The sequence below is a fragment of the Salvelinus namaycush genome, chromosome 3, assembly GCF_016432855.1.
Source record: "Salvelinus namaycush isolate Seneca chromosome 3, SaNama_1.0, whole genome shotgun sequence".
Lineage (NCBI taxonomy): Eukaryota > Metazoa > Chordata > Actinopteri > Salmoniformes > Salmonidae > Salvelinus > Salvelinus namaycush.
In genome coordinates, this window is record NC_052309.1 from 71,866,684 (window position 1) to 71,936,934 (window position 70,251).

At 44.4% G+C, this 70,251-nt stretch overlaps 5 protein-coding genes and 1 long non-coding RNA gene across 6 annotated transcripts; 1 reads left to right on the forward strand and 5 right to left on the reverse strand.

The window, feature by feature from the left end:
• Nucleotides 1–239: 239 nt before the first annotated feature.
• On the reverse strand, nt 240–12,707 carry LOC120037098 (ribonucleoprotein PTB-binding 1-like). The gene is made up of 14 exons (XM_038983278.1): nt 12,368–12,707; nt 8,883–8,949; nt 8,250–8,719; nt 6,419–6,610; nt 6,190–6,310; nt 5,494–5,594; nt 4,903–4,981; nt 2,808–2,983; nt 2,594–2,675; nt 2,343–2,482; nt 1,827–1,898; nt 1,538–1,669; nt 842–901; nt 240–739 (listed from the first exon to the last, which is right to left on the reverse strand). Exons 1-14 carry the CDS (start codon nt 12,680–12,682, stop codon nt 605–607), a joined length of 2,142 nt encoding a protein of 713 aa, XP_038839206.1. The 5' UTR covers nt 12,683–12,707; the 3' UTR covers nt 240–604.
• Nucleotides 12,708–12,882: 175 nt separating this feature from the next.
• LOC120037110 lies at nt 12,883–15,587 on the forward strand. The gene is made up of 2 exons (XR_005474764.1): nt 12,883–13,168; nt 14,319–15,587. It is a non-coding gene; the product is annotated as an uncharacterized LOC120037110 (long non-coding RNA).
• A 6,576-nt stretch (nt 15,588–22,163) lies between these two features.
• On the reverse strand, nt 22,164–35,037 carry LOC120037116 (non-receptor tyrosine-protein kinase TYK2-like). The gene is made up of 24 exons (XM_038983295.1): nt 34,931–35,037; nt 34,095–34,303; nt 32,151–32,274; nt 31,335–31,467; nt 31,027–31,190; nt 30,438–30,822; nt 30,125–30,310; nt 29,693–29,850; nt 29,407–29,518; nt 29,086–29,269; nt 28,843–28,961; nt 28,431–28,601; nt 28,087–28,174; nt 27,690–27,817; nt 27,326–27,461; nt 26,798–26,949; nt 26,524–26,674; nt 26,301–26,392; nt 25,964–26,156; nt 25,612–25,730; nt 23,571–23,743; nt 23,337–23,454; nt 23,051–23,173; nt 22,164–22,958 (listed from the first exon to the last, which is right to left on the reverse strand). The coding sequence occupies exons 2-24, from the start codon at nt 34,279–34,281 to the stop codon at nt 22,818–22,820; spliced, it is 3,537 nt and encodes a 1,178-aa protein (XP_038839223.1). The 5' UTR covers nt 34,282–34,303; nt 34,931–35,037; the 3' UTR covers nt 22,164–22,817.
• Nucleotides 35,038–41,407: 6,370 nt separating this feature from the next.
• LOC120037125 (hsp90 co-chaperone Cdc37-like) lies at nt 41,408–44,409 on the reverse strand. The gene is made up of 8 exons (XM_038983303.1): nt 44,071–44,409; nt 43,363–43,644; nt 43,144–43,249; nt 42,946–43,061; nt 42,430–42,552; nt 42,161–42,343; nt 41,967–42,038; nt 41,408–41,787 (listed from the first exon to the last, which is right to left on the reverse strand). Exons 1-8 carry the CDS (start codon nt 44,179–44,181, stop codon nt 41,647–41,649), a joined length of 1,134 nt encoding a protein of 377 aa, XP_038839231.1. The 5' UTR covers nt 44,182–44,409; the 3' UTR covers nt 41,408–41,646.
• Nucleotides 44,410–44,479: 70 nt separating this feature from the next.
• Nucleotides 44,480–47,047, reverse strand: LOC120044560 (hemicentin-1-like). Its single transcript, XM_038989223.1, has 5 exons — nt 46,851–47,047; nt 46,046–46,312; nt 45,539–45,871; nt 45,167–45,418; nt 44,480–44,912 (listed from the first exon to the last, which is right to left on the reverse strand). The coding sequence occupies exons 1-4, from the start codon at nt 46,900–46,902 to the stop codon at nt 45,168–45,170; spliced, it is 903 nt and encodes a 300-aa protein (XP_038845151.1). The 5' UTR covers nt 46,903–47,047; the 3' UTR covers nt 44,480–44,912; nt 45,167.
• Nucleotides 47,048–60,228: 13,181 nt separating this feature from the next.
• LOC120037137 (hemicentin-1-like) lies at nt 60,229–68,497 on the reverse strand. The gene is made up of 8 exons (XM_038983313.1): nt 68,295–68,497; nt 67,496–67,768; nt 67,088–67,405; nt 65,039–65,302; nt 63,086–63,334; nt 62,417–62,740; nt 61,922–62,164; nt 60,229–61,177 (listed from the first exon to the last, which is right to left on the reverse strand). The coding sequence occupies exons 1-8, from the start codon at nt 68,353–68,355 to the stop codon at nt 60,951–60,953; spliced, it is 1,959 nt and encodes a 652-aa protein (XP_038839241.1). The 5' UTR covers nt 68,356–68,497; the 3' UTR covers nt 60,229–60,950.
• Between the last annotated feature and the right edge of the window lie 1,754 nt (nt 68,498–70,251).

Here is a 70,251-nt window from a genome sequence, read left to right on the forward strand (position 1 = left end):
TGAATCTTGTCCAGACAGTCAGTACATAACCCCTGTAGGAGGAAGGAGCGGGAAAAACACCATCCAATCAAACAAACTATATACAAAAATATTGGGAGGCAAAACATTTTAAAATAGAAACCCGTTGACAGATCACAACAGGAAGAAAAAACTAATGCAAAAAGATTTTAAAAAATAAAATAAAAAATAGTGTTCAGCCAACCAATGAAGAGAATACAGAGGAAAAAAAAGACCTGAAATCAGATTTTACAATTATTTTCTTATAGTACAAGGTAACTCCCCGTTTTTTAAACAAAAGGATTTCCTGATAGAAAAAAAATGACATTAAAAAAAAAAGATAAAACTTTACAAGCACACTGAAATCATATTTACAAAAAAAACTCAAAACTCCCATACACTGGCAAGCATTGTTATGTCCTGATTAGCGACAGGCTGACCCCCAGCGCCCTCCAGGGGTCGCTGGCAGGAACACAAGTGAGAGACCACTGGACCACCAAGCCCAAACCTAAAAGCTGATTGGAGGAGCTCCGGGGGGAAATGGAGCTATGAGCCACATCCTGGCTGTTAATTGGCAACTCGTACAAGAAGCTTTGATTGGTTTACATTAGAAGATACGCTTGCGTTTCAGGTAGGAGTCAGCATAGTGGCCCCCCAGGCCCTGAGAGTGTTGTCCCACGTAGCCCCCTTGTGGGCTGGGCTCTGGAGATGGGATCAGACGCTTGTGACCACCAACGGGAGTCTACAGGGGGCAGAGACATAACCACTGTCAATGCCATGGTGAGAAATGGGGACAGAACAGGAAATGGCAGACAAAATGACAATGACAAAGAGGCACACTGACCTTCATCCCCAGACCAGATGGGTATGTGTTAGAGTGGCTCACCGGAGGCATGCCCACAGCCTGAACAGACAAAGTGTTCAGTGATCAAAACAGAACCACAAAGCATTGGTCTCATCTAAAAGGCACAATATGTACATTTCATTTCCAGTGAAGACGGCCAGCTTGGGTCTTTGTTCCCCTTTATTTTTACACTTACAAACAGGCACAGTAAAGCCTGATCTATCCCTTCAACTTTGACACAGTCCACTCAAACAAAAATATGCAATATCGAACATCCGCATCTGACTTCACAGGATTTCGCTACAAAATCTCTGCAGGACAATTCTCCACCATTTTGTTTGTCATTGTTCTGCCAGCATGGCTACTGTGGTTATGCAACAATGCGCGGCTTCAAGCATATCGGATAATGTGTTGTCCGCATTCGTCTGAGTGGACCAAGGACACGCAGACTGAGCCAATAATTTCAATTAACATTTGCAGCCAAACTTTCATAACGTTTAGAACTTAGATTGTCCCCAACATGATGGGTGCTAGGCTAGCCAACAGACATCAAGACATCTCCGCTAAGTCTAAATAACAGAGGTCAACCTTTATATTTTGATCAGACACTCAATCCTCATTAGATCGGTTGATTACATTGGGAAGAGGCAGAGAAAGTCTAAGCCGCAGTGGGGGTGTGTATCAGTGTGGGCCTACCTTGTTGAGATGGCTGGATGGGAGGCTGCCGGGGCCGGTTGCCACTGAGCTGTAGTACGAAGACGAGGGCGGGCTGGGGGGGTAACTATAGTGGGAGGAGGCCTGCTCACTGTAGCCAGGGTGGCCAAACCGCTACAGAGACATTCATCATGTTATCCTATGCTGCATGTACAGTTCTACATGCATATATAAGAAATAGACTACAAAGGGGAGTAAAAATTGAAAAGGCAAGAGATGCCACAGTTTGAAGGCTGGATGGGAATAGTGGAGATGGTATAGTGTCTCTTACCTGCTGTCCGAACCCTGCCAGAGCTCCAGTGTCCAGAGCCTCCTGCTGTTCATACAGATGGGCCAGAGGGTCCTGGGGAGAGGAGCCAGACGCCATTAAACCTGCTGCTCATGTAACCAAGTTAAGATTGTACCGTACACTTAAACCACAGCTTCAAGCTTCAGCTTCCCTTTTTGGTGGCGCATCTGGCTACTATGTTGTCAAGCGGGCAGTCCTGTGTTTGTGAGGCAGAAGACCCTAGGTTCAAACCATTGTGAGGACAGGGTTACCAGACAGGCAGGAAGTGGTGCTGATAAGCAGGCCCACTGTGTTCCATCACACTAGAAAAGCCCACGCACTGACCACTGGGCAGCCAGAGAGTTAGAAAACCCACCCGTGGCCACAATGACCTTAACCAAGACAGCAGTTTCCTCAGATATCAAATAAACATCAATGACCAGGCATTCTATCACATCAGATCACCCATGCCAGGCACTAGGGCTGGACAGTAAAGGTTAGAGGATAAGGGGGACCTACCTGGTGTATTGGGGGGTAGTCTGGGGTGTAGGACTCCTGGTAGCGCAGCCTGTAGTTACAGTGGATGTTCTGTGTGCGCTGGTTGGATGAGTTGCCTAGCGCTGGTCTCTTCCTGTAAGGGTGGGGCCTGCAGTTGGCGCCTGAGTGAAAGACGGCAGGAATGGAAAATGTCAAAAAACCCTATTGGTCAGTACTGGGAAAGAATCAGAGTCAAACTTCACAGGCTGCAGACAGTAGGAGGGGCAGCTCACCTGAGGATGGGAACAGGCTGTGGACATTGAAGGGGTTCTGGGGAAGATTCACATCGTTGGGAGGGTATCCTAGTATGGACACCTATTGGAGAAGACATTTAAACATTTTTTAAAATAAATCAGGGGACTTGATGTTATGTAATGAGGCACAATGACTTGAGCATCCCTGCTAGTAGGGACAATATTAGAAAAGTATTGAGTATTTTAATCATACCCCAAGTGCTGTAGGCCCCTCTGCCCCCATCACTCCACCCAGGTGGGGGTGGAGAGTGGGGGAGGGGTTCTGGGAGAAGCTGGTGGGAGACTCTCTGCCCAGGGGGCGACCCATAGAGTGGGGGTTTCTGGGGCCCATAGGGTCTGACTGGAGGCCCAGGGATGGAACCACACCGCCTGAGGACACGAGACAAACGCCTTATTAATACACTGCTCAAAAAAATAAAGGGAACACTTAAACAACACAATGTAACTCCAAGTCAATCACACTTCTGTGAAATCAAACTGTCCACTTAGGAAGCAACACTGATTGACAATAAATTTCACATGCTGTTGTGCAAATGGAATAGACAAAAGGTGGAAATTATAGGCAATTAGTAAGACACCCCCAAAAAAGGAATGGTTCTGCAGGTGGTGACCACACACCACTTCTCAGTTCCTATGCTTCCTGGCTGATGTTTTGGTCACTTTTGAATGCTGGCGGTGCTTTCACTCTAGTGGTAGCATGAGACGGAGTCTACAACCCACACAAGTGGCTCAGGTAGTGCAGTTCATCCAGGATGGCACATCAATGCGAGCTGTGGCAAAAAGGTTTGTTGTGTCTGTCAGCGTAGTGTCCAGAGCATGGAGGCGCTACCAGGAGACAGGCCAGTACATCAGGAGACGTGGAGGAGGCCGTAGGAGGGCAACAACCCAGCAGCAGGACCGCTACCCCCGCTACCGCTACCTTGTGCAAGGAGGTGCACTGCCAGAGCCCTGCAAAATGACCTCCAGCAGGCCACAAATGTGCATGTGTCTGCTCAAACGGTCAGAAACAGACTCCATGAGGGTGGTATCAGGGCCCGACGTCCACAGGTGGGGGTTGTGCTTACAGCCCAACACCGTGCAGGACGTTTGGCATTTGCCAGAGAACACCAAGATTGGCAAATTCGCCACTGGCGCCCTGTGCTCTTCACAGATGAAAGTAGGTTCACACTGAGCACATGAGACAGACGTGACAGAGTCTGGAGACGCCGTGGAGAACGTTCTGCTGCCTGCAACATCCTCCAGCATGACCGGTTTGGCGGTGGGTCAGTCATGGTGTGGGGTGGCATTTCTTTGTGGGGCCGCACAGCCCTCCATGTGCTCGCCAGAGGTAGCCTGACTGCCATTAGGTACCGAGATGAGATCCTCAGACCCCTTGTGAGACCATATGCTGACACATGCACATTTGTGGCCTGCTGGAGGTCATTTTGCAGGGCTCTGGCAGTGCACCTCCTTGCACAAAGGCGGAGGTAGCGGTCCTGCTGCTGGGTTGTTGCCCTCCTACGGCCTCCTCCACGTCTCCTGATGTACTGGCCTGTCTCCTGGTAGCGCCTCCATGCTCTGGACACTACGCTGACAGACACAACAAACCTTTTTGCCACAGCTCGCATTGATGTGCCATCCTGGATGAACTGCACTACCTGAGCCACTTGTGTGGGTTGTAGACTCCGTCTCATGCTACCACTAGAGTGAAAGCACCGCCAGCATTCAAAAGTGACCAAAACATCAGCCAGGAAGCATAGGAACTGAGAAGTGGTCTGTGGTCACCACCTGCAGAACCACTCCTTTATTTGGGGTGTCTTGCTAATTGCCTATAATTTCCACCTTTTGTCTATTCCATTTGCACAACAGCATGTGAAATTTATTGTCAATCAGTGTTGCTTCCTAAGTGGACAGTTTGATTTCACAGAAGTGTGATTGACTTGGAGTTACATTGTGTTGTTTAAGTGTTCCCTTTATTTTTTTGAGCAGTGTATAACACCCCATCACTACACTGTAGAGAGCCCTGAGATCACACTGAAAATCAATACAACACTGACACAGTAAATAACCTAGATGTAATAAGTACTGCCCAAATCCACTACATGTGTAAAGAAGCTGTAATGTAAATCACTAACAGACCAGCAGGGCTAGCATAGCATGCATATGCTGAGCATCAATGTAGAGAATTGCTGTATGTGATAAATAAGCCAAACTAGAGAAACGGCTACTAGTGAGTTGTATTGGCAATACAAAATAGACATTAGTCATGCCAATAAAGAATTTTTAAATGAGATGAATGGAAGCCAAACCTTGAGGCAGGTCTCCCAGCAGATGGACTCCCTGCTGGAGAGGCATAGCAGCCAGAAGGTTGTCCCCCATCAGCCCTGCCTGTAGGAGACACGAGTTAGACACACGCCTCAGTGACCCACAAGATGATAAAAACTGTCTACATACCAGATATTTACTGAACCAAAAATGTCATCACATTTCAGAATTGTCAGTCAACAAAATTCACACCAAGACATTCCAAAACCAAACCAGTTGCACATTAATATGACTAGAAAAGCACCTCAAAAAGAAAGCAGCAGAAAGAAACACTTGAGGGAGAGCATTTACCGGCTTTGGTTTAGGGAGCAGTCCCTTCACGACAAACCTACATCTACCACACGCACATCTACACACGCGCTCAGTGATCACTCACACAGGGAAGTAGTCGATTCTCTTTATTGTGCAGCACCTGAGCCCAGAGAAGATGATTCCCCAAAAAGGCTTGCTGATAGTAGAGGAGAGAATAAAGTAGGAGAAGTGTGGATGAGAGAGACTAATGAACCAACAAAAGAGGGGAGAGGAGCTGGAGGAGAGGGAGGTGGTGAGTATGCAGGGCATGGTATGCAGGGTACCTGTTGAACTTGGGCCTGGTTCTGGAGGAGGAGCTGGAGCAGAGCAGCAGAGAGGGCAGGGTTAGCCAGCAGCGGCATGGTGGGAGCAGCACCAAGGAGACCTGCAGAGAGACCATTTGACCTTAGGACCTGACAACCTATTATTTCACCATGCATTAAAGGTGCAATATGCATCCTTGTTGCTAAAATTCTAATAATTTGCCTAATTTCATAACAAAACAAGGTCATTGTGTGACCTAAACCGCTGTGAAATATATTTTCAGCTGGTGTATAAAACCGTAAGTAAGAGACAAAAAACGTATTGAGAAGCATAGAAATTGCACACATAGGAAATATCTACCACTTCTCAGACTTGCTTACAATGAGAATGACAGATCTATAACTCACATTCTATGTGAATTTGGTTGGGTCGCCGAAAAAGTTAACCATTGTAGCTTAAAAGCACGTGTCAAACTCATTCCACTGAATTTCTACGGGGTTTGGCTCCTCCTTTGTACTTGATTGATGAATTAAGGTCACTAATTAGTAAGGAACTCCACTCACCTGGTTGTCTAGGTCATAATTGAAAGGAAAAACAGAAGACACTACACCCACCATGAAATGAGTTTGACACCCCTGCTTTAAAGCATTAACACCAGGGTAAGAGACTCATACCATACATTGTCTTCCTTTAGAAAATGGCATGATCTTACTCACCTTGTTTCCTGCCCTGGTGTAGGGGGTTGAGCAGCATCTTGAGGGTGGCAGGGTTACTGAGGCCTGTGAGGATCTGCATGGCTGTGGGCTCAGGGAGGAGACCTTTCCCTCGGTTCAGGGCCTGTGGAGAAGGGGAGTACAGCCATTCAGAACAGTTGTTTTACCACAGTAACACAAGGGAGTACTAGTTCAAACATATGGTCTGGTGTGGCAACCAAGAAGTCTTTACCATGGTCTGGGCAGCGATGAGGGCAGCCAGCATGCTCCTTCCCGGGGGTCCAGGGGCACAGAAGGAGACCCGGATGTGGGTCCCACCTAGCGCCCTGCCGTCAGCCTCTCGCTGCACCTGCTCAGCCATCTCTGCTGAGGAGAACTCCAACATGGCAAACCGCCGGAAACTGTCATCCTGGCCCTGAGCCAACTGAAGGAAAATTAAGTTAAATATGCATTCCTTATGCCATCAGTCCAAAACTAATGACTAAGCCTTGGTTCTGCCAAATTCACTTAATTCTATGTTTGCCATTGAAATAGGTTTACACAGAAGAATTCAGTAATATTAAACATCTTGACATTGACATCTTGACACACTATGATAGATAACTTTCCTTACAGCAATTAGTAAAAAGGAGTATTTGATACGATGGTAGAGACAGTAGATGGGATTAAACTGAATCATGCCCAGTGGCATTCTGTAATATAAAGTAGAGAAAATACTTCAGACTTCATGTTCCCAAATCTTTTCTCTCTAGTTGGCCACAGCTACTACTGGAGTCTCAACATTTAAAAGCAATTTCCAATCAATGATCTACAAAAAGGTCATAAACAATGTATCAAGACCTTGCTTCATATTGCTGAGTTAACCTGTCCAATAGTTAAATTGCCTCACTCACACTATTACGCAACAGTGTTCTGCCAGACCTCAAACTACTGTGCCCTATAGGTATATGAATGACTGTGTGTATGTGGTGCCAAAAGGACACTGCTGTCTCATTCCAGAAAGGCCTGTAGGGCCAGAGGCCTGCTGACTGACCAGAGGCCTGCTGACATCACCATAGAAACCAGCAATGCTCATTGCTAAAGAAACAGAGTGGCCACAGGAAAAGCAGGTCAAAAGTTGAGGGCTCGAAAGCCAGATTCATACAAAAATACTCAATCCATATCCACCGCCTTTATGTGAACTGCCCAAGACCCTTTCATCACTACAGATGCCCCATGTTACATGATAACACAACCACCTGAACCTTGGAGCAGAGCTACCTCAAACAGATGTGTCAAACACACTTGCTCAGTGTAAACAAAAGCAGTTGCCGTGTTTCCCCTACATGCACTTAGCAGCAGTCCACCGCCGTTTTTAAATTGTGGCCACCACTGATTTTTTTTATATATAATAAAAAATAAAATAAAAATTATTCAGGACGGTAAAATATTCAGTGTAAACTTAAACCAGATATAAAGTATGTAGACAAGACAATGGAGCAAAATGTTTTTTGATATAAAACCAAGATCTTTAAGAACTAACAAGCTAAGTAAAAACAGTCCAGGACAATCCAAAATTCCCCAAAATGTCATAGCGTTGGCCATCCATTGATTTTGTTAAACGTTTGAGTCACCCAGATAGCATAAGGGTATAAGTAATGGCAAAGTGTTTAATAGCTCTAAAACTTCTAATTTTCTCTGCCCAATGGCAAAATGTGTAGAAGTGCAGGAAATTAGCTTTAAAACAAAATGGTGTTTCTGAGGCCAAGAGGGCCTCTAATACAGTGCCATTAGCCATGCCCACGCTAACTCTGACACCACGGCTTAAAAAAAACCTAGAGGGAAACAGTTGGAACAGCTTTCATGACTAAAGTAAAAAGTAGTGTCAAAAGTACAAGCAGGTATGTTCTGCTTGCTACTAGAGTATACTGGAGCCACTGAGATATAAATTGAACTGAGAAAAGCTAATAGATATATACTATTCATGAGAGCCAGATACACATGTTAAATCCTCCGAAAATATCAGTGTAAGTTTGTGTGAGAGGGCGTTGGAGTTGCTGTGTGCGTGTCCGCATGTGACTGACCTGGCAGAAGATGGGTGCGTGCGTGTCGGCTAGGGCATTGCGGAGGTCCTGGGCAGTCAGCAGGCTGGGGGGCAGACGGTCCACACAGAGACACCTGGAGTGCAGCAGGGGGTAGGTGAGGGAGCCCACCTCAGTCCAGTGGACATACAGCATCCTTGAGCCCAGCTGCTTCCCCAGCAGCTCAGACTTAGCCCTAGCCGCAGAGTCCTTCTTCATGTACTCCACGAAGCCGTAGCCCTTGGAGTGGCCAGTGGAGGCGCTGTGGACCAGGAAGCAGCGCTCCAGGTTGCCGAAGGGTCTCACCAGCTCCTCAAACTGCTGCTGGGAGAAAGCGTGGGGCAGGTTGGCGATGCACAGCAGCGCGTCGGTGGGCTGCAGCTGCACAGAGATCTCCCGCTCCCGCATCATGTGCTGGTGGAACTCTTTGATGGCACATTGTGCCTGCTCCCCATGGAGCAGTGTGACGAAGGCTGAGGGAAGAGAACATGAGCCAAGACCTTGTGAAGAACTATGCGGAAAGTTACATTGCTCAAAATAGGAAGAGAGTTGAGGAATCTGTCTAGCTCAGTCAGAGAGCCTGCTGCATCCAATTAGTCTTACTGGGATTTACATTTTAGTCTTTGTTTTACCTACCTGTTCCCTTGTATTTGTCCACAAAGCAGTACTTCAAGTCATAGTTGCGCAACAGCTCATGAACCTCCTGAAAGGGAGAAAGTGTGGTTAGCTACAATCAGTGTTTCCCCTATATTTTTTGCCACAGCATCCTCCAGCCAACATTTTTAAAAGCCCTCCTTGGCCAGATATAATTTTGCTTTTTTGAAGCTCATTTCCTGCAATTCTACACATCTTGCCCGGGCTTATGCGGTGTTCTTATGCCATCTGAGTGACTCAAACATAATGCCATTTTAGATTCTCCCCATCTAGTTTCATTTTTGTGATTGTTGGTTCTATCATATTTTTGGGCATGGAAGCAACGATTTAGCAGTGATAGCCCACCGCTGCTAAACTAATAACTTACCCTAAATGAATACCATTACAATAAATCAATGGGTTATTCTTCTCCAACTACCACAGAACACTTAAAATGTGATATTCCCAGATTAGTACAGGTCTACTTTTAACCATACAATGGTGTAGTATTGCAGGCATAAATTAAGCTTAAAATTAAGTGTTAGACACTACAATCACTTGAGAACATAAACTAATGTGGTGTTAACATCCCTAATCTAAAGCCATCTGTTGTGTAGCTCCATCTACATGTCTACTTTTATTCACTGACCAGCTTTCCATTAACTTCTCTAGGGTAGGTGAGACGCTAACGTCCCACCAGGCCAACATCCGGTGAAACTGCAGAACGCTAACATTTTAAATACACCATTCGTTGGATTAAACATTCTTGGAAATACATGTATCTTACATCATTTAGAAGATGAACGTCTTATTAATCCAGCCGCTGTGTCAGATTTCAAAAAGGTTTACTGCAAAAGCAAACATGCGATTTTCTGAGGACGGCGCCCCACACACACACACACAAGTATTACTAGCATTTCCCAACCAAGCATTAGCGTCACGAAAGTCAGAAATAATAAAATAAATCGCTTACCATTGAAGATCTTCCTCTGGTGGCAATGCCAAGTGTCCTAACTACACAGTGAATGTTTGTTTTGTTTGATAAAATCCATTTTTATAGCCTAACACGAAACATTTGTAAACCGGTTGCGTCGTGATTTCCGTCTCATTCAACTTTGGACGAAGCGTTCGTGGTAATTACACACACTAAACAAACGTTTATCCAGTCATGGTTGGTTTCATTGCAATCCTCTGGTTGTTACTAAAACAACCATACATGATGGCTCTTTTCCCGGGACGTATAACCGATTGGAAGACACTAATCAATGACCTCATTGCGCACCAATGGTAGGACCGGTCTATCGTTGATTGACTATTTTGGCCCAATGACCACTGATTATCTTGAAATCTAGCTTGGAAGATAGCCAATGAGCTGAGGTAAACGGCAGTATGTAATGGTTATACATTTGAAGACCAGCCTTTGTCGTAAACTCTGGCATAAAAGAGGTTCATTCGCCATTGCAAATCCTACTTGACGGAGCCAAAACTAACGCATAGCAGTACATATTCAATAGCATTTTCAACAAGTTTATATATTTAAATTATGGTGAATAAATCAGGAAAAGCTAAAACAAAGTCTAGAGTCACCACAACCAGTGGTGTTCACCTGCCCAGATTTATCTCTGCAGGCATGAATGTGCTTCAGGGCAAAAAGGGCACAGTAGGGAGACGTCGTTGTGCGCTTTGTCACAGGAAATGCCCAATCACCTGCACCACCTGTTCAGTAAGCCTCTGCTTTACAGCAGAAAGAGACTGATATGGGCCATTGCACCAGCAGCACAATATTGTGTAGAGGACTGAGGGTCTTCACAATATTGTAAATAGAAAACGTGTAAATAGTTACCCTTGTTATGTTTGTTTATTATTTTTTTTTATTTTTTTATTATATATATATATATTATTTTTTTTGGGGGGGGGGGGGGGGGGGGGTGTTAGAATAGCATTGATGTATTTTGTTTATAGTTCTTTCCTTCAAAATGTATCACTGTACCAATTCGGCCACTTGGGTATATTTGTGTGGGACACCTGGGTGACTTCACGCTCAATGTCATGTAGCTCGCTCATTTTTGAAGTTATCTGTCTAAAACTTTGCTCAGCTATTGTTGCCAAATTATGTTCTTCATTCAAATCATCCACAGCATCCTATCTGTATGTTTGGCTGTTCTTGGTCATTTGAAAGATGATGCAGCAACAATAAAAAACAGAAAACGTATGTTTAATTCCTTGTATTTTCTTCTACCAGATCTATTGTGTTATAATCTCCTACATTCAAAATTCAGAGTGTTTCCTTTCAAATGATACCAAGAATATGTATATCCTTGCTTCTGAGCCTGAGCTACAGGCAGTTAGATTAGGGTATGTCTTTAGGTGGAAATTGAGAAGGGGGGGTGCCCCAAAGAAGTTAAAACATTTTGGGGGGGGGGAAGGGTCGAATGGGAAGGGTCATGTTGTTATCAGTTTTTTTTTATGTCCAATTAGGGATAGTGTGATATTGGCAAGTGCTTTCCACAACAATATGAGTATACCTAAATGCTCACCAGTATTGATTTTTAAACAATTGAATGATTGCTTGCTTACAACAGGTGTCTTTGCCAACATGTAACAAAAGCAAAGTTATCCCCAGCCATTGGGAAATGGTGGAAAACAGTTGCCCATTCAATGTGCTATGAGAAATGTTGTTCCACAACGCTTTGCCTGTTCCACAAACGAATCGCAATGCTGTCTAGCATTTTCTGAAAGCGGTTACGTTGCCTCTACACCTTCAACCCTTTGTCACTGCTACTCACGTTCCCATCTCGAACTCCCAATATGCACCCACGCAAACAATGAAACGCGCACAAGCCACAGTTCCCCACGAGTCAAGCGTGTTCCAACTTTGTTTTACAAAATGTTCCAGGGCCATGAAGTTTGTTTCAATGAGGGAAATTAACTGAAAATATTTTAACGACACTTTTGAACCAGTCACATACAATACATGTCAATCCATAGCCTGACAATTCCTTGTCAAAACAAACCGTTTTGCTAACGTTAGCAACTAGCATTGCCTTTCCGCACGAGGATTTTAATTCTGCACTTTCAACTTGTCCATCAACCACGCGCGATGCTGGAGTGGGCAATTGCAGCCAGGCCGTGAATAACCACCAAACATCACCTACCACGTACCAGATACGTTGAGACCTCAAAGTTTATTCGCGACATAATTAGTTAAGACAATTAGTCAGCAAATCATTGTTAGTTACTAGGAAACTATGCTAGCTAACGGTAAGAGAAGCTAGCTAGAATATAGAAATCACCAAAAGCCAGCGAACTCAGTTAAATTACTGGTAATATAGCTAGATGTCAATTTCATGGCAAGGGTATGGTAATTAATTGTTTATATTTATTAGATTCAACAGCTGCAGCCTGGGCTTGACATGATCTGATGCAATTACTGACCCGCGTTAGATTTCTAACGCTTGTGAAAACTAAACAAAGTTCAGAAAGCTTACCTGATTGCTAACATCGGATGGCAGGTTTTTAATTATGATTTTCCGGCGATTGTAAAACTCTCGACGAGTTCTGTCCAAGCGACTCTCAATCTCTTCAGGGCTAAGCGTCGTCAACTCTTCATCGACCCTTCGCTGACACTCGTTGTCAGATGATGCATCCCCATCACTGGGCTCGAGTTCGGGATCCCTGGATACCCAATTCTCGTGTACGACAGCGGGGTCATAGTTTTCGTGAAGTGGACGGCTAGCGAAATTGGGCCCTGCATTTGGATTTTCTTCTCTGGCAGCTGCGCTAACGGACGCCGCGGCCGCCATCACTTTTGCTTGGAAGTTTTCTGAAACTGACAACACCATCAGATTTGAGCAGTTTAAACAATACACACGTGGGCGCAACTCGGTTTCTAATTGGACGAGAGGATGCATTTTTTTTATACCACGTCACGTCATGAGCGGGGCGGGTAGTTGCTGACTGTAGCTTGCCTGTCATAAATTAAAACCAGTGATGCCCACTGCAAGTTCAACAGACCTACATGATCCAGTACATTGAATAGCCCTTATGCACATTCCATGATCGAACGTTCTAAACACACTTCCTATCGGTTTGGCAATTTCCGGTCAGTCTAGTTGTTATCGACGATATAACGTTACTACCACTATGTCACAGTTTTTGTCTTCAGGACTTGCCTCAAATTAATATTAATGATGTACATCGAATTGTTAAATCAGCCTCCGAGACTCCAGCTAGCAAGAATGAAAAGGGGTTCAAGATGTATATAGGAAGCTACATAGACAACTATGAAGGTGAGTACCAAGTCAGTGACAGATATAACGTTAGCTAGCTAATTTAACTATTAACTGTAGCTAGCTAGTTACTTCGTAAAATGATGTAACGTTGACAGAATCTACCTGAGAATGTGTGTATTTTCGTTAGCTTGGTTAAGTTATGCTTGCTAGCTATATTTGCTAGCTAAAAAGAATTGTTATTCATGTCTTCTACACAGTATCTAACAAAGATACATTGACAGGGGAGATCACCGTGACGCTTCGAACACACCGACTGTGTCATTGCGTTTCGATACACCAGAAGTACATTTATTTCCAATGGAACGCTGCGTTTGCCTTGCAGCATTGCGTTGCAGAGGCAGTTGCAGTGCGTTCTGTGTGGTGCATACTGTAATGAAACAGGCAGGGAGCAGGTCTCGAACCCTCGACCTCCTATCGCCCGAGGTCCGGCGCGCTATCGACTGTGCCGCAAAAGCATGCTCGTGCGGCAGAGTCGATTTCCGCGCTTATAAACCCAGGGTCGTTACAATACGTTCGATTTATCGAATGTTCATTAGGACTATAACTTTTCCCAAATTTGGTTTATAATTCTTTTTTAATTATGCAATGTTACCAAATGAAAATAAAGTTGAGGTGCCTTCTGCCCTGATGAAGGCCTTCTGCCCTGATGAAGGTAGGCTAGTCTTCTCCAGGACCCATTGTTGTTCAAGACAGTTACAGTCATTCATTACATTCTTATTGGACTCACATACACTCTTAGAGAAAAAGGTTCCAAAAGTGTCCTTCTGCTTTCCCCATAGGATAACCTTTTTTGGTTCCAGGTATAACCCTTTGGGGAAAATGTTATACATGGAACCCAATAGGGTTCTACTTGGAACCAAAAGGGGTACTACCTGGAACCAAAAAGGGATCTCCTATGGGGACAGCCGGAGAACCCTTTTAAGTAGATAGTACCATTCTTTCTAAGAGTAGAGTTGGCCTGGGCTACAGTTTATTGATATAGTCATAGACTGAATTGTAGTGTTTCAAGGCATTGTTAATGATGGTTGATGAGTATTACAATGCTTGTAGAGCATAATAAACTGTAATGAGGTTGATAGTAGATATAATATGTGGGTGGAATTCAAGTTACACACAATATTGATAATTATTTTGAATTATATTTTAGATTCTTGGCGACAGGGGACTCCTACAGGACCATTGGATTCAGCTTCCGAGTTGGACGGTCCACGGTGGCAGGCATTGTCCCCTCTGTGGCACAAGCCATTTGGGACTGTTTGGTTGGTGAATACATGCCTGTCCCCAAGGAGGAAGACTGATGGGCCATCGCTGCCGAGTTCCTGGAGAGGTGGAATTTCCCGAACTGTCTTGGCTCCATTGATGGGAAACATGTAGTAATCCAGGCTCCACCGTGCTCAGGTTCGCAATTCTACAACTACAAGGGTACATATTCAGTTGTACTCTTGGCTGTAGTAGATGCCAACTACTGTTTCTGTGTTGTCGATGTTGGTGCTTACGGCAAGGGAAGTGATGGCAGGACCCTCCGGGACTCTGCCTTTGGCCAGGCACTTCAGGATGGCACCCTGGAGATTCCACCACCTGCATCACTCCCTGGAGCTGAAGACCTGGGACCTGTTCCCCACATCTTCGTCGGCAACGAGGCCTTCCCTTTCAGACCCAACCTCATGAGGCCCTACGCTGGATGCCAGCTGCCATTGCCAAAGTCTGTAAGGATCTTTAACAAACGATTGTCCAGGGCAAGGTTAGTTGTTGAATGCGCCTTTGGGATTCTGGCAGCCCGGTGGAGAATGTATTGGAGAGTGCTTGGTCTCAGCCCTCAAATGTCGATGCCTGCGTGAAGGCCACGTGTGTTCTCTATAACTACCTGCGGAGGTCATTCCAGGAGCCGCTCCGGGTGGAGATGGGCACGCCAAATGGTCACCTACCTAGCCAACAACGCCCCCAGACAGGCACTCCAGGTGAGGGAGAAGCTGACCACCTACTTCTCATCGCCAGCAGGTGAAGTCCCATGGCAGTATGGAGTGAAACTGCTCTTTTAAGAGCCCCCTAACATAAAGGTTATTTTAAGAACCATCCACCATTGTCCATAAAGTTGCATTTTTTCCCCAGATTACTTTATGTATCATTGTCTCTCTTCATTTGGAAGTTATATTTAAGTGACATTTGGGAGTAAAGACCACACCTTAAAACCCCTTCCCTCTCCCATTAACGTCAGTATTATACACACCTGGCATGGTACATCAGGTGAGCGGGAGCACTAGTTAAGGTTATACTACATACAGTTAAGTATGATAACAAAGGGAAAGGGTAACCTAGGGTCCATACAAATAGTACAGTTTACCACCATGTTCACTGGCCTGACAAAATACAGGTGGGGAAAAAAAAAACTTCAGACATGGCCATAAAGAGAGAGAGGGCAGGCCACTGGAGATCTGAGGGACAGAGAGGAGTGGAGAAGAGGTGTGTGTGTGTCTCTGGAAGAAGAAAAAAATAATGTGTAGCCATAACACAGCTAAACAAACAAATGGCCCCTGGACATCATGGACCAGTCGATGGAACATAACTTCACAAACAGTTTCAACACTCTGGTTTTCAAGTGGTTTTAAATGAAAGAAATATATTCACCTTTAGTCTCGTAAGAGACCAACAAGAGCATCTGTGAATTCTCCGGTGTTTGAGTTTCAATTCTGTCAATTCAGAAATCTATGTAACACTAATAATGAATGCTATCCTAAGACTGTATAAACAAATGACTTTATGAATTGACTGAATTTAAACAGAACTGACTTGTGAAAAGAAAGGTACAATGAGGGAGGTCAAAACAACAACCAGACAACTCCTCTTCCTGTCCTTCCTCTCCTCTTCCTGTCCTTCCTCTCCTCTTCCTGTCCTTCCTCTCCTCTTCCTGTCCTTCCTCTCCTCTTCCTGTCCTTCCTGTGAGCCGGTCGGCTAAATTGGCTCCATTTCTGAAAGGGAAGAGAAAAACAACACATACAAGCTTAACATAATATGACACCATAAAAGGTGAGATTTATGTTAACTAAATACTGCTTGTATAGTGTAGTTAGTGGCATAAATATAGGAACCGTGTGGTAAAGTTGGTAATACTTGCTGTTTACTCATGGAATTTGTATTTCAGATCAAAAGATGAATGTGACAGGCAAATATTTAGACAGCAAACTTGTTTTAGGATATTATCTAACCCAGAAACAACAGCTATACATTTGCCTCATATTAATACTTTGATCTGAAATACCAATTAACCTACATGACTATACTGTAAAAATGACCTACTTCACGGTCGCAACACTTATGACACTACCTGTGATGTGGAGAAGAAAAAAAACGTACCATTGAATTCGGCTTCGAAAAGCAGCTGATACATTTTAACCGTGACTGCTGCTTTTCTTTGCTGAGGCAGCCTCTTCAGTGTTGGCACCAGGCTCATGGCAAAGAGGGTCTCCTCATCCTCCTTCCTGTGAGCATCAGGTTAGGCTGCATCCCTCTCGACGGCTTGGCTCGGCCTCTGCTGAAATGAGTTGAGTGGATCTGGGGGCTGGTACCTCCGATGACGCCTGGCGTGACGTTGTTCCTCTTAGTTTCTCTCTCTGTTTCTCTCCATGGCCACATCCTGTTCAACAAGGTCCTCAGTGGTCACTTCCGTGAGGTTCATAATAATCTCAGGTGGTCCTAGATCCAGAGGTGCTTCCTCCATTTCATCATCTTCCATGGCTGCACCGGTGGTGGTCATACTCGTGGATGATGTTGTAGAGTGTAACAGTATAACTTTAAACCGTCCCCTCGCCCCGACACGGGCGCGAACCAGGGACCCTCTGCACACATCAACAACTGACACCCACGAAGCATCGCTACCCATCGCTCCACAAAGGCCACGGCCCTTGCAGCGCAAGGCGCAACACTACTTCTAGGTTTCAGAGCAAGTGACGTAACTGATTGAAACGCTACTAGCGCGTACCCGCTAACTAGCTAGCCATTTCACATCCGTTACAGAGGGTCTCACTCCACCGGTGGAGGCGATGGTCGCACTTGTAGGTGACGTTGAGGGTCTTGATGCACCGGTGGCGACAACACTTGTGGGTGACGTAGTAGAGGGTCTGGCTGTAAAATTGCCACTCATTGCCCTAGGCACAATAAATAAATCCAGAAAAGAAAGAATGTGGCAAAAGCGCCAAGGCTGCTGGCCTGAAGCTGCTAACCCAGACCTCTCTCTTCTCTTTCTCTGCCCTTCTCTCTCTCTGATACCTGTCCCTGAGTCCTCTCCACTTCCTCCTACAGTCTTCTTCTACATAGACATGAACATGATAAGCCAAACCATTACCTACCATAACTATAGTTATTAGATAGCTATTCATGGACATGTCACCTACTGTACACATAGACACACACACACGGTTATCTGACCAACTTTTCAGGGGTACAGTAGTATCTACCATTTCTATTACTATTTATCTAGCATACACACTCACACTCTTTCAAACATGATTATTTGGTAAAGTTATCAGCGGTAGTAACTAGCATAATTTATTTGACTATTTCTTTCACACTCACACCTCATTGGCTAGGTAGCTAACGCTAACTAGCCACATCTAGCACAAGCTCACTACTAAACTGACCTGGCAATCCTACTATCGTGGACACTTTTCTCCAAGCAGCATTTTTGTGTTTATGTCCCTGTAGCTGTCAGCAGTTGTGTCAAAAAGACACGGTTTTGAGGATACCTCGAAAATGATTCTCTCCTCCATGTGTCCAACCGCATGCGACCATCTGCAAAAGGTACCTGCATCTGTATAGTTGCCTAGCTGCGCAAAAAAGTTACTGTGAGGATCTGTGTTTATTGCACTATAACCCAATACTACATCACGTGATTGAATATTAGCAACTGTTGGCCTGGGTGTCTGTGTGTGTGTGCTGGAAGTAACATTTTGCCCCAGATAAGTGTGCTGAGAAGCTGTGGTTAACCTTGAGTGAGAACAGTATGCTTTCTATGCAGGTGCAAATATCTCAAACAATGTTACAGAACTGTCTGACCTCAGTCTCTAGGGTGTGGGAGCGTAATCTACACAGCAACAGCACCGGACACCAAGGAGCGCCAAGAGGCTGGGACCAGCCTGAGCGCCGGCGATAGGCTGAGCAAGTTTAAACCACGCTCAGCCTCTACTGTGATAGGCCAACAGTCGGGTTGGAACTACGTCTGTCACAGTATAAGAACAGCTGTTTACTTACATCCTGCCAGTTTTCTGTTCTACCCTGCGAGGTGTTACAGTGAACCCGTATATACGAAAATTGCATTTACCATTTATCGCTTGAGTTTAATAAAAATACTTAAAGTATATTCGGTGACTCTGAATCACATTTTGTCCTCATACCAGATTTGAATTGACGCAAATCCCTTATATTATGCAGCAGTGATGCAATGACGTAGTCGGTGTGTTCAAACCGTGAGGGCTGCCTGTCACAGGTCCATGAGGAAGAGTGAAAAGCAGCACAGCATGAGAGTAGGGAAAGGTTATAGATAGCTACTAGGGACCTTGTTAAACATCTCCTGTGGGACACTGTCATCATGGTTCAAATGTGTTGGAGACAGTGTCAACGTTTAATCTTATCAGTAGATATATATTAATGATGGGTCCCAATCCCAATTTAGAATTGCCCACTTAACAGGTTATTTGGTAAAGATCTGTTGATGCAGTGTTTGGTAATTGTGTTACTGAGACACAATGTATTCATGTATAGTTAAATGAGCCCCTAGTTAAGAAGACTAGACACTACTATGTTTATTGTTATTTATGGGCCGCATCATTCTTGTTTCTCACTTCAGTCTTTCATCACACATATCTTCACAGATGGTGTTAAAGCACGTACCAGTGATAGTGGTCCAAAGCCACTGCTCCTGTGTTGCAGGAAGTGCTCTGTGCAATCATCTGGTGGCCCTTCTTTACCAGACAGCGCACTACTCTCAACTAAACATTCCTGCTGCACCACCAGTTCACAGCTGCACAGACACAGAACAGCGTTGGCACAAGCCAAGAACACTTGTGAGTCTATCAATATCCATAAAAAAATGCACCTGAAAAGTATTCAGCCTATGTAACAGTAAATCCTTGTTAATTAGGGTGTGAAACCAGGTCCGGTTGATGGGATAGAGTTCCGTAAACCTACTAACTCGTGTGCTGATGGAATAAGGTAAATTGGAGGTTCCTAGAATGGGAACATTTTAGAAAACATTTTCTTGTGATTGTTTTTGTATCCAGATGATAAGCCTAAACAGTGGCGTCTTTACGATATAATGACAAATGTTTGGGACAAAGACTGGGGGAAAATATATAATCTATAAATCTGTATATTTTAATTCATTTTATTTGAACTTTCGGGCTTGTGCTGTTTCTGGAAAAGTTACATGAATCTTTGTCATAGTAATCTCTCCAACCTGATGTTAAGGTTTTAAAATGTTTTGCAGAAGTTCTCTCTACAAAGCACTCAATGGATACATGCCTGACATGGACCTTTTCCGCGTCTCAGAAACGTATGCCAACTTTTCTCCACTTACTGCCCCTCTTGTGACAACAATGGAAATGTCAGCTGACGTGCCCCTGGTTGAGTCCGCCTTTGGGCCAGTGCAAGCCGGCAGTGTTCTGTCCTATCAGCTTCCACAGCCAAAGACCTGTGAAATTGTGAAGATTGCCGATGCCCCTTCTCCACGAATACTTCCATTAGATGGCTACAGGCTTCAGGCTTCCCAGTGTGCTTACATCCTTAGCCATCAGGAGCAGTTCCACCTCAAGGCATTAGAGACAACCTACGAGATGTCACACAAAGTCGAGGTTGCTACAAGGGAGCAGAGCAGCAGCCCGGAATGGCATCAGCTCAGGAAAATGAGAATAACATCCTAACGTTTCCGAGATGTTTGCCATGTCCGGGGAGAGACCTCAGCTGACCACCTAGCTGAGCGGATGTTCAAGGGATCTGGTATGCAGACCATGGATGAAGAGGGGGCTTAGCCATGGAGCCAGTGGCTGTACAGGAGTACTGTACACTGAAGAATGTTAACTTCTTTCCGTGTGGCTTCGTAGTGCACCCAGATGCTCCGTGGTTAGGATCCTCTCCAGATGGCATCATATTTGATCCCAGTGTAAGACCACACTTTGGACTCTTAGAGGTCAAGTGCCCAAATGTACCAAGTTATGTTGACTGCCCTTACCTGTAGATACAGAATGGAGAGCTGAAGTTGAAGAGATCTCATGCTTACTACTGGCAGGTGCAAGGTCAAATCCTTCTCACAGGTTGTAGCTGGTGTGACTTTGTCATCTGTGCACAGGAGGACATCCTAGTTGAAAGGATATATAAAGATCTACAGGTTGTAGCTGGTGTGACTTTGTCATCTGTGCACAGGAGGACATCCTAGTTGAAAGGATATATAAAGATCTACAGGTTGTAGCTGGTGTGACTTTGTCATCTGTGCACAGGAGGATATCCTAGTTGAAAGGATATATAAAGATCTACAGGTTGTAGCTGGTGTGACTTTGTCATCTGTGCACAGGAGGACATCCTAGTTGAAAGGATATATAAAGATCTACAGGTTGTAGCTGGTGTGACTTTGTCATCTGTGCACAGGAGGAGATCCTAGTTGAAAGGATATATAAAGATCTACAGGTTGTAGCTGGTGTGACTTTGTCATCTGTGCACAGGAGGATATCCTAGTTGAAAGGATATATAAAGATCTACAGGTTGTAGCTGGTGTGACTTTGTCATCTGTGCACAGGAGGACATCCTAGTTGAAAGGACATATAAAGATCTACAGGTTGTAGATGGTGTGACTTTGTCATCTGTGCACAGGAGGATATCCTAGTTGAAAGGATATATAAAGATCTACAGGTTGTAGCTGGTGTGACTTTGTCATCTGTACACAGGAGGATATCCTAGTTGAAAGGATATATAAAGATCTACAGGTTGTAGCTGGTGTGACTTTGTCATCTGTACACAGGAGGACATCCTAGTTGAAAGGATATATAAAGATCTACAGGTTGTAGATGGTGTGACTTTGTCATCTGTGCACAGGAGGACATCCTAGTTGAAAGGATATATAAAGATCTACAGGTTGTAGCTGGTGTGACTTTGTCATCTGTGCACAGGAGGAGATCCTAGTTGAAAGGATATATAAAGATCTACAGGTTGTAGCTGGTGTGACTTTGTCATCTGTACACAGGAGGAGATCCTAGTTGAAAGGATATATAAAGATCTACAGGTTGTAGCTGGTGTGACTTTGTCATCTGTACACAGGAGGACATCCTAGTTGAAAGGATATATAAAGATCTACAGGTTTCAAAAACTATAAGAGGGAAGGTTGACCACTTTTATGTTTACCACTACTTGCAGAAGTGTCTATGGTTTTGTGAAAAATAAGTATTGATGTTCTTGTGAAGAAATCTACAGTAGAATAGATTTGTTTAAAAACATGTATTTCAGCAAATGTTCAACAGTTCAGTTAATCAATTACACATCTGTAACATTGTATTCAATCTTGCATTCTGGCTATTCTGTGTTGCATTCTGTGTTGCATTCTATTCTGTGTTGCATTCTGGCTATCCCTAAACTCATTGCCTAATTAAAGCCAATACAAGCTCCACACAAACTGATATTCACTACAACACAAATGATTGATACATGTCGTAGATAAACAAATTATTATTTTTCTGCTAGCAAATAAACACATGTACATTTACACAGGCTTGGCCCATGCTCTGGACCGGATCAGAGACGGCACAGTCCACAGGCAGCGCACCTTGTTCTTCATCCCCCTCAGTCGGAGCAGGGCCAAGCCACATCTGAGTAGGCAGTTTGCTCAAGTTGACAAACACAAGAGGACTTCCCTTTGCTTTGCACTCAACACCCTTTTTTTTAAATAAATACACAATTGGTCATTTACAGTCGGTGAAAGTGTTACAAATGATGAACTAACAATTCACAACCTGCATTTTTTGGACTTTGGTCAAATTTATTAAACACAGTCAAGGGATACAAATGCTTACTTTTCAACATTGACCCACTCAAACATTTAATACATACAAACATAAGGAAAAACATATGATACAATAAAAACAGTAAATGTTTAATATTTACATCAATACAGAAATAAAGAGAAACTGTTGGTAATATATATGCCTCAACTGAAGTGTTATATTAATCATGTGAACATTATGAGTGACAAATCATGTGGAACGACAGCTCCTCTCCTCTTCTGGATAGTAAATATTTCATATGAATGGGATCCTCCAACTCGGGCTAAAATGTAGAACCTAATTGGATCAGTCACGGAACATGGACCCGGTTCTCCTCCCGAGACAGCACTATAGCTGCCGTTCAGGGAATTTCACACCTAAAAAATATATATCTGTCGCATCAAAATAAAACAAGTGCCATCACTAAGGGCTCATCTATATGAATGAATAGATGGGAATTACTAAAAACCTGAGTTCCTATTTATTAATACAAAGAGCAGTCTACTCCTTCAGAACAGACAGAGGGCACTGTGGTTCAGGGTGTGGTGTAGACTCTAGAGTAGACTTATGTAGCCAAGTGCTGAGGTATACAGGAGTAAGGCCAGCTGGCCTGTGAAAAAGTAAGGTTCTCATTGGCTAATTTGGGCCAGCCACATATTGGGTTGCCGTTCGTATGGCTTGCGAATCGCTTCGATGGAATCAATGAGGGATTTGAAAGATGGCCGTCTCGCGGGGTCAAAGTCCCAACAATGCTGCATCAACATGTGGACCTGTTGAAAACAAGACAGGTTCGTTTCCCTAGGTGCATCTGGCTTACAGAAATAATGAAGACTGTGTGAGAGTGTTTAGCTGTATGCTTTACCTCGCTAGGACAGTCTCGGGGGCAGGGCAACCTATTGTGTTTCTCCAGCAGCTTGATCAGCACCATCACCGTCATCTGACCCGGCACGTTATCCATCACGTTACCCATCATCTGAACAAACTTCTATAAAAAACACATACAATACATACACGTCACAATTAATACACTCAGCAAACCACACACTGACTGCATCAGTATTATGTAAAGGGTTGGTGTCCTTGATTAAATGGATCATGCAGATTTAGACTGAGCTAGTTTGAGAGAGACGAAGGATGTCGTTTCGTACCACTGGAGGGCTCTGACGATGGTCACCGTGGGTCATGACCTCATAGAGCGTCACGCCAAAGGACCAAATGTCTGAAGAGAAGGAAAACTTGCTCTCCTTCAGACACTCAATCGCATACCTGTAAAATAAGTCAAAGGTTACCGTAAGACACCTTTTTAATGCACACATCTGGACTCTAAATTAGCAGCCCAGAGCCCAGCAGGGAAGTAATTGCTCAATGGCTCCAGGACTCACCAGTACACAGGACTGTCTCCATCCTCACGCACGCGGTAGTAAACATCTCCCTCTGGGATGTATTTGGTAAGGCCAAAGTCCCCGATCTTCACCAGATGCTCATTCTCCACCAGTACGTTCCGGGCAGCCAAGTCCCGGTGGATGTATCGCTTCGAGTGCAGGTAATCCATCCCCTTAAAAGGAAAAAAAGCAGAAGGAGCAGGTGGAGAGATGAGGGAGACCAAGGTGAAAGAGAGTAGCGGTTAGAGAAGAAAATAGAGTACTTTAATCTATTGTTGTATGAAACAATATTCCAATATTGGATAGCAAATCTTCAACTTGAACCCAAACAGTGTACCAGCTACAGAACCCTAGAAAGAATCTAGATTACATATACAGTTTAAAGTTTACATACACTTAGGTTGGAGTCATTAAAACTAATTTTTTTCAACCACTCCACAAATTTCTTGTTAACAAACTATAGTTTTGGCAAGTCAATTAGGACATCTACTTTGTGCATGACAAGTAATTTTTCCAACAATTGTTTACAGACAGATTATTTCACTTATAATTCACTGTATCACAATTCCAGTGGGTCAGAATTTTACATACACTAAGATGCCTGTGCCTTTAAACAGCTTGGAAAATTCCAGAAAATTATGTCATGGCTTTAGAAGCTTCTGATAGGCTAATTGACATCATTTGAGTCAATTGGAGGTGTACCTGTGAATGTATTTCAAGGCCTACCTTCAAACTTAGTGCCTCTTTGCTTGACATCATGAGAAAATCAAAAGAAATCAGTCAAGACCTCAGAAAAAAATGGTAGACCTCCACAAATCTGGTTCATCCTTGGGAGCAATTTCCAAACGCCTGAAGGTACCACGTTCATCCGTACAAACAATAGTACGCAAGTATAAACACCATGGGACCACGCAGCCGTTATATCGCTCAGGAAGGAGATGCATTCTGTCTCCTAGAGATGAAAGTACTTTGGTGCGAAAAGTGAAAATCAATCCCAGAACAGCAGCAAAGGACCTTGTGAAGATGCTGGAGGACACATGTACAAAAGTATCTATATCCACAGTAAAACGAGTCCTATATCGAATAATCTGAAAGGCCCCTTAGCAAGGAAGAAGCCACTGCTCCAAAACAGCCATAAAAAAGCCAGACTATGGTTTGCAACTGCACATGGGGACAAAGATCATACTTTTTGGAGAAATGTCCTCTGGTCTGATTAAACAAAAATAGAACTGTTTGGCCATAATGACCATCGTTATGTTTGGAGGAAAAAGGGGGAGGCTTGCAAGCCGAAGAATACCATCCCAACCGTGAAGCACGGGGGTGGCAGCATCATGTTGTGGGGGTGCTTTGCTGCAGGAGGGACTAGTGCAACTTCACAAAATAGATGGCATCGAGGGAGGAAAATTATGTGGATATATTGAAGCAACATCTCAAGACATTAGTTAGGAAGTTAAAGCTTGGTCGCAAATGACTCTTCCAAATGGACAATGACCCCAAGCATACTTCCAAAGTTGTGGCAAAATGGCTTAAGGACAACAAAGACAAGGTATTGGAGTGGCCATCAAAGCCCTGACATCAATCCTATAGAAAATGTGTGGGCAGAACTGAAAAAGGATGTGTGAGCAAGGAGGCCTACAAACCTGACTCAGTTACACCAGCTCTGTCAGGAGGAATGGGCCAAAATTCACACAACTTATTGTGGGAAGCTTGTGGAAGGCTACCCGAAATGTTTGACCCAAGTTAAACAATTTAAAAGGCAATGCTACCAAATACTAATTGAGTGTATGTAAACTTCTGACCCACTGGGAATGTGATGAAAGAAATAAAAGCTGAAATAAATAATTCTCTACTATTATTCTGACATTTCACATTCTCAAAATAGTGGTGATCCCAACTGACCTAAGACGGGGAATTTTTACTAGGACTAAATGTCAGGAATTGTGAAAAACGGAGTTGAAATGTATTTGGCTAAGATGTATGTAAACTTCCGACTTCAACTGTATCTTTATATTACCAGCCCCACGTGCAGTGCTCGTCTCACCTGGCAGATCTGCTGTGCAAAGAGGAGGCTGTGAGCCACGCCCAGGCGGTGTTTGGCTAGGTACTCTCTGAGGCTGCCCAGCGGTAGAAACTCCATAATCAGCTGCACCGTCTGCCCTCCTGTGGAGACAACGAAACAGGCATTTACAGCAGTCACTCATACATACAGACGCTAACCTACACACGTATATGTGAACAGATGCTGGAAACCCCCCACACATGAACATGTCATATGTAGGAAGGAGCCAAGCAAGAAACGTAATAAACAAGCATTGTATGAAAATGAGACAGCTAGTCATATACAGCAGGTGGATGACAGACAGGTGAGCTTGACTGGATCACATGCCACTCACCCAGCTCAGAGCAGCAGCCCTTGTACTTGACTATGTTGCTGTGGTAAAGAGACTTGAGGATCTCAATCTCCTTCATCCAGCCTTCATGGAGATGGCTGCCTCCCTCATGCTTCAGGGCCTTCACTGCCACATAGTCCCCTGTCCCGTCGTTGGCTGGGTCATACACATAGAGCATCACCTTCCCAAAGTGACCCTGGAGACAGAGAGAGAGCACAAAGCATTCTCTCAGAGGGAGGCCAGGGAATAATGTTTTACATAATGCTAGTAGATCACAAAGTACAACAGAAGATGAAGAGCACAGAGGGGTTTATGTTGTTCTGCGGGGAAATTAATTCACCTCCCCTAAGTCCCGGATCTTTTTCAAGTAGCGTTTGAGGAAAACGTTGGGGTCAGCATCCGGGAGAGACTTCAGGGGGGATATGTCAGGATCTGATCAGAAACCAGGAGAGCAACATTAAAGCAACACTAATCAATCACGAAAATGTGGTCAATCTAAATGCTAGAGGAGGAGACGGGAGAGAAACAGACTGTGATCCAAAGAATAAAAGGAGAGGACATACTCTTGATCTGTAGTTCAGTGAGCTCTCGAAGCACAGTGCGGAAGGACGGCCTCTCCCGGGGTTCGTAGGTCAAACACATGCTAATGAAGCTGGCCAGTTCCTGCGACGAGGGCTCGGTGAGGCGACTCCGCGTCTCATAGAAACGCTCTTTCTGTTGGCAGGAGAGAGGTCAGGGTTCAGCCTGAATCACAGGCATGGTAAGAGGATGGCAGATAAATGAGTTATGATTAGAGGGAGGAGAATTGAAGGGCATTCACGATAGGGCTGTAGGTACCTCAGTGAGCGTGCTGCCACTCATGGGCAAATCTCCATTGTTGCAGATCTCCAGCAGTGTGGCTCCAAAGCTCCACTGGTCGGCAGCTCTGCCGAATGGGGAACTGCTTGGCACACACTCCGGGGCGATCCATGGGATTCGCTCGACACGCTCTGTAGAGCATACAGACAGTCTAAGTCACACCAGGCTATATAATACCACTACATTCAATAGGTTCATGAATCACATGGACTCACAGCGCAAACTAAATAACCTCTAAAGCCTTCCTGCTAAGTGTCAATATGATGACAAGTACAAGACAACCAGGAAGTGGGCCTCACAGCAACCAGGAAGTGGTTTGCACAGGGCTTCCTGTGACTCAATCTGATCTAAAAGAATTAAGACCAAACAAAATCACCAGAGACGGAAATTGAGGGTTGACAAAATAACTCATTGTGGAGAGATTCTATTTCTCATGTAGTGAGTGTTGCCCAACATGGAAGTGGTCTGGTAGGAACCAACTGTTTTATTGGTCAAGTAGGAACTAACCTTCTCTGGACAGCACGTTGAGGGCAATGCCTGGATCGCTCAGCTTGACAAAGGGAAAGGTGCCCTCCTCCAGACCACGGCGAGCCACCAGAATGTTTTTGGCACAGACGTTACCATGTACCAGTTGTTTAGTCTCCTGCAGTAACCAGGTGGTAGAGGTAACAACATAAAGTACATGCAGGACACTCAATAGTGGGAGATGAGGGTTGGCAATACATTAACTATGGACACAAGGGTTTAGAGTTTGAAACGGAGGGACTATCACAGAAGACAGGAGATCAACATCCTAAAAGATCATTGTTTCATACAATTAGTGAGGAGTAATCTTAGTTTGTTGTGATGTGAGGGTATCAGGCTGACTTACAAGGTAGCTCAGGGCACTGGCCAGCTGTTTGGCTACAGTAAATTTCCACTGAGGAGTGACCAGCGCCCTTTCCCTTCGCAAGAACACATCCAGAGGCCCAAACTCCACAAACTCCTCCACCATGATGTCTGCAGACAGGTCAAAGACAAGGATTATTATCAAGGATCACACTACCTACTTTTAGAGATAAGCGACACTTCAATGTATTGATTCTAATTAAAGGGATATGGTTTGGCTGAGAGTCAGGCTTGTGATTGTACTGTACACCAGTCCTGTTGCCTAGTAATTCAAACAACCAATACAATTAACCTTCTGAGAGAGAAGTGTCAGTGCTGAAGAAGGAAGTTGCACAGCTGAATGAGGAAGTGTGAGGTTGAGTAGTGCCACGGTGACTTACTCTCAGATCCTTTGACAGACACTCCGTGTACAAAGACCAGGTGACTGTGAGATACTTGGCTCATCAGACTGGCTGTTTCAAAGAACGCCTACGAGAGGACAGGAAAGAGGAAGCATTATCATGACATTGTAAACAAAGGTTCACATTCAACAGAGTTGAATTGGTGAAAACGGTAGTTTAGAACCAACAAGGTACTTAAGAAACCGTTGTGTGAATGTGGCAAACTGGGTTGGAACCTGGGATGGTGTTATCGCACAGAGCTAAAGTCTCCAGGTCTCAGGTAAGGTTACTCATCACGCAATCAATTCCTGTAAGAGGATAATGATACAGTATTGGTAACTCACTAATGCTATGTCCTTGTGGCTCTGGTCCAAGATCTTAAGAACCACTCGGATCTCTTTGCGATCAGTAAGATTGTTGTTCCACTTGTCCTCCTCATCCTCCTCTGCTCCGCCCCACACCAACAGACTGCCTGAGTAGATGTTGGTCCTGGTCCCACGGCCCAGATGCTGCTCCTGAGCACAGGGACAAACAGACATTTTAGAAGTACTGGGTACAAACCGGACAAAGATAGAGAAGAGCATCAGTGTTCAGTAGTCAATTCCAAAAATGTATTGGAATTTAGTGAAACTGGGAGGTACTGTTGCAAAGTGTTTCGCTACGGTGTGCCCTACTGAATATAACCCAGGTGAAACATACACAAAGGAGGGCGCTGACAGAGAGATGTATAGAAGAGAAAAATGCCCTCTCTCTCACCTGGGTGATCTCCTTGTCTTTGATCTGATGGAACCTCAGCTGAGTCAGACAGAGGGCCACAGAGTCAGGCTGAACACACTGGTCCGCACCCTGCCTCATCACCAAGAGGTTGGACAGTTCTGCAGCACACAAACACTCATTTAAATACAGTATAAGAAAACATGGACACACAACCCTACCTTACAACATCGCTGTACATATGTTGAGCTGTTGTATGTTAGGGTCAGAACAACACCAACTAACCTGCAGGTCGGGGTAGGCAGCATTTCTTCACAGTGAAATTGTCCGTGCCAGACTTGAGCACAAAGGTCTTGAGGCTGTCGGTGAGCTCCTTGACACTGGAGAACTCCCGGTCCCAGCCTTCCAGAGCAAACACTGAACCACTATGCAGGATCCTGAACTGCTTGTGGATTGCAGCTTGTCCATCCTATAGGAAGCCAGCAAAGACACACACATGCATCCAAATATAGAACTTCTAATGACATTGTATTGCTTTTTATATTTTTGGACTCAACATTTCCCATGTTCCTCGTCCTTCAGGGCTTGGTGTGGAGGTACTTTTACCTGACTCTTGTTTAGAACAGCTAATATGATGTGGTGGTAGTCGAGGACGCTCCAGCGCACAAGAAAGGCTCCCTCTGCTTCCTTCCTCAGTCTCTGCAGCACAAAGTCATCACTGAAAAAGACAGTAAGAATTGTAGTGGGAGCCAGGGCAGTGTGTGTGTGTGTGTGTGTGTGTGTGTGTGTGTGTGTGTGTGTGTGTGTGTGTGTGTGTGTGTGTGTGTGTGTGTGTGTGTGTGTGTGTGTGTGTGTGTGTGTGTGTGTGTGTGTGTGTGTGTGTGTTACTCACTTCATTGGTCCATGGAGGCCATTGGTGGCACTGAGCACTACTCTGGGCGGAGCCACCTCGTGACACAGGTAGTGGTGTGCGTCTGCAGTAAGCCGGAAGTACCCGTCCAGGAGGGAGACGAAAGACAGAGCCTCAAGGCTGGAATTCATTTGAACCTCCTACACACATATAAACATATCATCCTCAGAAAACACCACCTACACACATTTCGCAGTCAGATACTCCGCTTCCATACAGACATATATCATATAGTAAGATGCAACTTCACACACACACAAACCTAACTTGAGATCCGCACACTTGACTTAGGTTTTTGCATAAATCATGCACTGTTGTCAATGAGGGATTTTCACAAAACATGGAGCTACGTGTGTGTATCTCAAGATAAGTTTGGGGCCCAAAAGAAAGCAGTTGAGATGTAGGTGCTCGAACCATAGAGAAGTTGTCTTGTTTAATGATGCTGACGTTGGCTCCAGTGATGGAGATGTGGGAGATTTCAGGGAAGTCGCAGAAAGACGTCCATGTGTCAGAGGGTTTGGGTTCTTGCTGGAGGGGCGATTGCTTCACACTTTTCCGATTCCCTAAGTAATCGTTCCCAAAGTAACTGTTGGCCTGAGGCTAGAACGGATAGACACAACTTACAGAGCATCCCACAGAAGGCATACTACGAGAAACACACAAAGGAAACTCACAGTTCTAACTAGCAGTCAAAGGGCCTGATAAACATCCAATGGGACAGACATACCTTCTTCACTGTCAACTTCCTCCACTGAATCCCCTTGGTACCAGACACCATGACCTCATGCATGACCTGAGGGCCAACGTTCTCAGGGGCAGATGCCCCAAGGGCATGGCTGGTGTTGAGGTAGGAGCCGCTCCCGTCGCCCCCGTCCTTCCTCAGCTCCAGGTGGGCCGTGAGGAAGGTCTCGGTGCCGAAGCGGGGGGCTAGGTGCTCCAGAGTAGACAGGTATTTATACATGACCTCCTGGGAGCCCAGGCGTCCTACGTCCACAGTGTGCTCCTGGAAGGTCCTCACAAAGTCAGCAAACACACGCCGGATACGGATCTTGGTCAGGAAGTTGTCCCTCGCTATGTGTTTGGAGAAGGATCTCGGAATGCAGCGCAGGAAGCTGCAGTATGGCAAGGGGAATATGGAAGTAAATCAAAACATTACGGCTGTGTTTGTAATGGCACTAGTTTCCCTATATAGTGCACTAGTTTTGATAGTGAATAAGGTGCCATTTTCAACACAGCCTCAGACTATAGTAATGTCTGAAACCTTGTCAAAGCCCTTCCTGAAGCAATGCACCCATCCCCTTTGACTCATGGCTTACCTGACAGACTTTGCCACTTCCTGTAGCGTGCAGCCTGAGCGCAGGGCCTGGTGAGACAGGTGCAGCACAGCCATCCCCAGACTCTCATTCTTAAAGCAACTCAACTCTTCCTTTCCTTGAGCATCCTCCATCGGCGTGACATCATTCACAAAATCAAACTTTGCCTAAGCGAAACAAAAGGGAAATGACTTATTTCACAATATGAAAATGTCCGTGTGACACAGGAATATTATGTTAATGCACACTTCCACAGGAATATATGAATACAAACACATTTTGGATAAAACACGCCTCATTCTGAAACTCACCTGGCAGAAGAGGTATTCCAGGGAGGTCATTTCTAGTAGAGGTGAGCCCCCGTGCTCTGTCCCTGACCGTGGGGCATATCGCGCCACTGACGGCTCCTTCTCACTCAACCCATGCCAATTCCGAAAGTAAAACCTGGGAACAGAAAGAGAAAATTCCCTATATAAATATGCCTGTACGTAAAAGCATACAGTGCATAGTCTCCCCAAACAGACCAATACTAACTCTCTCTCACACACACACACACACACACACACACTATAAAAACAGTTGGCTGGTATGCCCTAGCCCGTCTGAGCGGTCGGCTGTGAATGCCCTCTCCCGCTAGCACAATTATGCTGACTGGGATTTGGGTTCTGACCCTCCACAGGATGTCCGCTCAGAACAATGCTGATGCTTCTCTGGGTTCTGATCCTCCACAGGATATCCGCTCAGAACAATGCTGATGCTTCTCTGGATTCTGATCCTCCACAGGATGTCCGCTCAGAACAATGCTGATGCTTCTCTGGGTTCTGATCCTCCACAGGATATCTGCTCAGAACAATGCTGATGCTTCTCTGGATTCTGATCCTCCACAGGATATCCGCTCAGAACAATGCTGATGCTTCTCTGGGTTCTGATCCTCCACAGGATGTCCGCTCAGAACAATGCTGATGCTTCTCTGGATTCTGATCCTCCACAGGATGTCCGGGATAACTAAGGTAGGCTGAACAGCCAAACTAACGGGACTCAAGGGAAACTGAAGGGAGTGTGAGGGAAATGTAGGTAGAGAGGAGGGGACGGATGGCCTTTTTTAAAACACACACACACAAACTAACCTCATGCGATAATGGAGTGTCAGTCTTGTCTGCTCTTCTGAGTTGAAGAAATGGTTGGGACTGTACCAACAGTGGGATTCAGGGTCATACAGGGAAAACAGGACATGGCACAGTGGAGTTATACCTAGGGGGACAGATATATAGGTTACGCACACCTTGGATTCACCCTTTCAATGACATACAGTGCATTCAGAAAGTATTCAGACCCCTTCACTTTTTTCCACAGTTTGTTACGGTACAGCCTTATTCTAAAGTGGATTAAATAAATAAAAATGTCCTCATCAATCTACACACAAAACCCCATAATGACAAAGCGAAAATAGGTTTTTAGAAATATTTGCAAATGTAAAAAAAACAACTCTAATACCTTATTTACATAAGTATTCAGATCCTTTGCTATGAGACTCGAAATTGAGCACAGGTGCATCCTGTTTCAATTGATCATCCTTGAGATGTTTCTACAACTTGATTGGAGTCCACCTGTGGTAAATTCAATTGATTGGACATGATTTGGAAAGGCACACACCTGTCTATATAAGGTCCCACAGTTGACAGTGAATGTCAGAGCAAAAACCAAGCCATGAGGTCGAAGGAATTGTACATAGACAGGCTTGTGTTGAGGCACAGATCTGGGGAAGGGTACCAAAACATTTCTGCAGCATTGAAGGTCCCAAAGAACACAGTGGCCTCCATCATTCTTAAATTGAAGACGTTTGGAAACACCAAGAATCTTCCTAGAGCTGGCCACCCAGCCAAACTGAGCAATCGGGGAAGTAGGGCCTTGGTCAGGGAGGTGACCAAGAACCCTATGGTCACTTTGACAGAGCTCCAGAGTTCCTCTGCGGAGATGGGAGAACCTTCTAGAAGGTCAACCATCTCTGCAGCACTCCACCAATTAGGCCTTGCTGGTAGAGTGGCCAGATGGAAGCCACTAAGTAAAAGGCACATGACAACCCACTTGGAGTTTGCCAAAAGGCATCTAAATGACTCTCAGACCATGAGAAACAAGATTCTCTGGTCAGATGAAACCAAGATTGAACTCTTTGGCCTGAATGCCAAGCGTCACGTCTGGAGGAAACCAGGCACCTCTCATTACCTGGCAAATAACATCCCTACAGTTAATCATGGGGGTGGCAGCATCATGCGGTGGGGATGTTTTTCAGCGGAAAGGACTGGGAGACTAGTCAGGATCGAGGGAAAGATGATCAGAGCAAAGTACATCGTTGATGAAAACCTGCTCCAGAGCACTCAGGACCTCAGACAGGGGGGAAGGTTCACCTTCCAACAGGACAAGGACTCGAAGCACACAGCCAAGACAACGCAGGAGTGGCTTCGGGACAAGTCTCTGAATGTCTCGATCGAACATCTCTGGAGAGACCTGAAAATAGCTGTTCAGCGACGCTCCCCATCCAACCTGACAGAGCTTGAGACGATCTGCAGAGAAGAATGGGAGAAACTCCCCAGATACTGGTGTGTCAAGCTTGTAGCGTCATACCCAAGAAGACCCAAGGCTGTAATCGCTGCCAAAGGTACTTCAACAAAGTACTGACTAAAGGGTCTGAATATTTATGTAAATATTTCAACATCAAAAAAAAAATTATACATTTGCAAGCATTTCTAAAAACCTGTTTTTGCTTAATCATTATGGGGTACTGTGTGTAGATTGATGAGGAAAATAAACTATTTAATCAATTTTAGAATAAGGCTGTAATGTAAAAAAAAATTGGAAATTGTGAAGGGGTCTGAATACTTTCCTCAATGCCCTGTAAAACCCAGATTCCTGGGGTCATCAACCCAAACACACCCTTACGTGCCAGGCTGCCAATGTCCTCAAACATGAGGAAACAGAACACCACAGCTAACCGGAGCCCTAAATTCTTTCTCAATACTCACACAAAGTATTCTTTCTGTTTCATGAAAACAATAAATGGCACTTGTTCTTACCCACAGTCTGTGCTGCAGAGATGGAAAGCTCCTCAGCTGTCACTTTACCCTCTGTGTGGGTCAGATAGCACTCCCCTCCCTTGGTCCAAAACAGATAGACATGGACGCCTGGTCCCTGAGGAGGCTCACACTGGCCTGTGGATGACCCTGTCCTGGTACTCTTGGAGCGGCCACTTCGAGACATCATGGACCAGGCTGGGTCACAACACCTGTCCCAGGTAGGAAGTAAGAGAAAAGTATTTCACTGTAATCCAGCACTTACCACAAGCAGTAATTCAATAGTGTCTGAGTGTGCAAAATCACTAATTGAAAAGAAAATTAGATAACAACTAAGAACATACGTTTTATACATGGGTTTTGTTAATATCAACAAAAATTATACTCAATTACAATGTAAGCCTTATTGTAGCAAGTAAGCACATCTGGATCAAATAGATTTGTTACCATGTAATTGATCGGCATTATTACCATGTTCTGAGAACTCGCGATATGATTCAATATTTTCTAGTAAGGCCTTCCGGGGTATTGCACATGAACTTCAGTAAAGACGCATATTTAACGATAACATGACATGAAAATCCGGATAGAATTTATCCAATGTTTCCACATTTTAAAAATCGATTCTCACCAATACATTAATCACTTCGTCATCGAACTGATTGCTCACGGATATGGTGGCATATAGCCTACTGTGTACTGTAAACAATTGTAAACCAGTGGCATAAAGCCCACTTCCTATAATGCTGATGATACAGTATGCTTTATCCGCCAATGCTGGAATAAACCCGGGTATTTGTAAATTGTACTGCACATTTGTCAAACTACAGAATTCTTACCATTTAGTTGCGTCCCTAAAACGTGTAGTTAGAAAACCCAATGCAGGTTGAACCGAAGTCCACTCTTCGTATGATTTCCTAATGCGTGTCTCCCCTACTCCTACGCATGCCCGTGAAGCGCATAGACAGAGAAGTCAGCTACAAAATGAAAACACCGAAAGCCACTTTTGGCCACTCCCCTTGAACCAGCTGTACTACAGTAGGCTTGTGGGATAGATCAAATCAAATCGTATTTATCACATGCGCCGAATACAGCAGTTGTAGACCTTATCGTGAAATGCTTACTTACAAGCCCTTAACCAACATTGCAGTTAAAGAAATACACTACCATTGAAAAGTTTGAGGTCACTTAGAAATGTCCTTGTTTTCCATGAAAACATACATGAAATTAGTTGCAAAATGAATAGGAAATTTAGTCAAGACGTTGACAAAGTTATAAATAATGATTGTTAATTGAAATAATAATTGTGTCCTTCAAATTTTGCTTTCATCAAAGAATCCTCCATTTGCAGCAATCACAGCCTTGCAGACCTTTGGCATTCTAGTTGTCAATTTGTTGATGTAAACTGAATAGATTTCACCCCATGCTTCCTTGAAGCACCTCTCACAAATTGGATTGGGTTGGTGGTAGCGACGGACATTTCCGGCTCTTTTCAGTGAGCCGGCTCGTTCGGCTCAGCTCACCAAAAAGAGCTGGCTCTTTTGGCTCCCAAACGGCTCTTTAAAAAAAACATGTTTTGTATTTTTTGAAGTCAAACAGTTTGCGATAGTTTGACTATGATTGGTGTTAAAACAATTCGAATTAAATTATTAAATGAAATCATACTCCACCTTAACCACAATGTATTTAAAAATGCATGGTTTGTTATGAAAAAGAATGCTATTAAACATTTTCATTTAAAGTATACATTTTTAATGTATAATAACAAAGTGCATATAAATCTAACCATTCAAAACGAATACAATCTGAACAGAATAATATAATATTGCACCATATCAAAGAAAAATAAATAACAATGTGCAAAACTGCAGCATCCCACTTAAAACATTAAACTGGTCCCTCTTTTCTCTCTTCTTTATTGCCATGTTATAACGAGCAGCACACAGCAATGCTGACCATATTTTGCTTTTATGAGAGATTTGCGTTCAGAAATGCAAGCTGTCCCACTTTCGAGGGGCTGATGCGGTTTCTTCTCTCAGTAATTATTTGTCCCGTTTTCGAGAAGACCCTCTGAGGGAACGGCTGTGGACACTATGCAGTGTCTCCCTGTCATGACTTTAGTAAGCTGTGGGTAGACAGAGGCCTTGTTCTTCCACCAGCTCAGAGGATCTGCAGATCTTTGGAGGGGGGGCTCCTCCAAATAGGATCGGACCTCCATTTATGGCATCTGCTGAGGGATTCCTTCGTGCTGCATCCCCAGTTGCCCTCTCATCAAACAGCATCCAGCAGATGTTTGTGGCACTACTGCTGGTGCTTCTGCTCCATTTGATCCCTCTTCTTCCTGTTGCCCTGGTGCCTGAGTCAGCTGACTGCTGGGGCTGTCCCTCCCTGCTGCTGAGGTTATTCTTTGAAGAGCCTCATCAATCGCTCTGGCATCACTGAAGGCTAACTTCTTAAACCTGGGGTCAAGTGCAGCGGTTTCTGATAGCACGTGATTATATTCCATTCTGTGGAACTTTCTGTCCATTGATGAACATAGGGTGTCCATCAACTCTGTCACATGTCCTGTGGTTACATTTGCTTCTCTCTGTTGGCTGGCTGTGATTCGCTGCAGACCCTTACACAGGAGTATAATTTTTGAGGCTGTCACATAGCTGAAAAGAGAGAACAGTAACTTATTAGTTCAGGTTCATGTTTTGTCTACTGATACTACATTCTCATCTACATATATAATACTGGATTAAATAATGATGTAGTAATAACTGCTTACTGTACCTCTCTCCATGGATCTCCACAGTGACCTGCTCAAAGGGTTCCAGGACTCTGCACACCTCCTCCACCATCTCCCATTCCTCTTTGGTCAGAGCATCAACAGGTGCATTGCCAATCACCAGGGTAGAGATGATGGCATCCTTGGACTCAAGAAACCACTTCAACATATAAAATGTTGAATTCCACTTTGTAGTGCAGTCTTGTTCAGTCCTCAGCTCAGGCATCCCCATCTGGCGTTGTGTAGACTTTAGTTTTTCAGCACCTACTGTGCTCCTGTGGAAGTATTCCACAGCTGCTTTCACTTTGTCCACAGTGAGCTTCATCATCTTCAGAGCATCTCTTACAATCAGGTTGATTGTGTGGGAAAGACATGGATGATGGGTCAGTCCATTTAAACATTTTCATGACTTTGGTTATGTTCGCTGCATTGTCGCTAACACAACAGACCACTTTTCCATCTACTTGCCATTCTCTGGCCACTCTCAACAGTTCCTCTGACAAATTCTCTGAGGCGTGTCTGTCGCTGAACTCAAAGCAGTCCAGAAGACAGCTCGACATCGAAAAATCTTCAATGAAGTGACATGTAACCGACATGTAAGAAGTGGTTACCCTTGATGTACAGCAGTCAGTGGTAAGGCAAACTGCAGTAGCTTTTGGAATTGTGTACATTGGATTTAGACTATTGCTATAATTTCTAAAAACCTCTGTCCTCCACGATCGAAAATGGCTGGAAATCGGTGGCAATCATTTTAGCCAATGCAATATCTATTTGGCCTTGTTTTGCTACAGACATAGACTTTGGCATAAACTGGTCCATAGAAGACTGCGTTGCTGTGGGTCGTGGAGTAGGCCTACTTGACTGAGTGGATACATCTGCCACGTGTGGAGGTGCTGGCTCCACCACTATCACTAGCAGGCCCGCTAGTTTCTCGAGGCTCCGCTACAGCTAGCTTCACAGTTGGGTGCACAGTTTGCATATGCCAGTGTAGGTTGTTGATAAAATAATTTATATGGGTGAAAGATAATGATTAAATAATTCCACTCTGAAACCTTATAACTGTATGAAATTGATTAGAATCATAAAATTATAATCTGATGATGTGTGTAGTTTTAGTCAGAATTAGGTTAAACACTGCAGTTAGACTGTGTTTGAACCGACCTGGCAGGAACTGAGAACACTTATGAGGACAGGGAGGACTTCTCAAGGTTTCTCTAATCTCGGGGGGAATGGAACTGTTGGCTGGGTAGGGATACACAGTGGTGAGAACCATGAAGAAGGATAAAACTCACATACTGTTTGTGTGTATGTATGTGCGTAGGATATCTACTGTTTGTGTGGAAGTATGTGCGCAGCTATAAAATGGATGTCTTTGTATTCTTGACTTTAGAACGTTCTCGTGAATAAACTGTACTAACCTTTTGCATGAGCTGAGTCTTTGCCTAATTATTATTATTATACCCATGGTCTTACAAACCTCGGGGATTGGTCAAAGCTATTGATTGATAGTTATTATCATTGGGATTGAAAATTCTCGTGACAAGCTGTGCATAGAACCGGCTTTATATGAGATTTTGTTTTGGCAAATTCTAAACTATGCTCTAACATTGTCTACATTATTAAAATGCATCCAAATGCTACTGTGCTTCCGACTCATTTTCCAGCTGTTGTTTTCACAGCTGTCCTTCCTCTCTCTCCTCCTCGGCAGCTAAGTGTGTGACTGTGAGTGAGTTGGCTTGAGCCTCCCTCACGCATCTTTGGTTCATTGGTTGACACTGCGTGTCTGATTGACAGGAACAACAGGTGAGGCTGTTAGTCTGAGCAGACAGTCAGAACGAATGTGTGTGCGCTTGAGCATTTAGGCCTATATTTTATTTCGTTTTTGAATTAGTTAATTCTAATTTAAATATTTTGATTACTCATATCTTAATTTTTGTAGATTTTTATAAATAGATTTGGCTCTTCTGATATGCGCGCCGGCTCCCAATGTTCATCTACAAGAGCCGACTTGTTGGCGAACGACCCATCACTACTTGATGGGAATTTCTTACAGTACCTTATGGTCAAGCGGCACCCATAACAGCTCAATAGGGTTGAGATCCGGTGACTGTGCTGGCCACTCCATTATAGACAGAATACCAGCTGACTGCTTCTTCCCTAAATAGTTATTGCATAGTTTGGAGCTGTGTTTTGGGTCATTGTCCTGTTGTAGGAAGAAATTGGCTCCAATTAAGCACCATCCACAGGGTATGGCATGGCGTTGCAAAATGGAGTGATAGCCTTTCTTCTTCAAGATTCCTTTTACCCAGTACAAATCTCCCACTTTAGCACCACCAAGCACCCCCAGACCATCCCATTTCCTCCACCATGCTTGAAAGATGGCGTCAAGCACTCCTCCAGCATCTTTTCATTTTTTCTGCATCTCACGAATGTTCTTCTTTGTGATCCGAACACCTCAAACTTAGATTTGTCTGTCCATAACACTTTTTTCCAATCTTCCTCTGTCCAGTGTCTGTTCTTTTGCCCATCTTAATATTTTATTTTTATTGGCCAGTCTCAGATATGGCTTTTTCTTTGCAACTCTGCCTAGAAGGCCAACATCCCGGAGTCGCATCTTCACTGTTGACGTTGAGACTGGTGTTTTGCGGGTACTATTTAATGAAGCTGCAAGTTGAGGACTTGTGAAGCGTCTGTTTCTCAAGCTAGACACTCGAATGTACTTGTCCTCTTGCTCAGTTGTGCACCAGGGCCTCCCACTCCTCTTTCTATTCTGGTTAGAGCCAGTTTGCACTGTTCTGTGAAGGGAGTAGTACACAGCGTTGTACGAGATCTTCAGTTTCTTGGCAATTTCTCACATGGAATAGTCTTCATTTCTCAGAACAAGAATAGACAGACAAGTTCCAGAAGAAAGTTCTTAGTTTCTGGCCATTTTGAGGCTGTCATTGAACCCACAAATGCTGATGCTCCAGATACTCAACTAGTCTAAAGAAGGCCAGTTTAATTGCTTCTTTAAATCAGCACAACAGTTTTCAGCTGAGCTAACACAATTGCAAAAGGGTTTTCTAATGATCAATTAGCCTTTTTAAAATGATAAACTTGGATTAGCTAACACAACGTGCCATTGGAACACTGGAGTGGTGGTTGCTGATAATGGGCCTTGGTACGCCTATGTAGATATTCCATAAAAAAATAAGCAGTTTCCAGCTACAATAGCCATTTACAAGATTAACAATGTCTACACTGTATTTCTGATCAATTTGATGTTATTTTAATGGACATAAAATGTGATTTTCCTTCAAAAACAAGGCCATTTCTAAGTGACCCCAAACTTTTGAAAGGTAGTGTAGGTGTAGACCTTATCGTGAAATGCTTACTTACAAGCCCTTAACCAACAGTGCAGCTCAAGAAATAGAGTTAAGAAAATATTTACTAAATAAAATGGTAAAAATAAAGAAGTAACACAGTAGAATTACATAACAATAATAAGGCTATATACAGGAGGCACCGGTACTGAGTAAATGTGCGGGGGGTACAGGTTAGTAAAGGTTATTTGTACATGTAGGTAGGGGAAAGGGACTATGCATAGATGATAAACAGTGAGTAGCAGCAGTGGGGGATCAATGTAAATAGTCCAGGTGGCCATTTGATTAATTGTTCATTAGTCTTATAGCTTGGGGATAGATGTTCAGGAGCCTTTTGGACCTAGACTTGGTGCTCCAGTATGGCTTGGGTGACAGGAGGCTGACAATTTTTTGGGCCTTCCTCTGACACCGACTGGTATATAGGTCCTGGACGGCAGGAAGCTTGGCCCCAGTGATGTATTGGGCCGTACGCACTACCCTCTGTAGCGCATTACGGTCAGATACCGAGCAGTTGCCATACGAGGTCGTGAGGCAACCAGTCAGGATGCTCTCGATGGTGCAGCTGTATAACTTTTTGGGGATCTGGGAACCCATGCCAAACCGTTTGTCTCCTCAGGGGAAAAAGGTGTTGTCGTGCCCTCTTCACGACTGTCTTGGTGTGTTTGGACCATAATAGTTTGTTGTACTTAACATTTATGCAATGGAAGACAGGTGAAACGATCTAACAATATTTCTAATCAATCTAAATTCAAGAACACCCTATCCTGACTCATGTAAACCACAGTGTTATTTTTAATAGCAAATAACTCAAAAGTGATTCTCCATCAACTTAAAAGTTGATGTGAGGTGACACCTGCTGGTCAAATTAAGGAGAGAAAACAATGAGCAAAAAGGTCGTAAGGGGCCAGTGGACTGGATTCAAAATGTCACATGTTGATATGATCCAATTTCAACCTCAGTTACTAGGCTATCCCACGTTACGTCACTATGTATAATTCTATCACATCAAGAACTGAAATCCTGCCATGCCTTCCCTATACATGTAGAACCAGTAGTGAGACTATTGAATGAAAAAGAGAAACCATGTTCCCCAGCAACTGAAAGCACACAAATACAAGGTAGACAACAGATTGGCTGGCTGACACACAGTGTACAGACACAAAGAGACTATGTACAGGCACACACACGTTTAAGAATACAGCTTTACTAATAAGGCCCAAGCAAGAATTGTTTAAAAAAAGAAGAGCATTCAGCAAGTGATATTGGTGTGATATTGTTGTCCACAAAGAGTGGACATCACCACAGAGAGGTTACATTGTTCCAAAGCGTTAAGGAGAAATTCATGAAAAAACATTGGGAGTAGCAATAGAAGTGATGACTACATAGATGAAAATATCATCATCGTAAAGTCAATTCATGTCAATCATTCTATCTTCTGTTCGCCCATCTCCTTATTCAGCTCTTCATAAGTAGCCTCTTCCTCCTTGTCGTCTCCCTCGTCTGCCCGTGAGTTAGGGACCCAGAGGCCAGAGTCAATGCATCTCTTCATGTGGACCTTAGCCTCCTGACAGGTGGGAACAATGACATTCAGAGCACCAGTTTATAACAACTTCAGGTTTTATGTCACTATTCAGTGTGCCTTTACATTTGTAGTACAATGTATGTTGTCATATGCTTGCCCTGAGCACGTGGAAGACAATATAACAAAAGAAACACAGGAATGGATTTGGTTTTGTAACCTACCGTTGGGTCCAGCTTAGTGATGACAGTCTGCAACATGGCAATGTCCTTCTCGTCAAAACATTTCTGCATCTCCTACAAAAAGGACAAAATAAATGGCTTCACTAACTTGCAAAAACAGAGATAGGGATGATGATGATTATGATGGAAGAACGGTGCTAAATGATGGAGGAGGTGCAGCAGTAGATGTCCTGTACCTCAGGTAAGGACTCATACACCTCGGCAGGATCCAGTCCTCCGGGCCCCAGGCGTTTCTGTCTCTCCTCCTCTTCGTACTCCTTCATGGCCCTCTCGATGCGGATCTTGGCCCTGCCGCGCACCCTCTGCTTAAAGGACTCCAGCTCATCATTGAAGGCATCCTGATACTGCTGATCTGCAGTCTGAGCGAGGGAAATGTAACTGTTAGTCTATATGCTTTGCTATTGAGTGCAAGTGGGAAATGTATTACCTTTACACGCAAACAAACCTTTATCTTGTCGAAGAACTGACGGAAGCAACCGCGGGGATCCACCTTAAGGCTCTTAGCCAGCTCCAGGATGAACTGCATCACTATGGTCTGGTGGGCCACCTGCTCCATCAGCGCTTTCTTCTACAGGAGGAAAACACCAACAGGACACTGACATTAACCCTTGTGTATGCTCATCTGTATCAAGAAAAGGCAACTGCATGTGTACTTCGTACTGAGGCATGTTTGGGAAAATAAAGAGGATCAGACGATCACTTACTAACCTACTTCATAACCTTCTCTACACCAGGATTGTGTTCATTATGCACCAAACATAAGAAAATGGACAGAAACAGGGAAGGACTACCTGGATTTGTTCAACAAGAAACACTATCGTTTTCTGTTTCAAAACATTTTGCTACCCTGTGACCTACTGAATATGGCCCTGATGAGTGTCCTCGGGGGTAATGTATAGTGGATGAAATCCCTGATGGGTTATTAGTGGTGAGGTTTGTCATATTACGGTTCTGCTCTCACCTCCTCCACCTCCAGGTCAATGCACATGATGACTAGGTAGTTGGCCGTCTCCTCACACACCAGGTGAGGGTTGTCTGATAGGTACTTCTGGCTGTCGTCCCAGCGTTTCATCATACCTGACAACAGAGACAGAGACCATGGCCATGACAACTACCCACAAAGAATGGGGACAACAAAGAATGGGAAAATGACTCTCACCAAAGTGTTTGATCTCTTTCTCATACTTCTCCACAAAGGTCTTGTGTTTCTGCTCTTTCTGCTCCTCGGTCTCCTCCTTCACATCTGGCTTAACATTCATAACACTCTAGGAGAGACAGAAGGAAAGAGAGAGATTGGAGTGGGGCAAGTCAAGTGGCATCAGCAAATAACCATCACCTGCAGCCAGTGAGAACAAGTGGTTCCACACACTAAACCCACCTTGCTGAAGCCCTCCTTGCAGAGTGTGTCTACGTTCCATGGCATCTTCTTCTCTTCCCGCCGGTGGTCCTCCAGTTTCTTCTCCCAGTCTCGCTCCTCCTTCTTCAGCCTCTTCTCCTCGGCCTGTGCCTTGCTCAGCTCGGCTTTGGCATCGTCCGTGACTGAACTGGACAGATTCTTTGTCTTCTTCTGTGCTTCAGTCAACTTGCGCTTAGATTCAGCTAGCCCCTTCTCCAGGTCCTCACCAGCCTTTATGAACTGGTCCATTCGTTCCACACGCGCCTAGGTGATGGTGGGGAGAGGGGTCAGGACAAAGAGATCTCATCGAGGATAACAACGCCAAATGTTATGTTTATCTTTCCATTGCGTTTATCTGCGATAGCAGGCTGTTTACAAAATCTAGAAAGCTAGCTAATAATGTGATAATTAGCTAACTTACAGAGACCAAGAAGCTATCAAATGCATCACTCTAATTTATTTAAACCTTTAAGTTAAGACCTTTAAGTTAAGTTTAAACAAGTCAGTTAAGAACAGGGTCGTATTTACAATGACGGCCTAGGAACAGTTGGTTAACTGCCTTGTTCAGGGGCAGAACGACAGATTTCTACCTTGTCAGCTCGGGGATTCGATCTAGCAACCTTTCAGTTACTGGCCCAACACTCTAATCACTAGGCTACCTGCCGCCCCAAACGTTCGACATAACGTTACCTCATGTCTCCATTTGAAAAGGCTGGGTGTATCGATGTTTGGATGGGTGTCATCTTCATCATCTGAAACCTCAATGTGGTCCCACACGCTGTAGTCTATCCTACTTGTCATTCTAGCTACCTAGCTAGCAGGCTAAAACGTTGCTTGCAGCAAGAGCACGTTAAAAGTGAAAATAACAGATGCGAGTCTAATGATACAACGTAACTATCTAACTTCAAACCTTGTTAGAAATTATATCGGTAGCTAATATATTTACTATTGCTAAACAACAATAGTGCACAATGTAGCTTTAGCTTGCTATGGAGAAAACCCTAGACGTTTCCGTTTAGACGTTTTCCACGTCTCTACGTAAACTCGTCATTGAAGAACGTCAAGGCAAAGGCATGTGGGTGGGGCATAAGATTTTTATTATAAAAAAAGAAATATAAAGATTATTTAGTTGTTTTAATAATAATAGCCTACCATCATTGATAATAATAAAACCAACTGGCCATATAAATATACATTTGTCATTTTATTAGTGTTTTTATGCATGTAAAAAAAGAAAGAACATAAACAACAACGTAGATTTCCAAAATAAAGTTAATGGATAGCTTATTAATGGATATAATTATTCACATTACCTCGCGTTCTAGGGTTCTCCACACTGAAAGTGAACTGTATACCCTACATATATATTTAAACACATCAAAGTATACGTTATGTTGCAATAACAACAAGAATCAATCATAACACAATAATATGCTACTATAAACTATTACATGACCAAAGTCTTTAAAAATGTAAGGCGATTCCTTTTTTTCTGTGCGATGGTCTGGCTGACAATGATGACATTCTCACACCTGTAACAAAACCGTGCAATTGATATTAGAGAATTGATATTGATATTATATTCCCTCTGCTAATCCCCCAAACTTGGACTTTTGTTTTGTAAAGCCAACACTCCACCGTGGGAAAAGTCACATACCTCCGATGTGGCTCTTTGTACCTTCAAATAAGAACAATGGCTTCTATAACAAGTGTGATGGTAGGGAGTGCTAGTTCTATCCTCTAAATGTGTGCATTTAACAATGCCCCCTTCACTGTGTCCTCCTACCTTAAGACTTAGTCTTGATGATGAACTGCTTACTCTTCTTGCCAATCTTATTAGAGGAAATGCAGGTGTAGGTTCCTGGAAGCAAGGAGGAAGAGGTAAAAACAGGTTGGTCCTCCATCTTCTCTTTGGGATCTGAAGACTGCCAGCTGTACACAGGACTGGGGCTTCCTGTAGCCGTGCAGTTTAATGAGATTTCATCCCCCACACCGATGTCCAGGGTCTCAGCCTCAGGACTGAGGAAGGATGGCGGGTCTGAGAAAATAAGTATAAGGGAAAGGGATGGATATTGCATATGAACGAATACACAAACACAATTGTATTTCATTGTTTCTCATGAAACTATTAATGGTTGGGTTGAGTGGATAGGCTCACATTGCACAGAGACGTTGAGAGGCTCTGATGTCACTGAAGGAGGTGGTTGTGGTCCCTCTGGTCCCAATTCCAGCTGAGCCACGCACTTGTACTGGGCTCCGTTATCAGCTTTGGTTGGGGTGATCAGGAGGATGGAGGATACTTGGACAGGGGAGGCAGGGGTCAGATCAGAGAAAGAGTGGTTGTAAACTTCAGTCTGCCCTCTGTACCACCTCAGGGTGAGGTATTGAACAGGGGCGATGTTCTGGACATCACAGAGCAGCTGGTACTCTTTCCCCTCCAACATGGGACCAGTGTGGTTCGCTGAGCTGATGGTGACACTGTCTGGAGTCTCTGTGAAATATCAGCTGGTTAGTGTGTCAAGCAAAACACGTACATTTAGTAGTAGTCGTCACAAATAGAATTCATTATTATGAAGTATGGCCTGATGCATGTACTACAGCCATGCTCTGCCTTAAATTGTGCTAAGATAAAAAAGCCAGCTTTATTTAGGCCAGGTTGACTCACTGTAAAGAATGAGGTTGAGTTTCTCCTCACACTGTCTGGGTGCAGTGAAGAAGACTCCATAGCAGATAGGCTCCTCGATCCAGTCGATCAGACTGTCCACCTTCCATTGGACAGCACGGTCCTGTTGGGTGTGTGCTGCTCCGATGGCTGACTCCCAGCCTAGGACACGCACCGGGCGAGAGGCCTCACAACTGACAGACACAGGCTCCCCAAACCCCACCACCACCCTGGAGGGTTTCAGCTCCAGAGAGCATCCTTCACCTGACACTGAGACATGGACAATATCATCATCACTATCATCATCGTTACATTGTCTTCATCCGCATCATTTTCACTATCATCATGATCATCACGTAATCTAATTACAAGGTCTATTATTGCTGGCATATCCGCAACATTCATATTTGTTAAATAAAATCACATTTACAGATACAAAGAATGTTGCTTGCAGTGATTTGATTGTGTGACTTTAGCAGGTGTTTATGATCTGTTTGTATCACTGTGGATATAAGATTGGGTGGGATGCAGGTTCCACTTTGCCATCATCTCTGGGTTGCACGTTTAATTTCAGTGGACAAAGCACAGGTAAATAATTCACACACTCATATATGCAATATTATATAAGAGTATTTTGCCAAAGAGCTTTAAAACAACATATGACCGATTCTATTGCCAAACACGTCTTCAAACTACAAACTCGTCGATACAATGGGGGCCTCTACTGCAGATGTCCCATAACCCTTGACTCCACAGAGAATATATAAATCTTATGAATAATAAAATGTTGTCTCTTGCAACATCTTACCGGTGCAGAACATGCAAAAGGCTAGGATCCATTTTAGAAAGTTGTTTTCCATCTTTTTGCAGACTTTGCTGAGGTCCACTATGGTCGGAGTTGAAAGGCGAGTGGAATTCCGACTTGGTCCTGCTTGGCAACTCCAAAGTAAACTGTGATCACTAACAAAAGCCCTCCCTCACCAAACGAGGGCTCTCATACCGTAGTCTGTGTCTGACTGCAGGGCCCCGAGGGGGAGAAGAGGGGGCTAAGGACGTTTGACAGGCATCAAGGCCAGACCTCCTCAATGGCAACTCATTAAGCCTACATCCCACAGGGGAAATTCTTCCTTTAATCATTTATTTGTGGTTTAGTTAGAATCTGTATTTTCATGTTCAATGAGAGTTAATATAGCAGACCCATTATATATTTCAGCCCAAAATGTATTCCTACTCCTAGAATCACACCCTAGATCTTTTGTAGTTCTGTTTGCTGTCATGTATTGTTACAGCAGCACAACCCCAAGCTATTCAGATGACATCCCTTTTCTGTTTTTAGAAAATACCCATATAGAGTTCTATGACTTCAGAAGAGTACTACGGTTACAATTTTCAGTTCTTTAATATGAAATTAAACCCCAATGACCCGTGTTAACTTACCTCAAACGAAACAGTTCCCGTGTGACTGTGGATTCATATACATAGGTGGTTTGAGAGAACTCACAATGCAGTTCTACTCTCTTTTCTGCAGGCATGTTTGATTCCCATACGCACACTGCTTGGAGACCCCATGCTTTGTTAAGACTCAGCAGGTTGGATTGTTGGACTTGAGTTGTCCGGCATGTAGTGTGTAGGCCTCACACTGTGATCAGAATGTACCACCACTGCACAAAAGCACCGGCCGTGACCAGGCTGCCAGAAACATTGCTCAGTAATTGGATGCTTATTGGGTGTATTTATAGAAGGCTCAGCTGCCAATCCTCAGTGTCTACAGTATGTCGACTCCATTTTGTGTTTCTACCCCGTGCCTTTGTTTGTTGTGGAAGTACACTACTGTACACTTGTTTCTGAAAATGATCATGTGTGTATAATATAAAATGTTTTTGCTCAAGGGCTAAATGTGCTGGCAAATTGCCCTTATAAGTCTACACTGCAGCCAGGTTGTTATAGCAACAGTCAGGCTGCACACACAAACTGTTTCTTGGCAAGGCAGAAGTCCCCTTCACCAGGATGAACCCGAGTGACACAAAAAGGACACACACTCAATTCTGAAAAAGGAAGTATTTATATGAGCCACTGTAGGCAGGATAACAGATGGACTTTCATGCTTCTCTTTAAATTGACCTTAGTTTGCACTGATTAGTATGGAGGTGTCAGTGTTACAGTGATGTATGAGAGAAAGGTTCCCAATGGCATACAAAAGACAGTAGAGGAACATGTCACAGTGAAAGACGGATTCTTTCAAAACTTTAACTCAATGAGCATAACTGGTTGATGTTTGACAGTGAATGCTGTGTATGTATGGTAAACATCACCTGCATTGTCGATGCAAAACTTTCAACCAATGTTGCAGCACCATTTCCAACTGTACCAATGCTATTCCAGCCCTGTGCACCTTACAAGCACCATTTCCAACTGTACCAATGCTATTCCAGCCCTGTGCACCTTACAAGCACCATTTCCAACTGTACCAATGCTATTCCAGCCCTGTGCACCTTACAAGCACCATTTCCAACTGTACCAATGCTATTCCAGCCCTGTGCACCTTACAAGCACCACTTCCAACTGTACCAATGCTATTCCAGCCCTGTGAAATTTTATTTATTTTACCAGGCAAGTCAGTTCAGAACAAATTCTTATTTTCAATGATGGCCAGGGGCAGAACTACAGCTCAGGGATTTGAACCTTTCGGTTACTAGTCCGAAACTCTAACCACTAGGCTACCCTGCCACAATGGGAACTGAACTGAACATACTTTGCACTTAACACTGTAAACATACCTTGAAATATCTAGCATGAATTTGTTTTAAAATTGTTATAAAAAATAAACCCAAATCTCTGATTGTGATTCAACAAAAAAAGACAACTATTGAAGAACTGTGCCACTGTACTCTTGTCAAAACAGAAAGAAGTGGCAAGTAACAAAATCATCTCAGGGAATTGTTTCTACTTAACACACAGTTTAGCAACCTCTTAAAGGACCATGTGAGCCACCTATGGTGAGATATGACTGTGTAGCCTATTAAAATACCTGAGATAGATAAAACACATTAGTGGCCTTTCTCTCCTCACAGCCCTGAGACTGTGTCCATGGTGTTCATGTCGGTATGCATGTCCGCTTCCCTATGGTCCGCAGATATAGGTTGAGAAAGTGAAAGACAAACGATTAAAGCTATCATCAAACATACTGACAATACTGAGAATCAAGGGTGCTGTGAAGGGTGCTGTCAAGGGTGCTCATATGAGTAACGTACAAGAAAAATAAAGTTCTGCAAATCACACAACAAATCTTATGAGATAGATTCTTTGAAATGAACAACTTAGTGAGCGTTCGGGTCTCTTCTATAATTCATTAGGCCTAAGGATATGACTGTTTTTCAAAACAAAAAGCCTATTGAAATATTTAATATATTTTTCACAAGTTACATTTTAAATACTCAGAGCAGGTATTCCCAAACTGGGTACAATAGCAACGGGATGTCGTAACCCCCAGGGGTGCGAGCAATGCCGTCGGGGGTATGCAAAACAAAAATATGGTTAAAATATATATATATATTTTATTTTTTTGTCCGCCAAAAAATTCTTCACATTTTCAAACAAACCATTTACATTTTCGAGCTATACATTTGGGTGAGTTTTTTTTTCTCCTTAGTAGCCTCGTTTCAATGCCAAAAACTAAATTAAACCATCCAGTGTTCAGCGAAATAACAACACAATGTCAAATACAGGTAGCCTAGTCAAATAATTAACATCCAATCACATTAACTTTTACTCTCTCGCGGGAATTCCACTAGCGGTCTGTATGTAGCCAAAAGTTGCTGCTGCTCATTCCGTTTGCTCGAAAATGGATAAATGGTAAAAAAAAAGTAAGGCCCGCGTCCATAGAGACACATACCAGCTCTACTGGTAGTACTGCTACTACCAGCAGTACTACACCTGCACCTGTCAACGACACAAGTTGTTCTGCTTCCACGAGCACATCCAATGCAAGCATCAGTAATTCTACAGTTGTTGTTAGCCCAGCTAGCATGGACACTGACAGATGTGAATCTGATGCAGCCGAAGAGCTACTGCCCCCTTACCCGGGAAAGCACAGAACAGCAGACAGGGACGTTGGACCATCGAAGAGGCGCAAATATGATGAGAACTACATTGATCTGGGGTTCACTTATATTGGGAGTAGTGCCTTTCTTCAGTCACAGTGTGTTATATGTGCAAAAGTACTATCTCACAACTTGATGAAACCTTCTGTCACGACTTCCTCCGAAGTCGGTCCCTCTCCTTGTTCGGGCGACGTTCGGCGGTCGACGTCACCGGTCTTCTAGCCATCGCCGATCCACCTTTCATTTTCCATTTGTTTTGTCTTGTCTTCCCACACACCTGGTTTCAATCCCATCAATTACATGTTGTGTATTTAACCCTCTGTTCCCCCCATGTCCTTGTCCGGTATTGTTTATTGTAAGTGCTTGTGCACGTTATGTCTGGTGCGCATCGGGTTATGTACCCATTTATTGATTGTTCTGTTTTCCGTTGGGTTTTTATTATTGGAAACACAGTTTTTTGCTCTCCTGCGTCTGACTTCTCTGCCGCCAGTACGCACCCCTTACAGAATACCGAACCAAACTTATGGAGTCAGCAGGAGCAGGTACCCCGGGTATAGGGGTGGAGGAGCGCGTCCGGGAGCACGCAGCAATGCTCCACCATCTTGTCACCGCCATGAACCGCGTTGTCCAGACAATGGACCGCTGGGAGAGACAGGGAGTTCCTACAGCGCCTCCACCAGCACAGCCGGGGTCTCCACTACGCGCCCCTCCTTCTCCTGGTCCCAGTGGGATTCGTCTCTCCCTTCCCCAGGAATACAATGGGACGGCTGCGAACTGCCAGGGGTTCCTCTTGCAGCTGGACTTGTACCTGGCAACCATCCACCCGGCTCCTTCGGGCCGTGAGAGGGTGTCCGCCCTCGTCTCATGCCTCACCGGGAAAGCCCTGGAGTGGGCCAACGCCGTGTGGAGAGAGGGAGATGCGGCGTTGGACCAGTTTGAGGAGTTCACCCGCCCGAGGGTAGAGCTGCGGGTGAACGCCTATTCCATCTGAGGCAGGGGACAAGGAGCGCCCAGGAGTTTGCCCTGGAGTTTCGGACTCTGGCTGCCGGCACAAGATGGAACGACAGGGCCCTGATCGACCATTATCGCTGCAGTCTGAGCGAGGACGTCCGTCGGGATTTGGCCTGCAGAGACACCACCCTCACGTTCGACCAGCTGGTGGACCTGTCCATCCGGCTGGATAACCTGCTGGCTGCCCGCGGACGTTCAGATCGGGGTCTGTTGGTTCCATCCCCCCCGCACCCCCTCTCCGATACCCATGGAGCTGGGAGGGGCGGTGCGCAGGGAGACCGGAGGGTGTTCCAGCTCGTGCACCATCTGTGGCCGCAGAGGTCACACTGCCGGTCGGTGCCGGGTTGGTTCCTCTGGGTATCGAGGCAGCAGACAGGGCGCTCTGGCGTCACCCCAGGTGAGCCGGCACCATTCTCACCCAGAGCCCTCTGTCGCACATATGTTTGTGTATGTCACTTTTTCGGAGTTTTCCCCGCATTCCCAGCATAAGGCGCTCGTCGATTCAGGCGCGGCTGGGAATTTTATAGATAGATCGTTTGCCAATAGTTTAGGGATCCCCATTGTTCCCGTGGCTGTGCCTTTCCCCATTCACGCCTTAGATAGTCGACCATTAGGGTCAGGGTTGATCAGGGAGGCCACCGCTCCTCTGGGCATGGTGACGCAGGGGGGTCACAAGGAGAGAATTAGTCTCTTCCTTATTGACTCTCCTGCATTTCCAGTGGTGCTAGGCCTACCCTGGTTAGTTTGTCATGACCCCACTGTTTCTTGGCCACAGAGGGCTCCCACGGGGTGGTCGCGAGAGTGCTCGAGGAGGTGTTTAGGGGTTTCGTTGGTGCTACTACGGTGGAGAGTCCAGACCAGGTCTCCACTGTGCGCATTCCCCCTGAATATGCCGATTTGGCTCTCGCCTTCTCCAAAAAGAAGGCGACTCAATTATCACCCCATCGACGGGGCGATTGCACGATAAATCTCCTGGTAGACGTTGCACTTCCCAGGAGTCACGTGTATCCCCTCTCACAGGCGGAGACGGAGGCTATGGAAACATATGTCTCCGAATCCCTGCGTCAGGGGTACATTCAGTCATCCACTTCACCCGCCTCCTCGAGTTTCTTTTTTGTGAAGAAGAAGGAGGGAGGTCTGCGCACGTGTATTGACTATCGGGGTCTGAACCAGATCAATGTGAGGTATAGTTACCCGCTACCGCTCATAGCCACAGCGATGGAGTCTATGCACGGGGCGCGCTTCTTCACCAAACTAGATCTCAGGAGTGCTTACAACCTGGTGCGTATCCGGGAGGGAGACGAGTGGAAGACGGCTTTCAGTACCACCTCAGGGCACTATGAGTACCTCATCATGCCGTACAGGTTGATGAATGCGCTATCAGTCTTCCAGGCCTTTGTGGACGAGATTTTCAGGGACCTGCACGGGCAGGGTGTAGTGGTGTATATTGATGACATTCTGATATACTCCGCTACACGTGCCGAGCATGTGTCCCTGGTGCGCAGGGTGCTTGGTCTCCTGTTGGAGCATGACCTGTACGTCAAGGCTGAGAAGTGCCTGTTCTTCCAGCAGTCCGTCTCCTTCCTAGGGTACCGCATTTCCACCTCAGGGGTGGAGATGGAGAGTAACCGCATTTCAGCCGTGCGTAATTGGCCGACTCCCACCACAGTGAAGGAGGTGCAGCGGTTCTTAGGGTTTGCCAACTACTACCGGAGGTTTATCCGGGGTTTTAGTCAGGTAGCGGCTCCCATTACCTCACTGCTGAAGGGGGGCCCGGTGCGTTTGCAGTGGACGGCTGAGGTGGACAGGGCTTTTGGTCACCTGAGGGCACTGTTTACCTCGGCTCCCGTGCTGGCCCATCCGGATCCCTCTTTGGCGTTCATAGTGGAGGTGGACGCGTCCGAGGCTGGGATAGGAGCTGTGCTCTCTCAGCGCTCGAGTACGCCACCGAAGCTCTGCCCCTGTGCCTTCTTCTCGAAGAAGCTCAGCCCGGCGGAGCGAAACTATGATGTGGGGGATTGGGAGCTGTTGGCTGTCGTCAAGGCTCTGAAGGAGTGGAGACATTGGCTTGACCCTTTCCTTAAACACCCTTTCCTTATCTGGACTGACCACCGCAATCTGGAGTACATCCGGGCAGCAAGAAGATTGAACCCTCGCCAGGCAAAGTGGGCCATGTTTTTCACCCGTTTTGTGTTTACCCTTTCCTACAGACCAGGCTCCCAGAATGTGAAGGCAGACACATTGCTCCGGCTGTATGACACTGTTTGAGCTGCACGCATCCCGTCCAGTGTCCTGCTGGGCGTCTGTACGTCCTGTCTGCTGTTTGTGACCGGTTGATCTATTGGGCCCACACGTCACCCTCCTCTTGTCATCCTGGGATCGGTCAGACAGTGCGCTGTTTGAGCAGGAGGTACTGGTGGCCTACCTTGGCTAAGGAAGTGAGGGTTTATGTTTCCTCCTGCTCGGTGTGCGCCCAGTGTAAGGCTCCTTGGCACCTGCCCAGAGGGAAGCTACACCCCTTACCCGTTCCACAACGGCTTTGGTTGCACCTGTCGGTGGATTTTCTAACCGATCCCCCCCTCACAGGGTAACACCGCGATCCTGGTCGTTGTGGATCGGTTCTCTAAGTACTGTCGTCTCCTCCCTCTGCCCGGTCTCCCTACGGCCCTACAGACTGCGGAGGCCTTGTTTACGCACGTCTTCCGGCACTACGGGGGGCCTGAGGATATAGTGTCTGATCGAGGTCCCCAATTCACGTCTAGGGTCTGGAAGGCGTTCATGGAACGTCTGGGGGTCTCTGGGGGTCTCGATCAGCCTTACTTCAGGGTTTCACCCCGAGAGTAATGGGCAGGTGGAGAGAGTAAACCAGGATGTGGGCAGGTTTCTGCGGTCCTATTGCCAGGACCGGCCGGGGGAGTGGGCGGCGTTCGTGCCCTGGGCTGAGATGGCACAGAACTCGCTCCGCCACTCCTCCACTAACCTATCTCCCTTCCAGTGCGTACTGGGGTACCAGCTGGTTCTGGCACTGTGGCATCAGAGTCAGACCGAGGCTCCTGCGGTGGACGACTGGTTCAGGCGCGCGGAGGAGAAATGGGAAGCTGTCCGTGTTCACCTTCAACGGGCCGTTCTGCGCCAAAAAGAGAATGCGGACCGCCACCGTAGTGAGGCCCCGGTGTTCGCACCGGGGGACCGAGTCTGGCTCTCGACCCGAAACCTGCCACTCCACCTGCCCTGCCGGAAGCTGGGTCCGCGGTTTGTGGGGCCATTTAAAGTCCTGAGGAGAGTGAATGAGGTTTGTTATAGGTTACAGCTTCCCCCCGATTACCGTATTAACCCCTCGTTCCATGTGTCTCTCCTCAGGCCGGTGGTGGCTGGCCCGCTCCAGAAGTCTGAGGTGCGGGAGGTTCCTCCGCCCCCTCTGGACATCGAGGGGGCCCCGGCGTACTCCGTTCGCTCCATACTGGATTCGAGGCGTCGGGCGAGGGGCCTTCAGTATCTCGTGGAGTGGGAGGGGTACGGTCCGGAGGAGAGGTGCTGGGTTCCGGTCGAGGACGTGTTGGACCCTTTAATGCTGCAGGAGTTCCACCGTCTTCATCCGGATCGCCCTGCGTCTCGCCCTCCGGGTCGACCCAGAGGTCGGTGTCGACGCGCAGCTGGAGCCGCGCGTCAAGGGGGGGTACTGTCACGACTTCCTCCGAAGTCGGTCCCTATCCTTGTCCAGGCGACGTTCGGAGGTCGACGTCACCGGTCTTCTAGCCATCGCCGATCCACCTTTCATTTTCCATTTGTTTTGTCATGGACACTGACAGATGTGAATCTGATGCAGCCGAAGAGCTACTGCCCCCTTACCCGGGAAAGCACAGAACAGCAGACAGGGACGTTGGACCATCGAAGAGGCGCAAATATGATGAGAACTACATTGATCTGGGGTTCACTTATATTGGGAGTAGTGCCTTTCTTCAGACACAGTGTGTTATATGTGCAAAAGTACTATCTCACAACTTGATGAAACCTTCTGTCACGACTTCCTCCGAAGTCGGTCCCTCTCCTTGTTCGGGCGACGTTCGGCGGTCGACGTCACCGGTCTTCTAGCCATCGCCGATCCACCTTTCATTTTCCATTTGTTTTGTCTTGTCTTCCCACACACCTGGTTTCAATCCCATCAATTACATGTTGTGTATTTAACCCTCTGTTCCCCCCATGTCCTTGTCCGGTATTGTTTATTGTAAGTGCTTGTGCACGTTATGTCTGGTGTGCGTCGGGTTATGTACCCATTTATTGATTGTTCTGTTTTCCGGTGGATTTTTATTATTAAACTGCGCCGTTGGAAACATCGTTTTTTGCTCTCCTGCGTCTGACTTCTCTGCCGCCAGTACGCACCCCTTACATCTTCACTTTTGTGCAGACATTTAGATGAGCTCCCGAGTGGCTAGGACAGGCAAGCCCCATACTATTGTGGAGGACTTAATTCTTCCTGCTGCCGCGGATATGGCTGGGACAATGCTGGGGGAAAAGGCCAAAAAAACTATACAGACAATGCCTTCATCAAACAACACTGTTTCACAACGCATCAGTGACATGGCAGGAGATGTTTTGAAACAATTACTACTTCGCATACAAGCCAGTGTATTATATGCGTTACAGCTGGATGAGTCAACAGACGTGGCGGGCCTGGCACAGCTCCTGGTATATGTCCGTTACGTTTATGGGGGGTGAATTAAGGAAGACATCCTCTTCTGCAAACCATTGGAAACCAGGACAACAGGAGAGGATATTTTTAAAGTATTGGACAGCTTTGTGACATCAAATGGACTTTGGTGGTCAAGATGTGTTGGTATTTGTACTGATGGCGCCAAAGCCATGACAGGGAGACATAGTGAAGTGGTAACGCGCGTGCAAGCAGTTGCTCCTGATGCCACTTGGGTACACTGCAGCATCCACGAGAGGCTCTTGTTTCCAAGAGAATGCCTGACAGCTTGAAATACGTTTTGGACACTACAGTGAAAATGGTTAACTTTGTTAAAGCAAGGCCCCTGAACTCTCGTGTATTTTCTGCACTATGCAATGATATGAGCAGCGACCATGTAACGGTTTTACAACAGAAGTGCGCTGGTTATCAAGGCGCAAAGTATTGACACGTTTTTTTTAATTGAGAGGAGCTTAAAGTTCTTTACTGACCATAATTTTCACATGTCTGTATCATGACACAAGGCGAGACCCAGATGCAAACACAGGAGGCAGATGGTTGGAGTCTCACATTGTTTATTAATCCAAAAGGAGTTGGCAAGAGAATGGTCGTGGACAGGCAAAAGGTCAAAACCAGATCAGAGTTCAGGCGGTACAGAGTAGCAGAAAGGCTCGTGGTCAAGGCAGGCAGAATGGTCAGGCAGGCGGGTACAGAGTCCAGAACAGGCAAGGGTCAAAATCGTGAGGACTAGAAAAAGGAGAATAGCAAAGGCAGGAGTACGGGAAAAAATGCTGGTTGACTTGGAACATACAAGACAAACTGGCACAGAGAGGCAGGAAACACAGGGATAAATACACTGGGGAAAATCAGCGACACCTGGAGGGGGTGGAGACAATCACAAGGACTGTCACGTTCTGACCTTAGTTCCTTTTTTATGTCTTTATTTTAGTTTGGTCAGGGCGTGAGTTGGGGTGGGCATTCTATGTTGTTTTTCTATGTTTTGTTCTATACGTTATATTTCTATGTGTTTGGCCTAGTATGGTTCTCAATCAGAGGCAGGTGTCGATCGTTGTCTCTGATTGAGAATCATACATAGGTAGCCTGTTTTCCCACTATGGGTTGTGGGTAGTTATTTTCCGTTTCAGTGTTTGCACCATTCGGGACTGTTTCGGTTTTCATTTTGATTCTCTTGTTCTTTTTGTATTTTGTATTCATTCTCGATTAAACAACATTATGTATACGTACCACACTGCATTTTGGTCCTCCTCTCCTTCCACCAACGAAAGCCGTTACAAGGACAGGTGAAACAGATCAGGGCGTGACAGTCTGACCGCTTGCATGATGACGAATTTCTCACACGGCTGGCCTATCTGGGTGATGTTTTTTCTCGCCTGAATGATCTGAATCTAGGATTACATGGACTCTCAATGTGCGGGACAAAATTGAAGCTATGATTAAGAAGTTGGAGCTCTTCTCTGTCTGCATTAACAAGGACAACACACAGGTCTTTCCATTAGTGTATTATTTTTTTGTGTGCAAATGAACTCAAGCTTACGGACAATGTCAAATGTGATATAGCGAAGCACCTGAGTGAGTTGGGTGCACAATTATGCAGGTACTTTTAAGACTGAGACTCTCTCCAATACAACCCAACATTGCAGAATTATGTGCATCCTTTCAAGCACACCCTTCTCATTAACCTGTGGTGAGTTATTCACAATTTTCAATTAACAAATAAGGTTTTATATGTAAGATGGTTAAATAAAGAGCAAAATTATTGATTATTATTAAATTATTATTTGTGCCCTGGCCCTATAAGAGCTCTTTGTCACTTCCCACGAGCCAGGTTGTGACAAAAACTCACCCTCATTCTTATGTTTAATAAATGTATCGTATAGTGTGTGTGGCAGACTTACAATGATGGCAAAAAACAACATTTGAGAGTGCGCTGACCCTGGTGCTAGAGGGGGTACGCAGTTGGAGGTTGAATGTTTGAAGGGGTACGGGACTATAAAAAGTTTGGGAACCACTGACTCAGAGCATCATAAATTGATCTCCAGGGAGCGCACACAATTCACAAAAGAAATACTGTAGTGTGGGGTATTCTCTAGGCCTATTTGGGCTATAAAAAGCCATAGGGCCTAATTTACATTTTGTGGCTACAAATGTAACAGTTAAAAAATATTTTAAAATATATAATTTACTTTCTGAAAAGGAAATTCTGATATTTGTGTTAAATAAACAATTATTTTTTAGAAATATTAAACATATTTTGCTCAATTATTTTTCAGTCATTTTCACAATACAACAATAAGTATCATCATAAAAAACTCAATATTTTAATGAAAACTCAAAGCAATATTATACAAAAGATTAATACAAATTAATTTCTTAACACAGGAGTATTGACATGAGAGGATTGTGAAACAAAAGATCTCCACAGAAGTTTGTGTAGACTACATTCTGTGGTGAAAGGGGGTCAAGGGAGATACTCTCTCTCCTAACAACCAGAGGACCAATATTGATAGAAAATCTACACTGACCATCCCTTTGTACAATATTAATTGTTCTCTTCTTCCCTATAAGCCCCCCCCCCCCCTTGCAATCTATTCTCCACATACTCTATGGGCCCTTAAATGTAGAGGCACTCATTTTTACAGACTTTATTAAATATACAGTTCTATATTTTATATTACATACACAAAAGGCTTTGAGTTTACATGAAGTAGCCTAAAACGTATGCATTTACATTGCAGTTACATACACTCATTGGCCAGTTTATTAGGTACACCCATCTAGTTCCGAGTCAAGACCCACTTTGCCTCCAGAACAGCCTGAATTATTCGGGACATGGATTCTACAAGTCAAAAACGTTCCACAGGGATGTTGGTTCATGCTGACGCGATGGTATCACGCAGTTGCTGCAGTTTGGACGGTGGTGTCACCAGCCTGTACAGTCACCACCGTCACCAGCCTGTACTGTTGACACCAGGCAGGATGGGTCGTGGGCGCCCGTTTCTGAGATACTGGATCTGGTGTGCCATGCTCAAAGTCGTTTAGGTCACTCGTCTTGCCCATTCTAACGTTCAATCGAACATTAATTATATGCTTTGATGCCTGTCTGCCTGATTTATATAGCAAGCCACGGCCAGCTGACTGTCTGTAGGAGTGATCCATTTTCGTGAATTGGGTGGTGTACCTAATAAACTGTCCGGTGAGTGTATATGGGCACTTTGTAATTACAAAGTGTTACATACTTGTAACTGTATAACAAACCAGTATAACAGCTGTAAGTACTATGTAACAATGTAACTACCATGTAATTACAAAGGTTTTAGGCCACAATGTGAAGTGGGACCTAAAAAGCATTGACATTACTCTTGAGCTCCAGGCTTTCTCTTGACTCCTGCATTTGATAATAATGGCTTGATTCAATCTGCTTATAGGAAGAGGCAACCACACACCAACTGCCCCTTCCACACATTCAGAACTCACATGCAGTCAGGCATTACAGTGATGCAGTTAAAACACTGAACACTCCAGATGCAGTTCTGGGAAAGTAGGAGCAATGTAGAGTAGTAACAGAGTAGCTCTGACCCCCAAATGAGACATGAGCTCCCCTAAATGAGCTCACCGCTGGTTTAACCTGGTTCAGGTTCTTTCAATCACATTCATTCTCCACCTGTCTGCCTCTCTGATGTCTGTTTAGAGCTTTGCAACATTGTTTCAACTGGGCCCTCACATGAGCTTGGGACAGACAGCTGTAGTTGTGTCCCGTATTTCAGCCCCTTTTCAGGTGTCCAGACTTTTTTCTAAACGTAAATTTGTCAGCAAGACGCATCAATTAATTCAGGCTACAAGAGTGTAGGCTTCCTTACAATCACTGAATGTCATTACACTTTTTGGTGTTTTGTGACAGATGTCTCTTTCCCTTCAGGAAATGGCGGGTGCACTGTTTGGAAGCTGGAATTATTTTGTAGACAAAAGTGCACAGGTAACTTAATCATGTTTGAAGTGATTTGTTTGAGAATCAGATGAAAGCATCATGACTGTTTGTGTTCATGCCACATTAAAAGGTAATACATGTTTACTGTTAAAATATATCTTTACTATTGGGCCCCCCCCCAATTTTCTTTTTTTTAGGAAGTCCTGCAAAAAAAATAAAGACCCCCTGAATGTCACGGAATAATTCACACTCTGGGGAAATAATACTTTTCACATGTAGGCTATATTATTTGGTTTCAGTGATCATTGTGCTCACAACCTAAATAAGTTATGTGCATATACTGTAGCACAGGAGGTTGGTAGCACCTTAATTGGGGAGGACGGGCTCGTGGTAATGGCTGGAGTGGAATTAGTGGAATGGTATCAAATACATCAAACATGGCTTCCATGTGTTTGATGCCATTCCATTCACGCCGTTCCAGCCATTATTATGAGCCGTCCTCCCCTCAGCAGCCTCCACTGTACTGCAGGTTCCACTCCAAGCTTCTTGTCACGAGCAAGACATCACATCCAGGCAAAGGGAACATTCTCACAATTTCAATCATGTGCTGCTCTTCAAGCAATTGCATAATGTGACAGCAATTACATTGTCATCAGACCAAACAAAAAAAAGATATTCAAAATGACATAACAATTCCCTTGTTGGTGCTTATGCAATACAAACCAGTTTTTCCAAAACCAGTCATATAAAAAATATTTCAAATAAGCCAATTTCCAAAAAGGGATTTCACCTTGTCCATTCGCTGCTACTTCTTCTTGTCCTTCAGAGAAAACATCAGCTACACTTTGAATGTGTAGAATAGATCATAAAGCTCACTAAAAACAGAGGTTATTCTACCTCATCAGGTTCTTCAGTAGAAGGGGAAATAGAGGGACTGATCTGTACTTAAAATCTTAGTGCTAAAGAGGAAAGGGAGTGCATATGGAGCATAGGGAGGTTGGAGGAGAGTCAGGAGACACTCCCAACTATCACAATCCAGACCGGCGTCTGCCAGCTGAATGAGTTGTGACCAGCCCCTCAACCACCTCAACCACTTGGTCTCTCACTTAGTCACTTAGTCTCTCAGCGGGGAAAGAGTGGCCCATCCCAATAAAGCTCGTTCTCTTAAAAGTTGATGTTTGGCTGAGACAGTTTAGTCATCGGGAGCGGAGTGTCCCGGCCGCCGTTCTGCGCTACGTTGCCGTTGGGCGTGCTGCTGAGCTTGGCCTTCTTCAGGCTGTAGCGGCCCATCTTGGTGTTCTTGTAGTAGATGGAGTAGATGAAGACGAAGATAACCGAGATGACCACGACCATGAAGGCCACGAAGCCCGCTATGAGGGGCAGGTAGTCCTCTGTGAACAGAGAGACAAAACAACAAACACCCATTAATCCATCACACTCTGTTAACGTTCTGGCGCCACCTCAGACTGAACCATTTTCACCATCAAATAGAGAAGCGTCAATACACTGATTTATCCTACTTCCTCCAACAGGAAAGAATAAGCACGTATTAATTAACATAATATTACATGATCCCACCAGTCAGAGTAGATCTACAACATACCTTAAGAGTGGGGACATTGCTCAACTTTAACCTTGAAATAGTCTACTACAAGACAACAGTCAGTACTGAGCTAAACTGCCAAATACTCAACAACTTTACCCAACACTCTTCAATGAATGATGGATGATGCTCAGTTCTACCTAGCCTCACCAGGTGCCCTTCCCAAGGAGTTTGTTTCATGCCTGATTTTATATGTGCACAAAAATATACTGTCCCCTCATCATCTCATGTTTTGGAGCTTTGGTTCAAACTCCCTCACACAACTGAGATGTACTACATGTATCTGACTACAGAATGTGGCAGGAGGAGAGCAGTTCAGAAACCAGCAACTAAGAGGTATTGGATTGGTCAACGGGTAAAGGACATATGAGAAAAACTGCATAGTTAAAAGCTATTAATACAATTTGTTCAGAGAACATTAATCAGTCAACCAAAGCAGACCAGCAAGAAGAAAACGTTCTACAAGACGTTCATAAACAGTAAATAATGGGTTAATAAAGGGTTTAATACAGTTTAATAAAGGTTCCATTACCATTAAAAACCACCTCTACCACAATGAAGGTCGTCTCCACATCGTTGGTGGCGGTGCAGTTGTAGAGCCCTGCCTCAAAGACAATCAGGTTGCCTCCCGCCTCACTGACATGCTTCGCTGGGTCATAGACCCACTTTATCCTGGGCTGTGGGTAACCCTCAGCCTCACACACTAACTCCTCAGGATAGCCCCTGAACACAGGTATCCTCACTGGCAGTCGAGATGCATTGATGCATGGCTTATCTTAGAGAGAGGGAGGGAGTATAAAGGCCGGTGGTGAAAATATGAAAACACATTTCTTGAATGAATTACTGCAGTGAAGGAAACAAACACAATTGTAAGTTTGATTATTTTCTTCTAACATTAAAAGACAGTGGAGTGAGACTTCACCGTAGAACATTACGCACTTACGGAATGTGCATAGAGCTAATATACTATCACACGTTATACAACGTTAGCATGGTTTGTATATATGAACAGTTCTCAGCAACTCACAGTGTACAGTAATGCTGAGAGGTTCTGATGTCACTGTATGCTGTGGTCCCTCTGGTCCCAGGTCCAGTTCTGCTCTACATCTATACTGAGCTCCATCATCTCTTCTACTGGGGCTGATCATCAGAGTATCTGACACATCCACTGGTGTCTTACTGACGTTACTGTAAGTTACATTATCTAAGGGTTCATTTCCTTTGTACCACTTCACAACCAGGTTCTGTAGAGGAGCGATGTTCTGTATGTCACACTGCAGCTGGTACTCTGTCCCCTCCACCATGGGACCTGAGTGTCTCAGAACAGAGATGGAAACGCTGTCTGGAGTCTCTGCGGAAGACAATTTTTAGACTTATTAGTGTTTGAAGACAAAAACCAACCTTTAAAAACAACTAGAAGTTAATACGAAACAGTAAAAAAGAGACAGTAAATATGTGTAAGAGCATATGGTGAACAATAATGGTGTAACGGTTCACCAAACCCTCTCGGTACGCATTGCGGTTTTGGGGTCACAGATTGGTTTTATTTCGGTACAACAGGAACATGAAATGCCATTTCATATAATACAATATACAGTATAATATAGTATTCCAGCCAGATATAGAGGATACCCCTTACGGATAGAGACATTGTTCTTCTGACACAGAAAATGAGGAAGACAGCATATTCACTTACTGTATACTGTGATGTGCAGAGGCTTACTGCATCTTCCAATCCCCTGAAAGGTTGCCTTACAACCAGGCCTTATGTCCCAGTCTAGGAGTTCCAGAACACTCCAGGTAGTGTCATTGACAACTTCTGGACCTGCTGTCCAGTAGATCTCTTCAACACTGGTTGTGTTGCTGCACGACACTGAGATTGGAGATCCATATTTCACCACCACACTCTCAGGGATCAGCTTGATAGGACATACCGGCTCTGCTCCTACAGAGTTAGGAGAAAAGAGAGATAATGAATTACATCATTTAAATAGCTGGTAATATCCAACAATAAATCACATCATATTTCAATAAGCAGCAGCAAAAAAGGAAAAGGGTGGTCAAATGTGACATACAGCTGAAAGCCGCCAGTGACTCATTAGACCAAAATACAGGAAAATGAGCCAGGAAGGATACACTTCCTTCACAAAAATTGACTTTTTTTGCATCCCATTCTTTAGTGGAGCTTTTATGTCACTGTCCCTTCACCTAATAAGCTCCATCAATAATGTAACCCACTTCACAACTAAATAACATACTTCACATGAAGCACATCTCTACGTAACTTCAATGTAACTTCAACTAGTTAAACAATTATTTATTCAATGAACTGGAGTTTAGTGTGTGTGTGTGTGTGTGTGTGTGTGTGTGTGTGTGTGTGTGTGTGTGTGTGTGTGTGTGTGTGTGTGTGTGTGTGTGTGTGTGTGTTTGCGCACGCATTTCCATGGTTCTCTAACACTATTGCCGGATTAAGGAATATGACTAAAATACCTAGGAATACTATTTCTATACATGATGTTGACTCTCAGAATCAGAGAGCACAGAGCCAGGTTATGGCAAATAAGCCAATATCTACCTTTGTAGCCTCTTTCATCTCAACAATGTGCGTCTACTAGTGTGGTATTTTTTTCTCATCATATTTTAGAAGAAACAAAATAAAGTTGTCAGGCAATTTGTATGACGATGAGCACGTTAACATGTTCTACAGTGGACATCGCCGATCACTTCCCGTTCAGTGCGCTACAAAAACTTACTTGATTCTGATCCATTCAACAGCGACAACAGTTCCAAAGTCAAAGCGAATGAAAAAAGCCGATTTAAGTACAAATCCTTCATTGCCTGAGCTCGTCAGAGGCTTTGTAAGCCGCCTGGATGTCTAGCGGCCCGTTATTTAGCGGCCTCTGAATATATCTATCTATTCGAGTGCTTTTCTCTAGTTCATTGGAAGTTGCAGCCGCGCGGCGCCGACTTGTTGACTTATTTAACGAAAGTGCAGCCAGCACAGCACATTCACTCTATCCCTCAACTCCACTCCCTCTTAAATATAATAGAAAACAACCCTCCCCCACAAGCACCAGGCCGTTTCTAAATGTGTTATTCAATTATGGGACGAGAAACCACATCAATAGCCTAGATAGGCTATACATAACGACATTTCAGAAAGCAGAGATTAATTTGGGAAAACAAAGCTGTAGCCATACTGGGGTTTTTTCTCCAGTAAAATACTGGTTGAGCTCAGTTTTATTCCTGGTATTAAAGGGACAGTCCAGTAATATGTATTTCAATGCATGTTCCTCATGAAATTTGCTGTCACGAAATTGTGATAGTATCATATTATAATAGACTATCATATCCAAATGCGTCACTGAACAATGACATAATGTCCAGTAGGCATAAGCAAAGATGACAAATGCAACTGTGAATACAGCACATAGACGTAGACTATAGAACCATTTTTTTTTTCACCCTCTTAAGAACCATAGAGAGAGACATGGTAGATCTGAGCCAAGAGTGTCATTAGCCGACATTACCAATGTCCTGGACGCTTTGATGAGGCTGATGAGGTGAGTGTCCCCCTTACTATGTAAAGCGCTTTGAGCATCCGGACAGGCAAAATCCAATAATTCATTATAATTGGTGAAGGTCTTACCTCTGACAGAGACTCTGGCTATTTTAAAGACCTTTCCCAGGGTATTACTGGCGTGGCATGTGTAGGTCCCAATGTTCTCCCCTGCGGCCTGCTTGATGGTCAGTAGGGACCCCCCATCATCATTCTTCAATTTCACGTTGGGAGCCCGGTGATAAGTCCAGGAGTACTCTGGCCGGGGGTTCCCATTGGAGGAGCAATTCAGCCCAGTAGGGGAACCAAAATCAACTTCTGTGTCCCTCAGCTCCAGAATGTTCTGTGGTGGGACTGGAGGTGCGAGAGTCACATGAGCATAATAAGACCAAAATGCAACAGACACTGATATAGAAAATACAAATATGGACAGAAGACCTGGGTTCAAAGAGTATTTTACATTTTCATTAAAATACTTTGCATATTTGCTTGGGCCTGTCTGGATTGCTACATGGGTGGGGTTTGGACTTTTGGGACTATTGCATTGATTCCATTGCACAGATAAGCTCCATCAAGCACAGCAAAAAAAAATCTAAGATGTTATATACTATTTGTATTGTACCAAATGACCTCAGGTACAGGATAACCCTCAACAGTGCAGCTCAGGTTATGGGTTGTGTACTCAGCTATGCTGTAATATCTTGGGCATTCAATAAGTATAGTAACAGTATAAGGGGAAATGACAGAGACCTTTCAGCAGGCTGTTAAATTAACAGTACAATGAAGCCGAATGGAAAGGTAGGAGAGACAAAAACACATGCAAATTGCTGTTGTGATCGTTTGGAATTTTGGATTTGTTGGAACACACTAATATTCCGTACTTGGCTACGCAAAATACTACTGTCACGCCCTGACCATAGAGAGCTTTTTATTCTCTATGTTGGTTAGGTCGGGGTGTGACTAGGGTGGGTTATCTAGATGAATATATATATATATATATATATATATATATATATATATATATATATATATCTATGTTGGCCTGGTATGGTTCCCAATCAGAGGCATCTGTTTATCGTTGTCTCTGATTGGGGATCATATTTCGGCAGCCATTTCCTTATTGTGCTTTGTGGGATCTTGTTTTTGTGTAGTGCCTGTGAGGACTGCATTTTCTTCACGTATCGTTTGTTCGTTTGTTGTTTTGTTTTGCTGTGAGTTTCACATAGTAATAAAAAGATGTGGACCCCAGATCACGCTGCGCTTTGGTCCAGGTATTATGATGAGCGTGACAGCTACACCACGCCCACAGACGTTAGTTTCTCCTCCGCAATAAGTCTTGATCTGACTACCTCCCTGACGATTTGAGGAACGCAAACATATTCTAACTATTCTGATTGGTCCCAGAAACCAATGGGTTGTGCCAGAGCCAGAACAACACATGGGTAAAGCAGTGTTTTGAAAATTGTTCATTGGCTTTGATACTCTGATTGGTTAGAGCTGATTACTTTGTTTGTAGAACACCCCTCATTTTGGCGTCACTACAAACGACTTCAACAATGGCCATTTTAGATTGAAGTTTGTAGCGAAGATAGAGCAGTGGAAGAATTCAGTTTGAGTTGTCAGGCAATATGTCGCAGACAAAAATAATGGTTGCCTTCCCCTTTAAGATGAGCCACCACAAGCTGTCATCCAGGCAGAACTACAGTTCCCCTCAGTCAGCACTCCCCACATCCTGCCGCTAGTTGCAATGGGTGCAGCAACCAAGGACTTCACAGCTGTTTTGGCTGATGACAGTTTTGCCAATGATACAGACTACAGGCACTGCAGACTGACGTTAACATCAAACAAAAGGGTCAATGACATCACTTTAGGATCGTTTGAAGAATGTGAAATTAAATAGTCCCTTAGCCCTGTAAAAGGTCCATTTAGTGCAGGGCTGTTAAATTCCGGTCCTGGAGGCCCAAAACACTTCCATTGTTGGTTTCTACCTGGTTGCACTCACCTGTAAATTGTCCCAGGTCTGAATTAGTCCCTTGTTAGAAGGAGAGGATGAAAACCAGAAGTGCTTCGGCACTCCAGGACCAACATTGAACAGCCCCGCAGTGCCACCAACCCCAAACAGAAAACAAAAAGACTTACAGTAAACAGCAAAATGAAGAGTCTGTGATGACATGACAGAAGGTAGTGGTCCCAGGTCCAGCTCTGCCTCACACCTGTACTTTACTTCATCCTCAAATCTCCTGGGGGTGATGTTAAGGGTGGAGAACACATCCACTGGGTTCATCTTGGAGTCATTAAATGTTTGAATTTTTACAGTTTCATTCCCTTTGTACCATCTGACAACCAGCCTCCGTAAAGGAGCGACATTCTGTATGTCACACTGCAGCTGGTACTCTGTCCCCTCCACCATGGGACCAGAGTGTCTCTGAGGAGAGACGGAGACGCTGTCTGGAGTCTCTAGAGACAAAATAGTTACATATAGTGAGAAAAAAATAATTGTTTTCACTGACAAAACTCACTGCAAGACTCAAAAGAAAAACAACTTACTGTATAGAATGACAGGGAACTTTTTCGAACACTGCTCTCCATCTTTTGATGTGAGGTAGCATTTAGGTTGTATTGTCCAGTCTGTCAAATTCTCCACATTCCAGATGACAAAGTTGACCTCTTCTAAACCTGTACCTCCTAATGTGGCCTCCCAGCCCATCCCCTCGTGGTCTGTGGATAATGTGCTGCAGTTGACTGAGACTGAGTCTCCATATCTCACCACCAATCTGGGAGGGTTGAGCTCAATAGGACAGGCGGCATGTGTAGGCCCACCTACAGGTCAGACCACATGACAGAGACCATAATCAGCTAATTTGCATTCTCAAGCAGACATACTGTTTCTTTAAACATAAACGATCCCAAGTCTAGGCCTAGAATGCAGAATGGTAAACTAACAAGAGGTTAAAATTAGTTGCCTTTTTCAGAAGGCAGTTTCTAATCAGTAATTGAAATATAGGAAATACATTTTATAACGTATTATATTGGACAAAGACATAACCGTTAAGACAAAAAATTGACATTTTGTGTCATATGTCACATCATCTTTACTGTGAGCATACAGATTTTATTCGCTACTACATTGCCCTCTCCTGGTTATTCCAAAACGTGTTATTGGTTCTTAGTTTATCTCTCTGGCCACTATGAAATAAAATCCAGTTATTGTGGATTGTATTGCGAACCAAGGCTATTGTTCTTATCCCTCTTAACTGGAATGTCAAATATTTTAGCGTTATCTGTGTTCCTATTCTGCTTGAAATTCTTAAATCTTTCAATAACGGTATAACAAAACTAACTTTACCTGCCATCCAGAGAAGTAACGGAAACCGAAGAAAAATCTGACTAAATATTATTTCACACATTTTATATTAAACTAATGTTTCATTCCCAGAAAGACGTAGAAAAATATAGGTATTCCTTGTGGTCAGTGTCTGATGTCCAAGTGTCCAGTCCCCACATGCACACAGCCAAACTCTTCAACAGGCGCAGCGGTCAGTTGTCTCACATTATATTTTGGCTCTGTATTGAATTACAAGAACAGGACCGGAAAATCGTGAGAAGTCACGTGCTCTTTACTGGAAGACCCCTTCGAACGATTTCAACCATCAAGCGCAAGAAACCATCAATATAAATTTAGGGAATTTCCATGGAACAGGACCCGGCACCTCGTTTTGGACTGTTTCATTCTGGAACCCATTTGCAAGGATGCGGTAGCTCTCTTGTATCATACATAATTCCCATTTTTTGCGATGTAAAAATTATAGTGAAAGCAATCAGAGTTCATTCAAGTTGCCTGCTCTGTATTTATCCTGCCATCTAAAAAAGGGCCGGACAGGGTTTATGGTTTGCGCAACATTGTAGCGCCTATAGACCAACGCGTGGCCATTGTTGTGGTCAGAAACAGAATTGCGCCTGTATCTCTAATAGAACTAGAATGACATTCACTTTCTGTGATCTCTCTCCCTCTCTCTGCTCTGATAGACATGAGCCTGCAACTGTCATCTCTCCAGCGTTGCTCTACATCATTTCTTTCACCGCTGATACATTGAAATACATTTGCCAAAATTATAGAATTACTGTTGTCTGTTCAGAAAGAAATGAAACAATTCAGAAAACTACACCAGTAATAGGCATATAATTTAGCCAAAGAGGATCAGTAGTTAATTTTTTTTATATAGCCTAGTTGTGTTTTGTCTATAGCCCAATCACAAGGCATGTCTATAGTCAGGGAACTAAAAATATTTATGAAATATGACAAGTTAGAGATTTAAATAGCAATATTCATTTTTTTCTGAAAGGCTATATGTCTAAGCCTCTGAGGTCACCAGCTCACAGATTGACACCCACTCACCAGCTCACAGATTGACACCCACTCACCAGCTCACAGATTGACACCCACTCACCAGCATTAGGCAATGTGATGCAGTGTTTGTGTTCTTCCATTTGAAACATAATTAACAGTTCCATCAAATGTACATATTAAGTCATTTGTCTTTTAATTTAGTTGTGTATATAATTTCTTTCAGCGGAACAGTCGCTCAATTAATTGCATCTATTTAATTTCAGAATATTTATATTCATATTTTTATTATCATTTTTCATAATGTTGAAATTAGCACAGTAGGGCAGAATCTCGGTGCATTCTAGAATTAACTGTTTCTCTCTGCACTTTTCTGTCTATTTATGCGACTCGTTGGAAAGTACTAAATATCTTGATCATGTGATGTGTGCTCTGGTAGAGTGGATGCAGAACTGAGTGGTGAAGTGGTGATGATATAATAAGTCATCAGATGTGGGCGATGGGATGGCTCCATCCACAAATAACATCTCTGTTGGCTTAGACTGATATTTAGTTAGAATAGAGATGTTGAGAACACAGAAATGCCTCACTATCTTATACACTAAACAGGCTTTATAGCAACCCACAGGTGGGCAAGTGCAGGTGGGAAGAAACTCAAGAGCTCCATCCAATCAAAAGGTGCATCTGCTACTCGTCTGAATGGGACCGTCAGTCTAGTCACAGTAGCAGTCTGGACTAATACAATGGAATTATTTAGCTAAAGCTCTAGCCTTTTAGATGATTTCTTAGCCCTACATCATCCATCAGCCCAGGTTTGGTCTGTGTTTATAAGATACGTTGAGGATCAGTCATACCAGGGGATCAGAACAAGAGGAGTATTTACAAAATACCAGCTGCTGCTATTTCTAAGCAGAGCTCTAGACTTGAGTTAGGGTCAGAGGCTGTTCTAGCTAGTTGT

Coding starts and splice junctions, on each gene's coding strand:
- LOC120037116 (XM_038983295.1), bottom strand. CDS start 34,281: ATGATGTCTCGAAGTGGCCGCTCCAAGAGTACCAGGACAGGGTCATCC. Junction 27,818..28,086: donor GTCTGTCAAAGGATCTGAGA/GTAAGTCACCGT, acceptor ACCTGTCTGCAG/ACATCATGGTGGAGGAGTTT. Junction 26,157..26,300: donor AGATCCGGGACTTAGGGGAG/GTGAATTAATTT, acceptor CTCTGTCTCCAG/GGTCACTTTGGGAAGGTGAT.
- LOC120037098 (XM_038983278.1), bottom strand. CDS start 12,682: ATGGCGGCCGCGGCGTCCGTTAGCGCAGCTGCCAGAGAAGAAAATCCA. Junction 4,982..5,493: donor ACCAGGCCCAAGTTCAACAG/GTACCCTGCATA, acceptor TGTCTCCTACAG/GCAGGGCTGATGGGGGACAA. Junction 2,483..2,593: donor CAGCCTGTTCCCATCCTCAG/GTGAGCTGCCCC, acceptor TCTTTCACTCAG/GCGCCAACTGCAGGCCCCAC.
- LOC120037125 (XM_038983303.1), bottom strand. CDS start 44,181: ATGACAAGTAGGATAGACTACAGCGTGTGGGACCACATTGAGGTTTCA. Junction 43,062..43,143: donor GAAAGAGATCAAACACTTTG/GTGAGAGTCATT, acceptor CTCTGTTGTCAG/GTATGATGAAACGCTGGGAC. Junction 42,344..42,429: donor AGTTCTTCGACAAGATAAAG/GTTTGTTTGCGT, acceptor TCCCTCGCTCAG/ACTGCAGATCAGCAGTATCA.
- LOC120044560 (XM_038989223.1), bottom strand. CDS start 46,902: ATGGAAAACAACTTTCTAAAATGGATCCTAGCCTTTTGCATGTTCTGC. Junction 46,313..46,850: donor CTTTTGCATGTTCTGCACCG/GTAAGATGTTGC, acceptor TCCATGTCTCAG/TGTCAGGTGAAGGATGCTCT. Junction 45,872..46,045: donor ACTCAACCTCATTCTTTACA/GTGAGTCAACCT, acceptor GATATTTCACAG/AGACTCCAGACAGTGTCACC.
- LOC120037137 (XM_038983313.1), bottom strand. CDS start 68,355: ATGTGTGAAATAATATTTAGTCAGATTTTTCTTCGGTTTCCGTTACTT. Junction 67,406..67,495: donor GTTCCCTGTCATTCTATACA/GTAAGTTGTTTT, acceptor TTTTGTCTCTAG/AGACTCCAGACAGCGTCTCC. Junction 61,178..61,921: donor GGTAGAGGTGGTTTTTAATG/GTAATGGAACCT, acceptor CTCTGTTCACAG/AGGACTACCTGCCCCTCATA.